Source organism: Tasmannia lanceolata, unplaced genomic scaffold (genome assembly GCF_043159265.1).
Source record: "Tasmannia lanceolata isolate RefF3 unplaced genomic scaffold, GAP_Taslan_0.1 ptg000003l, whole genome shotgun sequence".
NCBI lineage: Eukaryota > Viridiplantae > Streptophyta > Magnoliopsida > Canellales > Winteraceae > Tasmannia > Tasmannia lanceolata.
The window spans coordinates 40624230-40696318 of NW_027518680.1; the positions used below are offsets into that span (position 1 = coordinate 40624230).

Genomic DNA, 72089 nt, shown 5'->3' on the forward strand with positions numbered 1-72089 from the left:
ATCATTCTTTAAACTCTATTTTGGACAAACATGGCACTTGCTAGATAATTGGAGATTTAAATTGTTTTAAAATATCATTTCTAGCAAAACTAAAACATTAAATGTCATGTCTAAGAAAAACACATCAAATCCTTTCTTAGACATTTCTTGTGTCCTAGGTGAGCAAACATTTCAAATGACCTAGCACCTAGTTGTCCTTCAAGCCCATGCTATTACATGCTTTATGATTGACATCAAATGTAATAAGAATCATAGATGGGTCATAATCAAATGTATTTCCAAAGGCTTAAATTGGATAATCTCTTGACTAAGTGTTTTCTTCAAGTAGTCATGAAGGTTCTTTTTGAAATACATTTGTCAAAGGTGTTACCACTTGTTGAATATTCTCTAAGTCCTTGGATCATTTCCAAGATTCTTAAAGAATGTATTGTGTAGGAAAAATTAAAAATGGTCTAGATTCAATGTATTTAATTAAAATTGAAAACATCTTGTGAATCTAGTATCTTATTTGGGCATATTTCATCTTAGTGGTTGATACCCTATACCTTGTGATAGGAACATGTGTCTCCCACACAGTTTGGTTTTCCTATGGGCTTATGCACCTTGTGCTTAATGCTTTATCTTTACATATGTGGTATATGGATGTAGGAAGTAGATGTTTGGACTTTGTACTTCATTTGTCATGTTCACCTTGTCCAAACATGATTGACTATCCATGAAGGCCTTGATATGGATCATATCTTTCTCATAAGGTATACGAGAACCTTCATGAATCATGGATGTCTCTCTAAGACACGATATTTTATTGATCATTCTTACTATGTCTCAGTCTTATAGAATTGAACTCAAATTGGTCTATATGTATGTATTCTATAGTTATTACCCCTTGTTTGATAATATTTACACGTATGAGATGTTAAACCTTTATCTTAAAAATCACTCAATTGGTGCCCTTAGCCTTCTTAGTTTCTAAGAAGGAGATGGTATATTCACCTTAATTAAAATATTTAACTATGTGGTCTTGTGCCAACATCTCAACATGGAAAGATATATGTTTGTGTGATATTTCCTATCTAGTTTATATGATATACACTTAGGGGAAATAAAATTTAAAATTGTAAACATTAATATCACATAGGGAGAGCATGAGCTAAAGATTGAAAATCTTCTGTGCTATGCTTGTTTATCATGATGAGCTAGACTATGATAATCATTTTATCATGATAAACTGACACTTGGAGAGTAGGTGTCATTATAGCCTAAGGGTTGAGTCTAACATGTCATCTTTTGAAAAATATATTCAAAAACCTTTGGAGTCTATGCAAGGACATCCCTTTGGATTCATGCATTGCATGATTCAATTTCAAAGGGGGAGCTTAAAGGTAAATTTGTCCTTAGTTACTTATCATATGATTCCTAATGTGGTTATCACCTCACATATGATAAGTACACTCATTTGGAGCATGGTTGCTCCATATGGGTTGTCCGGGCTTGTCTTGTGTTCTTATTTTGGTATCATTTCCTTTTTATATAGACAAAAAGCCCATAGCCTCGAACCTAGTGTCATAATTCTTTAGGCTTTTGACTTATTTTGAATAATCGAATGTGCTATCATCCATTCCAAGGATAATGTTTGTTGGCCAAGTATTCAATTGTTATATCTTTGGCCTATTGTGTTATGTCATGCCTTACTTCATATGGTTTATATAAGGCCAATGACAAATACAAAGGGGGAGAGCTAATCTTTACTATTTTTATGTTTACATGGATCATTGTGAGATGCTCACATTGTCCATTCAAATATTTCCCCACTAATTGTGCTAAAAATTTGAATATCTTAACAAAAAAAATATAGCTTACATGATTTATCCTTTTAAACAAAAGCTAAAAATTGCATATCTTTCTAGATATATACTCATAGGAGTAAACTAAAACTCCTAATCTTAGTTTCTATGGATTTGATTGCTTATCATGTGTACCTTCACTTAGATATTTGTATTTTCATGATAAGTTTCACTGTCATGCCATATATCATAATAATTAGCCATATTAGGTTCAAATGTTCATTTCTATTCATGACAATTCAAAAGAATATTTTTAACTTGAAAAATATATGTTCTTGCTTATCATGATGAGTCTATAACTACACATCATCTCATGATAAGATTCTAAGAGAAATTTCAAAAATAAAAGGGGGCTTATTATGCTAAACTTTAAACTTGCTTGTTTTCTTTCATGATAAGTAAAATATAAGCTTTAACTTGCTAATCTATTATTATATTATGGGTCATAGGGTAGATTTATATTGGATTTATTCATATACTATGATATACCCTAAAAATTTGTGCTAATTTTGAAATGTCTCTTTGTTTTTCCAACATAGGCTTGATTTGTATTAGTTATTCATTTCCTATGTTGCTTATCTCTTATCATGCCATATATAATTGATTTCATTGGCTAATCATGATAAAAAGCTAGGGGAGCATCATATTCTCATTGAATATCTTTGATGCTTTATGTAATTGTGCTTGAAGGCTTAATCTTCCTTTTTGCTTATGCCAAAAGAGAAAGAATTTATATAATTGATTAGATCCATTATCATATGCATTCTTGTATTATAACTTGTTAAATATAACTCATGCATATGTTGAGGGGGAGTAATAATGAATAAATTGTTTATCTACTGCTCATAAGAGGTTCCTTCCACCTATCTAATCAATTTAGTTTGTCATCATCAAAAAGGGGGAGATTGTAAGCCCAAGGGTTCCCCATGGGTTCATTCAATCACCTTGTTTTGATGATTAACAAACGCAAATTGATTAGTCATTTATGGACTGATCATTTGCTTTGAGTGTTGTGCTTTAGACATGTCCTACACAAGTCAAATCATACTAGCACACACCTTGTTGGCCTATGCTTGAAGATGAACCAACCAATTGACAAATGAGCTAAAGCATTCTCGGACAAACCACACCTTAGAGGATGTACCAAGGAGAAGCTCAATAACAATAATCTCAAAGCATTAAACATACAGAGAAGATCATAAAGGCCAAAGCTGGAGGATCAAGAACCAATGCAAATGATCAAGGAGCTTGTACCACAACTTGAAGATGTCAAGCATGGAAGCTCAACCATAGAAGATCCCAGCTCAAGAGAAGAGTTCAAGAGAGTGGTAGAAAGGGTAGAATGTATTCCTATCTCTCTAGCATTTTCTCTTGTCAAGGCTCATTGTTTAAACCCCTAAAACTAGTGAAAAATAATATTTTTCAAAGAGACTACAATACACCCTTGGAGCCTAATTGGATTAGTGAATGACTATGTGGTGTTCCATCATTGTGGAACCCTCATGACATTCCATTTAACATGATTGTAAGCCTAAGGGTCTACTCTCCTATCTTGTTTTGATGATTCTAAACACAATTGATTATGTTCTTGAATACTAATCAATTTGCCTCGAAGTGTTGTGATAAGATAGGGTGATCATAGAAGGAACCATCACATCACTTGGTCATGCTTGAAGATGTACCACACAAGAGTCAAATGAGCTAGAGACCACATGGGACAACTCACCTTGGAAGAACAATCAATGTGGAGCTCACCTCAACACACTCAAGCAATGCAATCACACCATAGAAGATCTATGAAGACCAAGACCAAAGAGGAGCGTAACCATATTTAGACTTGTTGTACATCCTCTCTCTTTGATTTCTAAGTCAAGGCAAAATCTTTCAAATGTATTTTTCAAAACTAACCACACTCCCCGTATTAAAATTAATTGGTTAAGTGAATGGTTATGTGGTGGACCAACATGTTGGGACCCTCATAACATTCCAAATTATCATAAGATTTGAGTTCCAAAAGTCCAAAGTCAAATAGTAACAAAAACAGAAAAGTCTGCTGATTTTAGGCTTCTCGGAGCTTCGAGCTCGGAACTTATTTTAGCACATAATGGGTCATATTTTTAGCACATAAAGATGAAACCTATGAAAATTTTCTTAAGTTGTGTAATTAAGTCCAAAATGAGAAAGGTATTACCATATCTTACATTAGGAGTGGCCATGGAACGGAATTTGAAAATATACACTTTGACACTTATTGTAATGAACATGGCATCAAACATAACTTTTTGGCACCTACGACACTTCAACAAAATGTGGTTGTAGAAAGAATGAACCGAACCCTCCAAGAAATGGCTAAAATCATGTTGCATGAGAATGATCTCCCTGGATACTTTTGGGCAGAGGAGGTTAGCACCGCTTGCTATATTATAAATAGAGTATATATGAGGCTAATTTCTAAGAAAACACCTTATGAGCTTTGGAAAAACTTGAAACCAAATATAAGCTACTTTAGAGTGTTTGGTTGTAGATGCTACATCTTGAATATCAAAGATAATTTGCTTAAATTTGATAAGAAGTCGGATGCTGGCTTATTCTTAGGGTATTCTACACATAGCAAGGCATATAGAGTGTTTAATAGAAGAACCCTAGTTATAGAAGAATCCATGCATGTTACATTTGATGAGAGAGAGCCAACACCTCAAGAAATGCCACATGATGAGGATGAACCTATTGAACACCTCTTACCTAAGACAAATGCTTCTCCCCATGCATCTACAAGTAACACATTACTTAGTGAGGAAGTTGAGAGTGTAGAGGATGACTCATTACTTAGGGATAAGAGAATATTGGTAGATCATCCCGAATCCCAAATCTTAGGTGATGCCACATTGCTGGTAAGAACTAGATCATACTATCGAAGTGTGAGTAACAACTTGACGTTCCTATCCGAATTAGAACCTAAGTCCATCAAGAAAGCCGAAAAGGATGAATATTGGTTGATAGCTATACAAGAAGAGTTGAGTCAATTCGAAAGGAACAAGGTGTGGAGGCTAGTGCCTAGGCCTAGTGATTATCCAGTCATTGGCACAAGATGGGTGTATAGAAACAAAATGGATGAAAATAGAATTATCACTAGAAATAAAGCTAGGCTTGTAGCCCAAGGGTACAATCAGGAGGAAGGAATAGACTATGATGAGACATTTGCTCCTGTTGCCCGTATAGAAGTTATTAGGATACTCTTGGCATATGCATCTCATACAGGATTTAAATTATATCAAATGGATGTCAAAAGTGCCTTCCTAAATGGCTATATCCAAGAGGAAGTGTATGTTGAGCAACCTCCAGGATTTGAAGACTACAAACATCCAAATCATGTCTTCAAGCTTGATAAGGCTTTATATGGTCTGAAGCAAGCTCCTAGAGCTTGGTATGAGAGGCTTTGCACCTTCCTAGTAGAAAAATATTTTCAGATGGGAAAGGTGGATAAAACATTATTTATCAAAAGAGAAATCAAGATATCCTCCTTGTCCAGATTTATGTGGATGACACCATCTGTGGCTCGACTAATCAAAAAATGTGTGATGAATTTGCAACTCTAATGAAAAATGAATTTGAAATGAGCATGATGGGTGAGTTAACCTACTTCCTAGGACTCCAAATCAAACAATACCAAAATGAGATATTTATAAATCAAGAAAAATATACAAAGGAGTTATTAAAGAAGTATGGTATGGATAGCAGCAAGATATCAAGAATTCCCATGAGTACAACTGCTAAGTTAGAAAATGATGAATTTGGCAAATCTGTGGACCAAAAGATGTATATGGGTATGATAGGTAGCCTACTCTATTTGACAGCCAGCAGACCAGACATTATGTTTACTGTCTATCTCTGTGCTCGATTTCAATCGGATCCAAAGGAGTCTCACCTATCTGTAGTCAAGAAGATCTTCAAGTACTTAAGAGGAACCCAAAGTCTGGGCCTATGGTATGAAAGATCTACTGCCTTCACTCTCACTGGATATTTAGATGCAGACTTTGCTGGATGTAGAGTGGATAGGAAAAGCACTAGTGGGACTTGTCAATTCTTGGGCAAATCACTTGTTTCATGGTTTAGCAAGAAATAAAATTCAGTAGCTCTATCCACAACAGAAGCAGAATATGTGGCAGCTGGAGCTTGCTGTGCACAAGTCCTATGGATGAAAATCACATTGATGGACTATGGAATTAAATTGGAAAATATTCCCATCCAATGTGACAATACTAGTGCTATAAACTTGACAAAGAACCCCATACAACACTCTAGAACCAAACATATTGAGATTATGCACCACTTCATTAGAGATCACTCACAAAAAGGGGACATTTGGTTAAAATATATCAACACTGAGGAACAATTGGCTGATATCTTTACAAAACCTCTTGGTGATGATAGAATATGTTATATCCGAAGTGCCTTGAACATTTGGAGTGCGGATCAAGTCAAAGAAATTTTCAGATAAATACTTTGTGCCTTTCACCAGCTTATCTATATAGTATATATATATATATATATATATATATATATATATATATAAGAAAACGGTTCATACACATATGTGTAGAGAGTTCTCTACACACTAGCTTAAAATACAGTGGGGGCCCACATTGTTTGGGTGATCCAAGCCATCCATTTTAAAGGCCCTCACATAGATAGGGTGTCTACAAAAAATCAGATCCATAGGATCATCCCAACCCTACGATTTGTGGAGGTAAAATGGATGTCTTTAAACCTTTACAAATTAGTCCATTTTTTGCCTCCACAGTTCGAATGGTTAGGATGATCCTGTGGATCTGATTTTTTGTAGACACCATATCTATGTGACGGCCTTTAAAATGGATGGCTTGGATCACCCAAATAATGTGGCCCCCACTGTATTTTAAGCTAGTGTGTAGATAACTTATCTACACATATGTGTAGGAACCGTTTTCTCATATATATATATATATATATATATATATATCATCCCTGTTTAGTAGTATCTGCATGAATGAGATGTCAAACCTTAATCTTAAAAATCACTCAATTGGTACTCTTAGCCTTTTTAGTTCTCTAAGATGGAGAGGTACCTTCACCTTAATTAAAAGACCTAACAATTTGGCAATACGTCAACATCTTGATCATGAACAGGTATATGTGCATTACTTAGCTACATATTTTATACCATAAGCATTGATTCAGGGGGAGTACCTAACTCAATCATCATTTACTCCTGCTCATCATGTTAGCTTCACACTGTATCTCATTTATTTAAAAAAAAAGAAAAAAATGTGGTTTTTTAGGCTACATTCACTCCTATTTGCTATACATCTTAGTTTGCCTCATTTGAAAGTTTAAGGGGGAGTTTCATAGCTAATCAACATGAACTACTTCTCGAATATCACTTTGTTCATGCATGCGCTTAAACCTTGATTAAGTTCGCCTTTTTTGTCGATGACAAAAAGGGGGGGGGAGTTTGAAAATTGATTATCTATTCATGTTCGATATGCACTATATGCTTTTACTTGTTATCGTTTATCATTGTGCATATATTGAGGTGGAGTTCCTGCATTCACTTGCCTATTATGTCACTCCACACACACCTCATAATCAATTTTGTTTGTCATCATCAAAAAGGGGGAGATTGTAAGCTCAAGGGTCTACTCTCTTATCTTGTTTTGATGATTCTAAACACAATTGATTATGTTCTTGAATACTAATCAATTTGCCTTGAAGTGTTGTGATAAGATGGGGTGATCATAGAAGGAACCATCACATCACTTGGTCATGCTTGAAGATGTACCACACAAGAGTCAAATGAGCTAGAGACCACATGAGACAACTCACATTGGAAGAACAATTAATGTGGAGCTCACCTCAACACACTCAAGCAATGCAAGCACACCATAGAAGATCTATGAAGACCAAGACCAAAAAGGAGCATAACCATATTTAGACTTGTTGTACATCCTCTCTCTTTGATTTCTAAGTCAAGGCAAAATCTTTCAAATGTATTTTTCAAAAATAACCACACTCCCCGTATTAAAATTAATTGGTTAAGTGAATGGTTATGTGGTGGACCAACATGTTGGGACCCTCATAACATTCCAAATTATCATAAGATTTGAGTTCCAAAAGCCCAAAGTCAAATAGTAACAAAAACAGAAAAGTCTGCTGATTTTAGGCTTCTCGGAACTCCGACAATGTCGCGACAGCACAAGAAAAGAGCCGTTGGGTTTCAAATTAAAAATTATTTTTTAGTGTCTTTTGATACTCACACCCCCAAAACGGTCATATCTTCTCAAAGGGCTATAAATACTCATTCAAGAGGATTATCTAGCTCTCTTGAATGATTTGAAAAACATCCTTGAGCATTCAAAGAACTTGCAAACCCCTTTTAGCTTGAGCCTTTGTTTTTCTTCTCCACCAAACTTGTCTTGCACTTGCAAATCATTAGAGTTTGGATTTAGGGCTTTCATTTGCAACCTATTGTGGAGAGCACTCAAGGGGACTTCATTGTGCATCAAGCTTTCAAGAGAAGCTAAGCAATCTTCATCTTCTATTCATTGTAAAGGTGGCTAGGGCATCCTATTTTTAATACCCTAAGGAGTAACGCTTAGAACTCGGTGAAGAAGGAGAGTCGGTGTAAAGGTGTCAAGGGCATCATCATTTAATACCCCTTGGGAGTGTAATCGCCTCGGAGCCGGGCATCGTGGAGGTCTCACATAGTGGAAAGCCTTGAGGACGATCTCAAGAATAGTGGAGTAGGGCTTTGCCCGAACCACTATATATCGGTGTGTTCCTTCCTTGTCTTGCAGTTTTATTTTTGTTTGGTTTGGCATTTCCTTTTGATTTGATATTATTTGAACTAAAAAAAATCTAATCAAGAGAAGAAAAAAATCAAATTAAGTTTAATACTTGAATTTAAAATTGTATAAAATTTTGATAAAACCAATTCACCCCCTCTTGGTTCTATAGACCTTCATTTCACTGATAAAATTGAGTTCCAAAAGCCATAGAAAAATCAGCTCTAAAAAATAGAAAATCTGCTGAACTTAGGGTTCTCGGAACTCCGAGAGTTCCCTCGGAACTCCGAGAAATGTTCCAGGGAGTATAAATTATACTCTGGACATTTTCTCGGAACTCCGAGAAATGGTCCAGTAGTAAAAGTCTATACTCTGGCCGTTTTCTCGAAACTCCGAGAACACTACAAACTCAAAAAATTATGGCCTCCAACGACTAGTTGACTGTTTGACCCAAAAATAACCGTTTTGCCCTTGAAACGATCATGTTGAGTTGGGACACTATATATACCCATCTAATGGGTCTAAAAGATGTGATGAACATTGTCCAACTTCAACAAACCCTAGAAAATCATTTGTGAATCATTTTTGGGTAAAAACTCTCACCAACCTCTTGTGCCTTGATTTGGAGAAAATCATTTGAGATTGGTTTAGGCTTTAAAATTGTAATTGATTTTTGAGAGAATCTTGTGGGAGCTTGAGTGTGCATTTTAGCTTACTTAGAGGCAAAGCTAATCTTCTTCTTCGTTCAATCGGTGGCAAGGGAATCCGGTATTAATTCCCTTGGGTGAAACGCTTAGAACTCGGTGGTGTAGGAGAGTCATTGTAAAGGTGGAACGGCATCCTCATTTAATTCCCTTGGATTGTAAAAGCCTTGGAGCCGGGTGTCGTGGAGGTCTCAATAGCGGAAATCTTCAAGTGCGACCTGGAGTAGAGTGGAGTAGGCCGTTTGCCGAACCACTATAAATCATTGTGTCACTTGTGTTGGTATTTCTCTTTTCTTTCTCACCTTCTCACTCTATTATTTGTGGTTGCATTTTTACATAGTTAGAATTGAGTGAGTAGTTAGCATGTTGTTTTCAATTGAATAATTGTACCATACTAACTAGGCTATAAATCACCTAATTAAGTTTGCTAATCAACAAGGGTTTTGAACTTATATTAATTTGTAATATTGTTTAAGTTCAACTATTTCAAACTTAATTAAACAAGGGATAGGTCTTGGGTGAAATATTAGGAAAAGCTTTTAAAAGGCAAAAGATTTTATAAACATCCTATTCACCCCCCCTCTAGGTTGCCAAACCAAGTCACTACTTGGATTTCACGCCTCCTTTGATGATGACGTTCCTCGTGTGGTTCCCCACTGTCTTCTTCGTAGATTGCAGTCCGCCCGTATGGGGCTAGGGGAACTTCGGGAACTGGGGGCTTGGTTGCCGGGGTAACCGTAGAAGGAACTTCTAACGAAGTTTGTTGAACATTTCCATGGTGGGAACCATCTGGGTGTGCTGGAGGTAGGCAAGTGCTGGCCCGAGGCATGCGAGTTGTTAGAGACATGAGTTTGTGCATGTTGGGCTTAGTTACTGGTCAGTCCCGATTTCTTACTGTTGGGTGTGGTTTCTCATCGTCACGAAGTATTCAAGCTCAAACAGGTCCCACGGATGGCGCCAATATGATGGGGCAAAAATCCGGGCTTGTGATCGCACGGCGGGTAGAGTGCCTCCGTTAGTATCTGCAATCACAAACAAAGGGGTCAGGGAGGTCCGGGATGGGTCCCAGACGTCCACTTTGGCACCCAAGTCAGATTCTGGACCAACCGTATGATGAACAACAAGAAATGACAGGGGGACGATCAAGTTTACTAGAACTAATGCGCGGGCTTTTTCTCTATAAGTTGGGCGGATGGGTTGAAAGTGGAGAGTAGGAAGGAGGGAGCGGGAGTCCAGTACCTTTTTCCCCTCTCTTTGCTTGGACTTGAATGGTGTTAATGGTGGTTAAAGCTCCCCATTAATGGCGCTTGGTTTAGGAATTTAATTTTCATTTTTCCCTCTTGGGTTGGATCCCCCCCTTTTCAAGAGTTTAGTAGCCTATTTATCCTTCTTTCTTGCATGCAAATTTTGTTCATGGGATGCCACGTCGACCTCTGTCATCATTTTGGAGAGAAAACCTTCTTTTGTTGGATTGGGTTGCCCCATGGCTCGACGGCGCACAACCTTATCCATAATCCCAATGATGGTGATTATGTTTAAGATTTTGGTGGCGGGGAAGCGACACATGGCGAGATCACATGGCCCTGCCGTGTCTTAACACCTTTCTTAACCACAATTAGATTCCTCTGGTGCGAGGGTGACACGTGGCGTGATCAAACGGCCTCACTGGTTTTACTCCCTATCACTTTAATGTCGAAGTTAACAAACAAGGATTGTAAACCGGGCAGTGGTTGAAGATGTAAAAGACGGAGGAGAAGTAAGGGGGAAGATGCAGAAGACGAAAAACAACAAGGAAGAGGCAGAGAAAAAAATAGATTTCTTAGGAAGATGGAGGGACAAGCTAGTGGCTACAGCGGCGTTGAGAAATGAAACATTCGAAATTATATCGAACCAAAGTTAATTCGAAATGAACCCTATCGTTCAACGGTGTAGATTACAACTTTCATTTCCCAACTTCGAACGAGTGAGCCTCGAGATGACAAAATATTAATCGGATTTCTTTAATGCACTCGCACCCATGTATTTTCCGATTGCACCCATCTACATTTCAGTCGCACCTTACCTTGTAACCTTTGACTTCCGCCTCTACAGCAAAGATTATTCTTAATTTTAAAAAGAGGCGAAGGTAGAAAAAGAGATGTCGAGGTATATTTAATGCAGGTAGAGAAAGAGACGCAATCAGCAAGAAATTTTTTGATTGTGATGGGTACCACTTGCAGAACAAGGAAGGGCAAAATGGTCTTAATTTGGTCTGACACATGTACTTTGAGCGTGTGATGGTGTAAAGTTGAAAACTCGCCGACTATGGGAGTTCAGAAAAGGAAAAATTTCCATGTGACGTCGGAAAAATAGGAAAATGTCTGATTGAAGTCACCAATTTCAACATGTCCAAGTGGTGTCGAAACCCAATTCCCACCTGAAAAAATGACAGAAATACCCCTTGTCAAATCGAAATGGTTTTTACTTACTTTCCTTGCAAGTAAACCATGTTTTCATCTTCTTCTCGACTCCAAACCATTTTTACAGTTGAGGTTTTCTTCTTTCTCCTTTCTTCTGTATAATCACCATGTTTTCATCTTCTTCTTCACTCCACGCCATTTTTAGAAGAAGAAAGAAGAAAATCTCAACTGTATAATCACCTGTTTTCATCTTTTTCTTCCCTCCAAGCCATTTTTAGAAGAAGAAAGAAGAAAACCTCAACTGTATAATCACCATGTTTTCATCTTCTTCTTCACTCGAAGCCATTTTTACAAGAAGAAAGAGGAAAACCTCAACTGTATAATTACCATATTTTCTTCTTCTTCTTCACTCGAAGCCTTTTTTACAAGAAGAAAGAAGAAACCCTCAACTGTATTCTTTCAAATCATGGAGAATTCGAATTCCTTTTACCTTGTCTCCTCCTAAATAGGTAAGTGAAAGTTTTTTTTTCAGTTTTTTTTAGGTCACTGGTTTTTCCGCCTTACTTTCCGGGGAAGATGGTGGGTTACATTGAAACCTATTTTAAAACTAATAACTGATATTTTGATTTTTTAGTTTCATTTTGTTGGTGTGTTCTGAAGAAGTTGTTATGGTATAAATTGATAACCTCAGTAAAGAATTGGATAACCCTTGTTTCTAAATTGATAACCTCAGTATAAATTGGATAACCTATGTATAGAATTAGATAACCCTAGTGTAGATAATCTCAGTGTAGAATAAAGATCAGTATGGAGTTGGATACCTCAGTCTAAAATTGATAACCTCATTAAAGAATTTGATAACCCTTGTTTCTAAATTGATAACCTCAGTATAAATTGCACAACCTCTGTATAGAATTGGATAACCTCAGTGTAGATAACCTCAGTATAGAATAAAGATCAGTGTGGAGTTGGATAACTCAGTCTAAAATTGATAACCTCATTAAAGAATTGGATAACCCTTGTTTCTAAATTCATAACCTCAGTATAAATTGGATAACCTCTGTATAGAATTGGATAACCTCAATATAGATAACCTAAGTATAGAGTTGGATACCTCAGTCTAAAATTGATAACCTCATTAAAGAAATGGATAACCCTTGTTTCTAAATTGATAACCTCAATATAAATTGGATAACCTCTGTATAGAATTGGATAACCTCAGTATAGAATAAAGATCAGTATGGAGTTGGATACCTTAGTCTAAAATTGATAACCTCATTAAAGAATTGGATAACCCTTATTTCTAAATTGATAACCTAAGTATAAATTGGATAACCTCAACATATATAACCTAAGTATAGAATAAACATCAGTATAGAGTTGGATACCTCAGTCTAAAATTAATAACCTCATTAAAGAATTGGATAACCCTTGTTTCTAAATTGATAACCTCAGTATAAATTGGATAACCTCTGTATAGAATTGGATAACCTCAGTGTAGATAACCTCAGTATAGAATAAAGATCAGTATGGAGTTGGATACCTCAGTCTAAAATTGGTAACCTCATTAAAGAATTGGATAACCCTTGTTTCTAAATTGATAACCTCGGTATAAATTGGATAACCTCTGAATAGAATTGGATAACCTCAGTATAAATAACCCCAGTATAGAATAAAGATCAGTATGGAGTTGGATTACCTCGGTATAAATTGTGATGTTATATAGTAGATAGACCTTGTATCCAATAGATAACACCTTTGTGTATTTCATAACCCCTTGGTTAGAGCTGCCATCTGCTTGCAATTGTGATATTTGTAATGTATAGTCTTTATAATTTGTTATAAATGGCAACCTTATTGAATTTTTTTATCTTGACACATGATTGAAATTGTGTTCATTTCGTGTCGTTGCAGGTATTCGTAAATGCTTGAGTTTCTTTTACACTATGATGGTTATTTGAAGGATGAAGTTTCTTGGGAATATGTCAGAGGGAGGAAGTCATTGATTTCGGTGAGCCGTCAGATTAGTTTGCTAGATTTTGAAGATCTTATCTGCAAAACAATGTGGAGTATAGGTAGGGAGGTGTTACTATTGATAAAATGTCGATACATTGTTGATCCGTACATAACCACTTTAGTTGATGTTGGTAATGACGATATCCTCTAGTCTCTGATGAAGATTTTTGTCAAAGATGCAGTCAATTCTGTGGTCCTGTACATAACCCAAAGCAGAAGCCCGGAGGGTATTAATTCAATGAATACTATATGCTTCCCCCGAACAATGTTTGTATGCCCCCCTCTATGCTTCCCCCGAACAATGTGTGTGTTTCTCAACCCTCTCATCATCCACCAATACCTTCTGCTTCGATTCCACCTCTAAGGGATAGAGAACGCCGAAATTTGAAACGCCCAATCTTGGAAGTGGATTTGGAAAAAGACTTTGAAGATGAATTTGTTAGTGTTACAGGAGGTGATTCAGCCCAACCTAATGACAGTCAATGGTATTGTACTTCTTCAGGAATGTTTCAGGACCTCTTAAATAAAAGGATTTACCGATGATCCGTGTATGAACTATGTGGAGTTTGCTGCGGACCATGCAGGGGAATATTTTGATGATAGACAAAATGAGGCAGTTCCGAACCATGTGGAGTTTGCTGCGGACCATGCGGGGGAATATTTCGATGATAGACAAAATGAGGTAGTTCCGGAAGCAGACATCAATGATGAGTTTCAAGATAACTTTTCTATGAAGGATGGTCCGGTCGGATGTGATATTGGACAAGGCAAAGATGATGATGATCACGACGACAACGACGATTATGATCTTGAAGAAGACGACGATGATGATGCCGACGGCGTTGATGATAATCATGATGATGATGATCGGAATGGTGTCCATTGTGGAAACGTTGGTGTAAATCCGAGCGCAGAACCCATCGCAGTGGGTTCTCCTCGCTCTAGTCGGCTAATGGGAGCAGAGGACATGTATGTTGGGGCCCATGATGAAGATGTCCATAATGTTGAATTTGACCAGTTAAAGGTTGGGGCAATCTTTCTGAATATGAAGCAGTTCAAGAAGGCGATTTGAGAGTATGCAATCTGGCAAAGATTTACATTCGTGAGAGTAAATTCCACCCCCAGGTAGTATGGCGTTCGATGTCAAGTAAGCGATTGCATATTTCGTATAACGGGCAGTACTCATTTGAATTATGTGCTAGTTAAGACTTTTGTACCCGACCATACGTGTACATCGACGATAAGTGGCATTGATCACCCTCATGCTACATCTGCATTGATCACCCTACGCTTATTCGCTCGTCCGGAAGACACGTCGACAATGGTCATAATAGAGTGGGGTGTGACTATAAGCTATCGGAAAGTTGAAGTTGAAGTTGAAGTTGAAAGGGCCACTGGGGCTCGGTTTTTAAAAAAATTTCAGAAGCTTTCACGGAGCTTCATACATTCAGACGGAGCTCCGTGTGAACTACTGTTTTCTTAAAAAAACCCAGTAGCTCTCACGGAGCTCCGTACATTTACACGGAGCTCCGTGTGAACTACTGATTTTAAAAAAAAGATATTCCCACGAAGCTTTGTATAACTACACGGAGCTCCGTGTGCGAAGTTCCATGGAAAATCACGAAGCTCCATGCGAGCTTCTGTTTCTTTTAAAAAACAAACAGTAGCTCCCACGGAGCTCTGTCATTTTATACGGAGTTCCGTGCACGCTTCTGTTTCTTTTAAAAAACAAATAATAGCTCCCACGGAGCTCTGTCATTTTATACGAAGCTCCGTGTGAGCTTCTGTTTGTTTTTAAAAACCAGTATCCCAATCTATATGGGTTTGCATAATAAGCAATTTCTCTTTATATCTGAGGGCTAGGATCATCTTATGGAAATGGTTTTTTGGGACACAACCTATTTACGATGTGGCCTATCAAATGGACGGCTTGGATCATCCTATGGTGTGGGCCATAGTTAAAGGTATTATGTAACATGCATATGTAGTTCTTCCCGTCCGCCCACACCCCCAGCTTTCTTCTTATATCCATCCGGTCACAACCAACAGTTAGATACCCATGAACAACGTGTATGCAGATATTAAGTTGGAAAGAAATGAACATTAATAAATAAAGGTATTATGTGACATGCATATGTAGAGAAACCCTCTTACATGGAGTGACGAACTGACTAATGCAATTCGGTTCTGACCGGTTAAACGGTAGTTGGAGTGAATGGCCTTCGCGCATATGTCTATTATCTGTTAAAAAAAAGGATTCGAATTTAATTCAAAACTACTATTGGTGCTAATGCGAACCAAATTTGAAGAGAGGAGTGTGATGCCACTTATTGAGGTTGTGAGGTACCCTTTAAGGCACCAGAGTTCGTACAAGTCCTCCGCAATTACCCTAGTGCCATCATTGCAGGTAATGACTTCCAAGCTGCATAATCATAGAGCCGTTAAAATTGCAACACACTCGCATTATAGTGACAAATAAATCTATGTGCTACAACCTTGCATTTACGTACTTTTTATTATACTTTATGAGCTTCTGAATAGCTGCGCTTCGCCTACCTGCCCCTCCCTTCTTCGCCCTAGGGGCTCGCTTCCCCTTCTTGGGGTCTGCGTTCGTCTCCTGCTCATCGGTTTGAGCTTCCACGTCAAAGGGTGATTGTTTGAACCTGCTCGTAGCCCTGCTCCTTCTCCGTTTCAGTTCCTTTTCAATACTACCCATAGGAGGAGCTTCGGCATGCTTCCTCTTCAGAGGGCTGTCCTTAATGTTAATAATGAATGGTGTGCTCTCAACCCCTAGAGGACTGTCATTAATGGTGACAGCCACCATTTCCAAGACATCTGGAACTTGTAGAGGACTGTCAGTAATGGTGAGAGCCACCTTTTTCAACACATCTTCAATCTCCTTCCCCACTACATCCTCTAATACACCAACTCGAGCTTCCTCCAACACATCACCATCCTTCTCCTCCAAAACACTGCCACCCTCCTTCCCCATTACACCAACTGTCTCCTCCTCCAATGCACCAACTCTTTCTTCTATTACTTCTTCACCCCCTCCCTCTCTTTTAAGAAAGCTTCCCTCACTTTCCTAAATTCTTCAGTCTCCCTCCTAAAGGAAGCTTTCTCTTCTTCAAAATCCTCCCTCTCTTTTCTCAACTCATCTTTTCTCTTTTCTACTTGTTCCCTCTCCTTTGCTACCTCCTCCCTCTCCACCAACTGTCTCCTCCTCTCCTTCCTTATGTCCTCCCTCTCCTTCCTTGTCTCCTCTCTCTCTTTTCTTAACTCCTATCTCTCTTTTCTTAGCTCATCTCTCTCATTTTCTATTTCGTCCTCTCTCTCATGAGGATCGTTAAAGTCACCACCACCAATTGGCTCGTCTACTCTCTCATTTTCTCATCTCTCGGGTGGGTTGGCAAATGCAGGGGGCGTAGGGGAACACGTCAGCGATAGAAGCCCCTCTATCGAACCCGACTCATCATCCTCCTGCCATACAAAAATAGTAAATAATAAAAGGACAGTAAGGAGAGAAATAAGCGATGAAATACCGTGATTACAATATAAAGTGCATTACCTGGTAGCTTGAGGCTAGATACCGTAATTCCTCCCCATCTGGAGTTAATGAGACAACCACCTGATGATTTCAATAACCTATTATCATTGTCTAACCTCATTTAAATACAACAATTAATGAACAATCTATGTTGGTTATGTCTCACCTCATGTCCACCGATGCGTCATTTTTCGATTGATTGATACTTCGGCCACTCCTCCTCCGACCCAGACTTAGTATTCCAGTTCCACTTCAGGAGACGTGGTCGGGCTTCTGGATTCTTTGGAACCCATAATTTGGTATGCTCATAGAGCCACACCTGCATAATACACCTAATCGTCATAAATTTGAACATATAATAAACTACATATAATGATTTAAAGAAGCTGAAATGACACCATACCTGAATTACCAAAGAGCAGCCGCCGAGGCATATTCCAGATGACAGGTACTCAACTAACCAGTCATATACTGTGTAGCCCCAGGCGTAGTTGCTTATTATCTGCAGAGGGCCAGAACATCTGGTCTGCCCGATATGCGGTCTACGTGAAGAGGATCGTCGCAAATAGGTGAAGGAGAACATACTTCACCGTTGCGTCGATCGACACTTGGTCCTCCTTGTTCTCTACTATCATAATCTTCTTCTCAATCTCCGGTGCCATCGCAGATGCTTTGGGAAACACCCAACCCGGCACAAGAGGAGGGGGATTCCTCTTGTCAGTAGGGATTACCCTAGCTACATTTACTCTTTGTCCTCTCAGTGAGAGGCCTAGCGCCAATCCAACATCGGTCGCTTCAAAGGGAACTGCGATGCTCCCTAAAATAAAGGACTTCGTATGTGCATTTCAATTAGAATGCAGTGCTCTGATTAGGGGCTCATGCATCACCACATCTTCTAAATTCATCAAATCCTTGAAGGGAGTCATCTTCAGAGCATTCTTATGCCATTCCCTCAGCTTCATCCTCCCCATTGTAGCTGTAAAACATGCAAGCGAACATCGTGCCGGCACGTTCTTAACCTGCATGACAGGTTAAGTCATCAATGAACATAAAAGAACTACTAATACATCAAATAGTAAACTACAATAGAGTACACTTACAGGTTTCTTCCCTCCCTTAGCCATATAACAAATGGACAAACATATCGAGGTCTGTACAAACATCATCAAAAAGTTATAAACAGCCCACATTAAAGAAACAAATGAATGAATGAATTCAAGATACAAATAAATGAATTCATTCAAATTATGTTGCATTCTAACTAGACTGAATTCATTCACGATACAAAGAAACAAAAAAAAAGCCCACATTAGAGATTAAAAGAACTGAACTGAATTCATTGCCAACATAATCAATAAACAGAAACCACATAAGAAATCAGCACATCTGAACAAACATATGGAAATGACAAATAGCAGAAGAAAGATGGGTTTTTTTTTGGTTTCATACCAGAGGTATAAATAAATAATCTATTAGTTTGCCTGTTCGTATTGTGATCTAACTGCAGGAAACTCACAAGTAATTCAAATGGATAATCTAACGGCAAGGCTTATAAGTTTAAACAAGAGTTATCCTATCATACAGAGGGGTTGTCCTATTATAGGCAAGATTTATCCAATTATACATAAGGGATGCCGAGTTATACATATGGGATGCGAAGTTATGCTGAGGTTATCCAATTCTATACTGAGGTTTATTCTATAATGAGGTTATCTATATAGAGGTTATCCAATTCTATACAGAGGTTATCCAATTTCTACCGACGTTATCAATTTATATACAAGGGTTATCCAATTCTATACAGAGGTTATCCACTTTATACTGAGGTTATCAATTTATATACAAGGGTTATCCAATTCTATATTGAGATTTATTCTATACTGAGCTTATTTAGACTGAGGTTATCCAAATATACAGAGGTTATCCAATTTTTACTGAGGTCATCAATTTATAAACAAGGGTTATCCAATTCTATACTGAGGTTATCAATTTATACCATTATAGACAAGGGTTATCCTATTATAGACAAGGGTTATCCAATTGTACATAAGGAATTCCAAGTTAAACATATGGGATGCCAAGTTATACACATGGTATGCCAAGTTCAAAGATGGCCTATCATCTGGTATTAAGTATAAACAGGGCTTATCCTATCATAGAGAGGGGTTATCCTATTATAGACAAGGGTTATCCAATTCTACATAAGGGATGGCATGTTATACATATGGGATGCCAAGTTATACATAGGGGATACAAATTACAAAGATGGCATATCATCTGCTTATTAACTTTAAGTACGGCTATAGACACCCCATTTTGACCTGACCCCCAATAACCCCAAATTTCCGAAATCGAATAAATTCCCAAGATCGAATAAAATTCCGATTCCTAAATCCCGAACCGAATCCCAAAATTCCTGAAGAAGTGGGCCCCAAATGCGAAGAAAACCCGAAATGGTACCCACCCATTGTGTTCATCTTGATGCAATACCCCTAAGAGGCTGCTAATATCAAAGAGTGCGTGTGTCAAATCACTCTCCCATGTTAAGCAGGAGGGGGGTGAATCAACCAGCTTGGGGTTGCTTGAAGAAGAGATGGAGGGGCAAATTTATCATTTCCCTTTTTATGGGCCACTTGATTAGGGTTTTAAGGGGGAGGGATCTTCATGATAGAGAAAAAAAAAAGAGGGGAGAGGTCTCATGGGAGGAGGCAGCCGCAACAGAGAAAGGGAGAGAGGGAGAGGCCGACCACCACTACTCTCACCTCCCACATCCTCACTCCTTCTCTCCCTACACCACTCCCATTGATGGAAACCCCACTCCCATCTTCACCACTATCAGCCTCTCTTAAAGCCTCCACCATTACAACCCATTTTCTTTCTTCTTCTTTTTCTCCCAAACCCCACCATCTCCATTGATTCCGGCAAGCTTGCCGGAATCCGACCGAACAAACCCCACCGGCCATTCCATCTCTACCACCAAAACCCACTTTTCTAATCCAAACCTCCACCTTCTCCGACCATCGCCCACCTCCATTCTCAACCCTAACTCCGGCCGTGCCACCTCCACCCACCCAAATCCGACCAACCTTGCCGGAGATCCAATCCAACCCTCCACCATTAGCCACCTCTACATCTCCTCCATTTTCAGCCACCACCACCACCACCACTATCTCCCATCTCCATCTCCAATCCAGCCACCGTACCCTGTTTTATCCAAACCCATTTCTACCACCAACAAATCCCACTTCCATTAACCCATATTCTTCAAACCCTCTTCTTTTTCACTCTTGTTTGCCACAGCCACCGTCCCCCTACACCATTCCCAACTCCAGCCACCCTATCCCCTGTTTCTGCCCCATCCTCAACCTCAAAACCCCATTCCAAACCCACCTATTGCCCTAGCTACCTTCTCTATATCACCTTCCCCAACTGCTCCAATCTAAACCCATTTCAAAACCCATTTCCCCATCTTTTATTCCTTCTATCAACGCTACCAAAACCCACCTATTGCCTTACCTGCCACTCTCTCCTCCATCGTTTCAGAATTTCACTCTCCCTGTGTTCAACTGAGAAAAGAAGAGAGGCTAGCTGGTCACTTGGATCTCGTCAAAAGAAGTGCTCACCCACAAATCGGCTCCATCAATTTCTACAATTCTGCCAATAATCTCCTGGTCCAATCATTTTCTAACCCTAGATCTGCCCCTAGCTTCAGATTTTTTATTTGAAACCCATCTCTCCATCCCCATTGCCAAATTATCACTGTCCTCTCATTTTCCCTGGAGCTCTACCCAAGGTTGCTGGCCCGGTCATGGTGAATCTCAGTATATTCAATTGTAGAAAAGATTCAAGTGTGGGATCCTCGTCAGAGAACCCCTACAAGAAAAGCTAAAGATAAAAAAACCCAACTCATTTCAGAGGCAAGTTCAGGTAATCCCCTCCATCTCTATTTTTATAATTATACAGGTTTAATTACCATCATTGCTTTTCTCTATCCTGTTGAATACTTAAGTTTTTTTCTTTTGTTTTCCTCAAATATCCCAAATCAGTTTATATTACATGTTTTGGTCAGCTCCTTAGAGTTGTGATTAGGAGTTGGAATGACCATTGATTCAGTCATTTTCTTTCCCTCATTTATTTTTTGCGCAATAAGAGGTAGGGCTAGCTTAAATCCAATGATAAAAATAGAGTGGTGTTTATACCTATTGTATCTCTCTTATGCTCTTGATAGACACTACTATATTTTGTTGAGCATGTTAACCCGAATTACCTCTTTCGTTCTAATTGGTTTCTCTTGTAGCTGCATAGAGATGTTTTACATATTCACATTGCTAATGTTTTGCATTACTAGGCGTCTTGGTATTAATGTTTTGCACTACTGTTGATTTCTAATGACCACATCAGTTTGGAGATAATTTGTAATGAGGACAATTCAGTTAAAATGGTACTGTTTTGGGATGTTGGCGTACGTATTTGAAAAGAAAAGAACACAATTGGTCCTCCAGGCTCATTGCCCTTGTCAGTTTATTATGCTTATTGGGTGTATATAGGATTCCGGTCTGTGGGGTCTTAAACCTAAGCTCACTTTAATATGACTCACCCCCCCTGTATCCTTAGCTCGTTACCAAAGCTTCCTGATTGTACCAAATCACCTTGGGCCTTGTGATTCTTTCAATGGTTGTGTTCAATCTCAATCGTTAGATTGTCTCAGATGAATGTTAATTGTTGGGAATTTTACCTTTGAGTAGATACTCATTTGTAAATCATTGCGAATCTTTATTATTCATGGCATGGCACTCTTAAGTGCCCATTTACCCTTGCCCATGAATCACATCTCCCTCTCCTTGTCCTTAATGATGTGTTCCTACAGCTCTATCCTGTAACCGAATTGTAAGCCATTATCTACCATGGCCAAAACAAGATATCAAGTCTAGATGGTCAGTCCAAAATACCTCCTATGATGTTGGTCTTAGGCAACCTTTCCCCTCTTGTCTCCTCTTCCATCTTAGGGTTCTGTACAAGGTTAGGGGTTTCTTCCTTTTTTGGCAGTTTTGGGTCTACTCTCCACATGTTCATTGGGATATTCTTTGTATTTCGAGATCCCATCGATTCTGGGAACATTTGTTTGGGTTTAGGCGATGACGGAATGATTCTTGAGCCAACCCTTTGCCCTTCACATCCTCTTTCCCTTCTTTCTGAGGTCATCGTTTCTTATAGGATTCAGGGGTTCCACCTTGTCTTCTTCTTGGGACTATTCTCTTCACGTTCCTCGGGATCCTTTTCGAGTTTCGGGATTCCATCGATTTTGGGAACACATCGTCGGGTTAAGGCTATGACGGACGGCAACCTCTTGAGCCAAACCCCTTTTTTTCAATCAAAAGGGATAAAAAACACATAAAAATCAAATAGCAAAAATCTAAAAACATCAAAAACATCAAAAGCATTTTTTGAAAAAGCTGTTTCGAACTACGTTGGCTTGATCCCTTTTCACAGGGTACGTAGGTAGCTTGGGTCCATCCAAGTTCAGTCAAACCTTTTAATAAATATTTTCAAACATTTCAAAACAAAAACAAAAAGGATCAAGGATGATGATCGCCAGGTCACTCGGAGTCCCCTTTTCATTCCATTTTCGATTTCGATCGCGGTTTTCCGGTTTTCATCGGTTTTCCGACGTTTTGTCGGGTTTTGGGACGGGCGATGACGTAGCGTGGCCCCTTTACAGGGATTGTCCTCGCTGAGCCCAACGATAGGTCATGACGATCGCGAGACTTGTCCGATCTTTAGCAGATTAGGATCGCTGGGCTTGATTCCTTTTGAATCGCCCTCTGAGCCTATCGTGTGTTCCATTTTCTTTTTCCTGTCAGTTTTTGGTTCTCGCATACCAATGATTTTCTGATTCTTTTCTTTTCTTGCATCTTTTAGCTTGTCGTGTGCTTGCCTCAGATTTCTCATGCGTCGTTTCTAGTTTGTTTGCTTCTCAAGCATGTGATTGATTGTTATTTTCTTAACCTTACCTCTCGCATAGGCTCGCATGCTAGTGTATTTACTTTACTGCTTTGATTGCTTAGCTATAGCGTTTATCCATTCGTCTTAGCTTGATTATCTGTCTAAACTTAGATATTTGCTTTCCTTATCTCATTATATCTATCATTATCTGCTTAGCTGTAGCTATGCATGCGATTGTTTATTGCTTTCTTAGATGTGATGAGTTAGGATTAGATGCGATGAGTTAGGATTTGGATGTTCATTTTCTTTGCCCATCTCCGGGTCATGCATGCTTAGAAAGACGTTTTCTCGGGGATGATTGTTCCCATTTCACATGATTTTTGCCCAAAACACTTCAAAGTTAATTAAAAATGGCATAAGAGACCAAGTGCTTATACTTGGGCGAATTGGGGGTGCTCTCCGGATCTTCCTCATTCGTCACCAGGCACGGACCTTTGCATCTCTGGTTATCCGTTGCGACACAGTATTTCATGGGATCTAGGGCCCATTTCCTTGGATGGCGACTCTGAGTTATTTTAGGTGCGTCTTGGTTTCGAGGCTTTTGTCTCCCGATCAAGAGGTATCTCATACATATATATTCGCCACCCATGCTGTGAGTGGCATCATGTTTCGAGAGTTCCTTGGTAGAGCTCTCATTCACATTGTGGAGGTCTCAGAGAATTGACCGGGGGATCTCGTGTCCCTCGCCCACCGTCCTCTCGGGATCGGGGTCCACAACGGCCTATCAACTGGTTATTAAGTATAAACAAGGGTTATCCTATTATACAGAGGTTATCAATTTTAGACTAAGGTATCCAACTCCATACTGATCTTTATTCTTTACTGAGGTTACCAATTCTATACAGAGGTTATCCAATTTATACTTAGGTTATCAATTTAGAAACAAGGGCTATCCAATTCTTTACTGAGGATATCAATTTATACCATAACAATTTCTTCACAACACACAAACAAAATGAAACAAAAAAAATCAAAATATCAGCTATTATTTTTAAAATAGGTTAGAAAAATAAAGTTTCCAAATATAAGTGGAGGTTATCCAATATTTACAGGGGGTATCAAGTCTAAACAACGGATTATCAATGTCAAAAAAAACTTCCACTTACTTATTTACGCTGGGAAACTAAATGCCGGAAGGAAGTGGACGGTGACGGCAGCGACGAAGGCAAGGGAAGTAAAAAAACTTCCACTTACTTTTGAGGAAGAAGAAAACGAGGGGTTTTCGGTGGTGGCAACATAATATAGGGAAGTAAAAAATGAAATGTAAGATGGCTTGGAAAGAAGAAGACGGCTTCGAAAGGAAAAAAGAGGGAAAAATACGGTGTTCAAGAAACCTCTAAAAATGGAGGTAAAAAATGGCTTGGAAAGAAGAAGAAAAGAAAACAGATGGCTTGGAAAGAAGGAGAAGATGAAAACAGATGGCTTGGAAAGAAGACGGCTAAGGGTGTCAATTTTGGCTCGGGCTCGGAAGCTCGCTCGAGCTCGGCTCGAATCCTTAACGAGCTGAGCCGAGCCGGTTAAGCTTAATGAGCCGAGCCCGAGTCAGGCCAGGCTCGGCTCGGCTCGGCTCGTTAAGGCTCGTCATATGTCAACATCAACGTGCGTATGTCATGTCAACATCAACTGCAGGTGCTTATCAACGGTGGAAATTAATTTTTTCCCGTAAATGTCATAACTTTTAAACTTTTTTGGTATTTTTTTCTTAATTGTCATAACTTACTACATTTTTTTGGTAATTTTTCATTTTAAACTTTATAAATTCATCCGTTTTACTTTTTATCTGTAATGATTACTTTTTTTTCTTATCTGCTTTTGCTAGCGACATTTGCGATTTGTGCGAAACTTGATAAACCCAAGCTCGATAAAGCTCGCGAGCGGCTCGCGAGCCTGGCCGAGCCTGACCGAGCCGAGCCGAGCCCGAACCTGGTTCGAGCCCGAGCCCGAGCCCGAGCCGAGCCGAGCATTTGAGCTTAACGAGCCGAGCCGAGCTTGGCCAAGCTCGGCTCGGCTCGGCTCGTTTACACCCCTAAAGACGGCTCTAAAAATGGCTGTAAAGAAGAAGGAGAAGATGGCTGTAAAAACTTGCTTGGAAAAAAAAGAGGATGAAAATAGGGTTTACCTGAGGGAGTTTGTAAAAACCATTTCGATTTGACAGGGGTATTTGTGTCATTTTTTCAGGCGAGAATTGAATTTCGATAGCACTTGGACATGTTGAAATTAGGTGACTTCAATCGGACATTTCCCTATTTTTCCGACGTCACATGAGAATTTTTCCATCAGAAAATAAACTAAGCGTTCTGTGGTTGTTTTCCTCTCGCAAAGGAATTTCAACGGGACATTGGGTCGCCTAAAAATCATCCGTCATTTTCTTGTGAGCGGCTGAGATTAAAAAACAGGTCCTACAGAGATTTATCTCAGCCCTTCACAAGAAAGTGAGGCTGATTTGGCAGTGTATCTCCGTAAAAAAATCCAAGGTTTTTCAATGCAACACGTCTCTTTCTTAAAACGGTCGCCACCTCTCCTCTCTCAAATTATAATTATAAGAAGAATAAAACGGGAAAAAAAAGGTTAACTGAAGAAGTCAGAAGGTGGTTTCATTCAATGGCCGTAGAAGAGAAATCAGTTCCTTTACTGGAGCCTTCGCCCAAAGGAACTTCTTCTTCGGCAGAAACCCTAGGGAATATAATCATCTCAATCGTGGGAACGGGAGTTTTGGGGCTTCCTTATGCTTTCAGGATCGCCGGTTGGCTCGCTGGATCCATCGGAGTTATCATCGCCGGAATCTCTACTTTCTACTGCATGCTTCTACTTGTTGGTTTTTCCCTCTTCTCCTCTTTTTATTATTTTTGTAATAGAACTCAGAAAATTTTAAGTAAGTTTCACTGAAGATTGAACTTTAATTCTGCCATTTTTCTCTGTTTTCTTATTCACAAATGAAGGGCTTGTGAATAACATGTGAAAGAAATCGAATTTGATGGTTGTTTTGGGATTCTCCTCTGTAGTAAGAAACGAAACTCTACGGAATACACAGTAAAAAATTGAATCTCTGAACATTTTTTTCCTCAGATCTGAAATATATGGAAAACCTAGAAAAACTGAGTTTTGTTGAACGTTTATTTTTTCCTCTTATTTGCTCGAAATGAAAAGCTACAGGCAATCAATAAAATGGTTAATATTATGGATATTTTCTTCTTATTCTTCTGTGTAAGGACTTCGGAAAATTTTTAGGAAACCAGAAAAGGGAATAAAAAATTGGCAGTTGCTTTGCTTCATAATATGCTTTTTGTTGAGGAATATTTTGGCAGTTTTCCATTTTTCTAATTTTGTTCCCTGAATAAATTTATAGCAAACACACAGCAAGAAGATCAAAAATTTTTAAGGAATATTTTTTCGGTAGCCGTTTCATTTTTTATTCTCCAAATTCCTGACAACCATAACTTTATTAAAAAAACAAACCACAAAACAACTTAAATTTTGCCGAATATCTTCTTCTGGATTCCTCTTCATCTTCTTCTTTTACAGGTTCCCCAAACCTTGATATTAACAAAAAAACCATTCAAAAAAACAAAAAAAAATAAAACCATTCAAATAAGTAATTCTGTTCAGAAGTTGTTGTCTCCAATTTCCTTCTTTCTTTTTTCTGTTTTTTCCCCCATTGATAACCTTCCCTACATAAGAAACAAATTTGATTTTTCTTCCGGGCTTTAATTTGTTTCAGCTTTAATTTGTTTCAGTTTTTTTCTGTTTTTTTTTCCATTGATAGCCTTCCATACATAAGTAACAAATTTGAATTTTCTTCTGGGCTTTAATTTGTTTCACAGGTTCAGTGCAGAGACAAGTTAGAAACAGAAGAATCGACACAAATAGTGACCTACGGCGACCTTGGCGCGAAGGCTTTTGGAAGAACAGGCCGCTACTTAACAGAATTTCTGGTCTTAATCTCCCAATGTGGCGGAGCAGTGGCTTATCTGGTATTCATTGGCCAAAACCTTGCTTCCATATTCAAAACCCACAATGTCAGCTTCTCCACCTTGATATTTTGCCTAGTCCCTATCCAAATCGCACTCTCTTGGATCCGTTCCCTCTCTACTTTCGCTCCTTTCAGCGCATTCGCTGACATATGTAATGTCCTGGCCATGGCTATCGTCGTAAAAGAGGACCTCCAACTGTTTGACGGTTTGTCAAAGAGAAAGGCGATTGTGAGTATTAGTGGGCTGCCTTTTGCTGGAGGTGTTGCGGTTTTCTGCTTCGAAGGGTTTAGTATGACATTGGCTTTGGAGGCCTCAATGAGAGAGAGGAGTAGATTTCGGCGGGTTCTCTCTCTGGCCTTCTTGGGCATAACTCTTGTGTATGTGTGCTTCGGTTTTTTTGGGTATTTGGCTTATGGAGAGGAAACTAGAGATATCATCACACTCAATCTCCCGAATGGCTGGTCCACCATGGCAGTGAAGGTGAAACAGACTCTTCTAATCTTATTTAATATATTTTTTTTGAAAAGTACATGTACATGTATACTGCTAACACTACAGTCCTGATGGTCACTGGTTCGAGCCACAGAAACAGCCTCTCCCCCCCCCTCTTTCTCTCTCTCTCTCTCTCTTCTTTTACATGTACATGTATCTATATACGGACGTATAATTATACAGAGAAATTATGCAATGAGTGGGCATACAACCTTGTACTCATCATCCCATCCTTGATATTTGATCCAACAGCAGCTCACTTTTTTTTGAGAAGCTGCTGTTGGATCAAATATCAAGGGTGGCACTTCCATGGTGCCACCTTTACGTGTTTGTATGCCCTTTCATCATACAATTTCTCACTTATACAAATGCGTATATTTAAATATACGCATTTTCAATTTGCATTTCTTAATTGCTAACTTACTACTTATATATATATATATATATATATATAGAGAGAGAGAGAGAGAGAGAGAGAGAGAGAGAGAGAGAGAGAGAGAGAGAGAGAGAGAGAGAGAGAGTGTTTAATAACCTTCTCTACTCCGCTGACCAAAAACACAGTGGGCCCACATTGTTTGGATGATCCAAAGCACTCATTTGATAGGCCCTAACATAGATAGGGTGTGCCCAAAAAATCAGCTTTATTGGGTCATCCTAACCCTTTTGTTTGTGGAGCTAAAAAATGGGCAGATTTGTGAAATTTTATACCTGTCCATTTTAACCTCCACAAATCGTAGGGTCGGGATGATCCCATGGAGCTGATTTTCTGGGCACACCCTATCCATGTCAGGGCCTATCAAATGACTTCTTAGGTCACCCAAACAACTACGCCCCCACTGTTTTATGGCCGACGGACTAGATAACTTTTCTAGTCGGCCGGCTAGAAACACTTTCCTCATATATATATATATATATATATATATATATATATATATATATATAGAGAGAGAGAGAGAGAGAGAGAGAGAGAGAGAGAGAGAGAGAGAGAGAGAGAGAGAGAGAGAGAGAGAGAAGGGTAGGTACTCCCTGGAGTAGATAACTTATCTACTCCCTAGCTTAAAATAACAGTTGAAGCTATATTGTTTGGGCGATCCAAAGCATTCATTTGATGGCCCCCCACTTAGATAGGGTGTGCCCAAAAAATCAGCTCGATAGCATAATCCTAAACCTATGAACTGTGGAGGCAAAAAATGGACAAATTTGTGCAGGTTTATACACCTCCATTTTTGCCTCCACAAGTCATAGGGTTAGGATGATCCTATCGAGTTGATTTTTTGGGCACACCCTGTCTATGTGGGGGGCCATCGAATGAATGCTTTGGATTGCCCAAACAATGTGGCCCCAACTGTTATTTTAAGGTAGGGAGTAGATAAGTTATCTACTCCAGGGAGTACCTACACTTTTCTCACATATATATATGAGGAAAATGATTGTGAGCTTGAAGCTCATATAGCTTATATGAGCTTGACGGCCCAAACACATGTGGGCCCACATTGTTAGGATGATCCAAAGCATTAATTTGAAAGGCCCTTACATAGATAGGGTGTGTACAAAAAAAAACAGCTCCATAAGATCATCCTAGCCCATCCAAAAGTGGAGGGCAAAATGGACAGACACCGTTTGCCACAAATCTGCCCATTTTTCCCCTCCGCTTTTGGTGGGGTTAGGATGATCCAATGGAGCTGATTTTTGGTACACACCCTATCTATGATGGGACCTTGCAAATGAATGGTTTGGATCACCACAAAAAATGTGGGACCCATGTGTTCGGGCCGTCAAGCTCATATGAGCTATATGAGCTTCAAGCTCACAATCATTTTCCTCATATTGGATCACCACAAAAAATGTGGGACCCATGTGTTTGGGCCCTCAAGCTCATATAAGCTATATGAGCTTCAAGCTCACAATCATTTTCCTCTCTCTCTCTCTCTCTATATATATATATATATATATATATATATATATATATATATATATATATATAGAGGAAAGTGAAGCTACACCGCCGGCTTAAAATACAATGGGCCCACATTGTTTTGGTGATCCAAAGAATTCATTTGATTGGCCCTCACATAGATAGGGTGTCCACCAAAAATCAGCTCCATAGGATCATCCCAACCCTACGATTTGTGGAGGCAAAAATGCACGTGTAAAAACCTTCACAAATTTGTCCATTTTTGCCTCCACAGTTTGAAGGGTTGGGATGATCCTATGGAGCTGATTTTTGGTGGACACCCTATCTATGTGAGGGTCAATCAAATGAATGGTTTGGATCACCAAAACAATGTGGGCCCATTGTATTTAAGTTAGCTACACCGGCGGTGTAGCTTCACTTTCCTCATATATATATATATATGTGTGTGTGTGTGTGTGTGTGTGTGTGTGTGTGTGTGTGTATGAGGAAATGGTTTGTGTGCAGCTGCACAGATATGCAATCTGAACCATGGGGGGGCCACATTTTTTCGGGGATCCAAAGCATTCATTTGGAAGGCCCTTCCATGGATAGGGTATGTACAAAAAATCAGCCCTTTAGGATCATCCTAACCTTGCCATTTGTGGAGGGAAAAAATAGGCAGAAACAGTGTCTGTCTATTTTCCCCTCCTACTTTGATTGGGTTAGGATAGGATGATCCTATAGGGCTGATTTTTGGTACACACCCTATCCAGGGAAGGGCCTTCCAAATGAATGCTTTGGATGCCCAAAAAAATGTGGCCCCCACTATGGTTTGTGCAGCCATGCACAGATACGTGTAGCTAACTTAGCTACACTGACGGCTTAAAATACAGTGGGCCCCACATTGTTTCGGTGATGCAAACCTATCATTTGATGGGGCCTCACGTAGATAGGGTGTGCCCAAAAAATCAGCTCCATTGGATGATCCCAACCCTTCAAACTGTAGAGGCAAAAATGGATGTTTAAAAACCTTCACAAATCTGTCCATTTTTGCCTCCACAATTTGAAGGGTTGGGATCATCCAATTGAGTTGATTTTTTGGGCACACCCTATCAATGTGAGGGCCTATCAAATGAATGGTTTGGATCTCCCAAACAATTTGGGCCCACTGTATTTTAAGCCATCGGTGTAGCTAAGTTAGCTACATGTATGTGTAACTACACTTCTCTCTCTCTCTCTCTCTATATATATATATATATATATATATACACTAGTAAAAAACCCCGTGCGATGCACGGGCCGACAAAGGACTGTACGGACCACATCATAGGTTGATCCAAACCGTCCATGTGATGGAACACAACATAAATAGGTTGTGCCCGTAAAATCATTTCCATAGGCTCATCCTAGCCCTCCAATCTATAGAGGTTTCCATAATATGTTGTTCCTCTTAAGGTGCCCAGAATTCGTCAATATTTTGAAAGGTGTCCTGAATCCGTAGTATTATGTAATATGTTAACAAAAATCCGTAGCGTTATGTAACATATGCACGCAATCCGTAATTTTGAAAAACTAAAATGCCACCATGTTGACTTTGTCCACTTTTTTTTATTAAAAAAGCATAAAGGAGAGAGTAGGATTGAAATTATGTGGCTTTAATGGGTGCCTTTGTTAAAAAGCATAAAGGAGGGGGTAGGATTGAAAATATGTGGGTTGAATGGGTGCCTTTGTTAAAAATAGTCAAAAAAAGCGATCTGTAATTCTATTAGAATTTTGGGAGAAATTCAAATAATTCTCTTAGTTTCTCTTCTGCTATATATATATATATATATATATATATATATATATATATATATATATATATGAGTTAAGTGAGGCTACACATACGTGTAGCTAACTTAGCTACACCGACGGCTTAAAATACAGTGGGCCTACATTATTTGGGTGATCCAAACCATTCATTTGATAGGACCTCACATTGATAGGGTGTGCCCAAAAAATCAGCTCCATTGGATGATCCCAACCCTTCAAATTGTGGAGGCAAAAATGGACAGATTTGTGAAGGATTTTACACGTCCATTTTTGCCTCCACAAATCGTAGGGTTGGGATGATCCTATGGAGCTGATATTTTGGGCACACCCTATCTATGTGAGGGCCCATCAAATGAATGGTTTGCATCACCCAAACAATGTGGGGCCCACTGTATTTTAAGCCGTCGGTGTAGCTAAGTTAGCTACACGTATGTGTAGCTACACTTTTCTCTCTCTCTCTCTCTCTCTCTCTATATATATATATATATATATATATATATATGAGAGAACGGTTCCTACACATGTGTAGATAAGTTATCTACACACTAGCTTAAAATACAGTGGGGGTCACATTATTTGGGTGATCCAAACCATTCATTTTTAAGGCCCTCACATAGATAGGGTGTCCACAAAAAATCAGATCCATAGGATCATCCTAACCATTCGAACTGTGGAGGCAAAAAATGGACTAATTTGTGAAGGTTTAAAGACATCCATTTTACCTCCACAAATCGTAGGGTTGGGATGATCCTATGGATCTGATTTTTTGTAGACACCCTATCTATGTGAGGGCCTTTAAAATGGATGGCTTGGATCACCCAAACAATGTGGGCCCCCAGTGTATTTTAAGATAGTGTGTAGAGAACTCTCTACACATGTGTAGGAACCATTCTCTCTCTCTCTCTCTCTCTCTCTATATATATATATATATATGAAGGAACGGTTCCTGCACATGTGTGTAGGTAAGCTTACTTGCACATGAGTACAGAAATAGGGTGGGGGCCCACAGTTTATGGGGGTCCAAAGCATTCACTTGGAAGGCCCTTCCATAGATACGGTGTGGCCCAAAAATCAGCCTCATTGGATCATCCTAACCCTGCCATTTGTGGAGGGAAAAAATGTGTAGAAACATGGACACACAGTGTCTGTCCACCCCCCCCCCCCCCCCTACACACCTTTGATTGGGTTAGGACGATCCAATGGGGCTGATTTTTGGGCTACACCTTATCCATGGAAGGGCCTTCCAAATGAATGGTTTTGATCCCTACAAAAATGTGGCCCCCAACTTGTTTTTGCACACGAGTGCAGGCAACTTACATGCACATGTTTACAAGAACCCTTCTTTCTCTCTCTAGATATATATGAGAAAATGGTTTGTGGGCAGTTGCTTAGATAAGCTTATCTGAGCAGAGCTCACAAACCATTGGGGAGGGGGGGGGATCACATTTTTGGGGGGATCCAAAGCATTCATTTGGAAGGCCCTTCCATGGATAGGGTGTGTACCAAAAATCAGATTAATAGGATCATCGTAACCCAATCAAAGGTGGAGGGGAAAATGGACAGACACTGTGTGTCCATGTTTCTGCCCATTTTTTCCCTCCATAAATGGCAGGGTTAGGATGATCCTATAAGGCTGATTTTTGGTACACACCCTATCCATGGAAGGGCCTTCCAAGTGCTGCTCAGATAAGCTTATCTGAGCAGCTGCTCACAAACCATTTCCTTTATATATATATATGAGGAAAGTATTGGTGAGCTTAAGCTCACCAAACTTATGGTGAGCTTAAGCACCCCAATCACATGGGTCCCACATTTTCTGTGGTGATCCAAAGCATTCATTTGCAAGGCCCTATCATAGATAGGGTGTGTACCAAAAATCAGCTCCATAGGATCATCCTAACCCCTCCATTTGTGGAGGACAAAAATGGGCAGATTTGTGGACAAAGAATGTCTGTCCATTTTGACCTCCACAAATGGATGGGTTAGGATGATCCTATGGAGCTGATTTTTGGTACACACCCCATCTATGTAAGGGCCTTTCAAATGAATGCTTTGGATCATACTAGCAAAGTAGGCCCCAATGTGATTGGGCGCTTAAGCTCACCAACACTTTCCTCATATATATATATATATATATATATGAGTTAAGTGAAGCTACACATACGTGTAGCTAACTTAGCTACACCGACGGCTTAAAATATAGTGGGCCCACATTATTTGGGTGATCCAAGCCATTCATTTGATAGGCCCTCACATTGATAGGGTTTGGCCAAAAAATCAGCTCCATTGGATGATCCCAACCCTTCAAACTGTGGAGGCAAAAATGGACAGATTTGTGAAGGTTTTTACACATCCATTTTTGCCTCCACAATTCGTAGGTTGGGATGATCCTATGGAGCTGATTTTTTGGGCACACCCTATCTATGTGAGGGCCCATCAAATGAATGGTTTGTATCACCCAAACAATGTGGGGCCCATTGTATTTTAAGCAGTCGGTGTAGCTAAATTAGCTACTTTTGTCTCTCTCTCTCTCTCTCTCTCTCTATATATATATATATATATATATATATATATATTGTACACAGTATGAGTATACAATAACCCATACAATATTCCGTTCAGATAAACATTCAAACAGTTTTATTAAACCAGTAACTAGAATCCATCAGTGGGGACAAGATGTCCCACAGCAGCAGATGGACTCCTTAATCCCATGGTGCCTACAGCCCATTATAGCCATTAGCCAACTACCCAACCACTGACCTGCAGGGCTAAAGCAAACCACTGTCAGCACCACAACAATATTACGTAGTCAGAGGATCTGAAAATGTAATTACTAGTCAGAGGATCTGAAAATGTAATTACTTCCTTCTGCCAATAAAAAAAGTACTTAATTCCTTTACCACAGCCTCATTCGCCAATTTATCCGCATGGGTGTTTGCAGAACACTTTTATATGACTAAATGTTGGACTGATCAGCCAGCATAGATCACGAATCTCCAAAATCACATTTGCTAGCATGCTTTGTTCGACGCCACTGTCAGCACCATGCATACATCTTGCGAACCATCTTAGTCCCCATAACAGCACAAATGCTTTAGCTTCATCAGATCCATAAGGCCTAAGTGCCTAACCGCTGATACGACTGAAAAATAACAAGGGGTTTTAGGAGAAAGACCTACATGATGGGCAATACACTCACACAGGATTTCATCTTCTCCGGCATCTAGGATTTCCGGTCTCTAGGAGGGTTTCCGAAACCTAAGGCCCAAGCACTTTGTTTTCTGGCACTTAGGGCTCAAGCCCGTCAAGGATTTCAGCTCTGAGAAGGTACCTAGGTTTTCTGGCATCTAGGATTTCATCTTCTCCGGAATCTAGGATTGCCGGTCTCTAGGATGGTTTCCGAAACCTAGGGCCCAAGCCCTTCATGCTGCTTAGCTTCGTTTCCTGGCACTTAGGGCTCAAGCCCTTTAAGCTCCTATATGCGGATTAATTTTGGATTTCCGGCAATGACTTCTCCGGCATCTAAGATTTCTGGTCTCTAGGAAGGTTTCCGGCACCTAGGGCTCAAGCCCTTCAAGCTCCTTGGCTTCGTTTCCTGGCACTTAGGGGCCAAGCCCGTCAAGATGCTGTCTGATAAACTGGAACCGGTGAGACACGAAAATGGCGAGATGGAAATGTGAAGGCGAATTGTGGTACGATAGGAGTAGGAGAAACGAAACAAAATGAGGTGAAAACCCTCCCCGGAACCCTGTTAGCATTCTACCGGGAGACTGGATTTGTGATGTAGGACAATACCTCCCATGTCTGTGGCCTATGCTAGAGTCCCCGCCATCAGTCTCGTCGTCCTCTACGCTTGTAAACCTTGAATCCACACCCATTGTTGATGTCCCCATCAATTTGTAAAGATTGTGGGTACCATAACTTCAGCCGAAGGGTCAAGTGTCAAATATGTAATGACAATATACCTCAAAAATCTCACAATCACATGTGCGAGGTGAAATCGGCATAAACTCCAGATCCGGTTAAAAAGACATGGCTACAGTCCTGCCATATCGAGATACGGGGAGAGGGAGACATACCAAAGGTGGTAATAACCGGTAGGGAGGTGGAAGATTGAAATCAACTTCTCAAAACATGTCTAATTGGGCGCATTAAGATGGAAAAGTGGTCTTTGAATGATGTCTGGGAATGGGCCAACTGGTTTTGGGACTTGCCATCACTACCGAAGCCTTTCTCCCTTAACGCAAAGGAGGTACTCTTCGGGTTTGGATCGGAGTCACAAGCGATGGCTATATTCTAGAAAGGAGCCCATGCTTTTCGAAACTGCTTACATGCGTGGAGCTAAAGCCATCTGGATCCGATTTTATGGAATCCCTCTACACGCGTGGGCGACATCCACGATTGAAGCCCTTGGTAGTATATTCGGTTCGGTAATGGAGACAAAATTAGAAGGCGGACATGGTTTCTGTATGGAGTATGCATCTGTAAAGGTATTCGCAACAGAATGGCTGTTCTTGCGTTCTTATATTCGATTGCGTGTGGAGAATAGATGGTATTCTATAGGGTTAGTAGGGGAATACGATGAGGAACTGAAATTGGGTGCGATGGAGGTAAATCATAATCAAAGCCACTATCCTTTCGAGGAGAATGACTATGATGGAGAATGGCGAAAAGGAGTCACAAAGTTCTCGGAGAAAATGACTCTAAATCAATGCTGATCGGAGCAAAGGCCGGACAATTTGCAGAATGACGATCGTGCCTGGTCTGGGTGCTCATCAATGAAGACGATGTCTCAGCCGTTGGATGAAAGGTGCTTCAAATCTAACGATCTGAGCGGAGGATGGCAATCCAACGCACAAAAAGTGAAGGATGGTAAAGGTAAAGGCATTGTCGTCGATCAATTCAACTGGGCAGATGATCAAAATCCCAACGTTCGTTTGAATTTGAAATCAAAGCGTGAACATGCAGAAACTTCAAAAAATGGAAATGCTTGACAGCTACCCTGGACGCGTGGCGTTGATCAGATGGAGGAACTTTTTGGAAAGAAGAGGCGGGATTGGACGGAAAATTCAACGAAAGAAAGAGATGAACAGCAACTCTGGACACGTGGCATCGATCAAATTGAGGACCCTTTTAGAAAGATAAGGCACTATGTGGAAAAATTGGGGGGACTGGCGATGCATGTACGCAAATGCATACACTTGAAACAGCTGGTGTCCTCCGTGCCAGTGATAGGGTAGAGGATGGTAGCAAGTTTGATGATTTCTAAAGTGGAACAGAAGGGTTACACTTGTTTTCATCGAAAACATGGAAGAATCTTCTCAATGTGAAAAGAATCTTTCGTTGTTTTGAAATTGCTACGGGGTTGAAAATCAACTTTTGCAAAAATGTTGCTGCGGGTATCAATGTAGATGATCTCAAGGTGAGGAAGGTTGCTGATATGATTGGATGTGATGCGAGAGGACTCCCGATCACCTATCTTGGTTCCCTTTGGGCAACGGGCTTCCTTCCATATCACAATGGGATCCGGTGGTAGAGTGTATCGAAAGGAAGCTTGCCACATGGAAGAAAAAATACATATCGCTGGGAGGAAAAATCACGCCTATAAAGGCCGCCCTTGCAAATATGCCGGTGTACTACATGTCCTTATTTAAAGTCCCTGCAAAAGTAGCCGAATGGATTGAAAAACTGCAACGGGATTTCCTTTGGGAAGGGGAGGGAGAGACAAAGAAGCTTAAGCACTTGATGAATTGGAAGAAGGTTAGCAAATTGAAGAAGCATGGTGGTTGGAGAATCGAAAGATTAAATTACGCAACAAGTCACTCCTTGGCAAGTGGCTGTGGTGTTATGGAGAGGAAAATAACTGCTCTTTGGCATACTGTCATCGGTGAGAAGGATGGAAGAGTGCGGTGAATGGAACGCAAAAACTCAGGTATCTGGTAAAAGGTCGGGTGTTTGGAAATCAGTATGGTCTGTGAGGAACGATTTTCAGACTCACATCCGATTTCATGCTGGTAAAGGTAATGGTGTACGTTTTTGGGAGGACCTATGGGTGGGGGACACCCCGTTGAGGGACACATCCAAATCTGTTTATGCTCACCTCAGTATGGGACTCCAAAATATCAGACTACATGAAAAAGAATGCTGGACAGGGTCAATGCTTTTGGGATTTACGCTTGCGGAAAAACCTCAAGGACGAAGAAATAGGTGAATTTACATCACTCCTTAATCTTCTAAACTCATGCTACTGCTTGCAATATGAGGAAGACGAAAGGGTCTGGATGCCTGAACCACATGGAGGCTTCTCGGTGAAGTCTTTCTTCTCTGTACTCAACAATGGTCACAAAAAACCATCGCGAAAAGCAAATGTTTGGAGGAGTTTAGCACCACCAAGGATGCATGCATTCGCTTGGACTGTTGCATATAAATCAATAAATACTTGTGACCGCCTGAAGAAAAGGAAAATATTAATGGCAAGCTGCTGTGTTCTTTGTAATCAGTCGGAGGAGACTATGGATCACTTGCTCCTTCACTGCTCTTCACTTTCCAGGTATGGACTTTTTTGATAAATTCATTCGGCGTGTCATGGGTTTTCCCGAGAATTATAACAAGAGTATTATTGCATTGGACTGGTGGATCTTTCGGAGGAACTGGACAGGATATGTGGAAACTCATGCCTTTTGTAATCTCATGGAATATATGGAATGAACGCAATAATTGGATTTTTAATGACAGGGCAAAAAGATTGGAGCGGGTAGAACTGGAAATCAAAATTGAACTCTCGTTGGTTAAAGAACGGAGGGGAATCGCTTATGGGATGAGTGACATCCTGAGAAACTGGAAGGCTGTCATTTATGAAAAAAAGGGTGGTGGAAAAACCCTGCCGAAGTGGATGGCACCGCCGGTGGGATGGATGAAGCTAAATTTTGATGGGAGTTCGATTGGGAATCCGGGTAGGACTGGAATTGGTGGAGTTATCCGGGATGCCAACAGAAATATAGTGATGACCTAATCTGGGCCGGTACGTGCCTGCGATGCTAATGAGGCCGAGGTAAGGGCACTCCTCTTTGGCCTAAAATGGTACGCCACAAACAACTTAGGGCCGATCATCATAGAAGGGGACTCCGCAAACACAATTGCATGGGCCACGGCCTCAAAAGGCCCCTGGAGGATCCAAAACTACATTGCGGAAATCCGTGATTTGGTTCGATTGATCGGCCCCAAAATTGAACGCCGGAGAAGGTCGACCAACGAAATGGCAGACCAATTGGCCAAACAGGGTTTAACTCTGGAGTTGATAGCCATCGTTGTAACCTCTTTAAGAGTCAGGGTGAGTGTGGGTTAAAATGTTCTGTATCTAATTGTTGTAATTACGGCCCCTCGATGGGTTTGCCTTCGCTGTCTTTGTGGGACATCTTGTCCCCATGGATGTAAATCCTTTTCCATTAATAAATGTCATCTTTCAAAAAAAAAAAAAGGCCTAATCGCTAACTCACAATGCCAAATTACCATTCTCCAATTCCTTACTATTTCTCTCGTGGTATATAGTGGTAATGTTGTTTTGCTTCTTACCCACGAATCCACGATATAATTTCAGCTTTGATCTCCCGTATAATTCTTCCCTCATACCATTTTTTGAAAAGGAGGAATAATTGTCCCACCACCTTAAAGCCCTCTACATGGAGTTACAAGCTCTTGTGATCGAGCTCAGATATTCTTCCGTCCTACCTTGCTTTGCATTCAATGTTTCTAGAGTTTCTCTTTCCAAAAATGCCATGTGATTGTGTAGGGAGTTAGCTTCCATAAAGCGCGCTCTGTTTCACCAAAGGGGCCAGCATTCCAATTTAGAATGGTCTTCTTGATGGACCTATGCCATGCCATTCTAAAGCTTCTTAACATTGACTCCTCAAATCCTTTGCGCAAACCTACAATATAAGAGGATATGATTGAGGACTTCATCTTCTTTTTTGCAAAAGATGCACTAATTTGCATGTGAAATTTTCTCCTTTCCAGGGTGTGGGTAGAGATTCAACTGTGATGAGATTACAGCATGTCAACCCAAAATTTATGTTTTCTCTTCACACTCCTCTTTCTGCTTGGGTGAGATTAGTCCTCTGGCAGCTTACCGTCATATGTATATAACTGACTATGCTTATAAACACTTCAACAGGTTGGACTCTGCGTGGCTCTGACATTCACCTTCCCAATCATGATGCACCCTGTCCACGAAATTATAGAGGAAAAGCTCAAGGCAAGCACCTGGTTCCGGAAATTAAGTTATGATTCACAGAGTTCCAAAAAGAAGTTGGTCTTGCATGCTTCCCGTGCACTGTTTGTGGTGGCACTGGCCATTGTGGCCTCTTTCGTTCCAGGGTTCGGTGTGTTGATCTCTCTGGTTGGGAGTACTGTTTGCGCATTGCTCTCTTTCGTCTTGCCGGCAATGTTTCACCTGATATTCATGAGGTCTTCGTTGGATTTTCGGCAAAAAACAGTAGACCTGGCTATACTTGTGTTTGGGCTGGTTTTTGCAGGTTATGGCACTTACAATGCCGTAGGAGTCACCGATAGTCGTTGATTGTGCCAAGGCTTGTAAACACATTTTGTGTAAAGAAACTTCTTTGGGTAGGAATACCGAGCAACTCTGAAGAGAAGATAGCAGTGCAGTGAAGGAACGAAAGCGTCTTTTGGCAGATGTATATAGGTTTTTGTTTAAAATGGTAGGTCTGCTCATGAAATTTTGTTCTCTTTAATCAGACAATTGTTTTTTGAAATAATTGGAAATAAGTTTACTAGAAGAGACCATTCAAAAAAAAAAAAACAATAAATAAACTTAAATAGAAAAGAAGTAAATTTTACAGAGGCAGAGATTGCCCAACGTACAATTATTCACTATTAACCTACCATTTGAGTAACAAATCAGCAAACTATCCCGACAAGAAGATTGTGTAAGGGTTAGTTTTGTTGCACGTAGTTGCCTTGTAGTGGGGAATTAGAACTGAATTAGTCTACAGGTGTAATAAAATTGTAGGAGTATGCTAGTAGAGTAGTGGTAAGTAGTATTGGGTTGTCAACTGGTTTCCTCAGTTGCGGCAGGGTGTCATTACCGCTATATAGATAGGAGACAGAATGCGAGAAGTGCTGAATCACAAGAATCTATTCTTTTTCTAAGTAGTTTGGTGGGTACACAAGGGAGCAACAAGTTAAGTTGTTTCCTAGTTGTTTGAATCAAAACCTGCAACAAAACACTACTAGTAGATGATGGGACATCTCAAAATCGGTCAAAACATCTAGTAAACCTGACAAATTGTGCAACCAAACATACCCTGGGAGATTCACAAAGTACTTATGTCCTTACCCTTGTCACACATACCAACAGTATAACTTTTCCAAGACACAAGTATAACCTCATCTTCAAATGCAAATACATGGAAATTGAATTTGACATTTGTGCTATTGATTATCAAGACACTTAGCCTAACAAGACGCCAGCAAAAACATTTATAGAAGTTCTAGACACCAACTAAAGCTGGAACACCATGCACATAAACCCCAACATCAACGGAGAGTAGGAAAAACAAGCCCGAGGGGCTTGATACGTGGATTTATAGTCCAGTCGAGTCGCCGACAATGAAAATATGTGAGATGAGCGATGCCATGATTTTTATCACAAGCGCTCTAACCTAGATTAACCTCTTCAACCTTCAAAATAAGCCCGACAAGTTGATTTAACAGAAGCTGTGTTCAATGTAGCATTCTAAACAATAGCAGAACCAACTTCAGTTACTGCTAAAATCAGGTGATATTAATTCTAATTCATGGTTGCAGTATAGCACATGATGAAATTAATTGGACAGTTTGCTACTCATGGTGTTAGGCCCGAAATCGGTTAACAGATGTGACAGTGACGTAAGAGCCGAGGAGCCAAAATGGAGGAAATAGAGTCCGGATGAACTGTGTTCTGCACAGAAGCAAACGAGGTCAGTCGGAGTATACTCCGGACAGGCCCTTCGACACTCAAGTCAGTATGAGCCGGAGTGAAGAGGGAGTTTTAAGGGTGGTGGGTGAGAAGTTATTACCCTGATTTATGAGCTTTGGAAGCCCTTTTATAGGGGAAATTTGGGGTAGGTGGGGAGTTAATGCTCCAAGGCAGGTGTCGACCAGCCATAGGCCCGAGCTCACCTACTCTGAGGTAATTACCGAACTACCCTTGCTGACGCGGAATCTGCAGTGGGCCCCCCTCGGGACACGTGTCGGCAGCTGATAGGCTGGTCTGCGGTGGGCCCTCCTCTAGCCACGTGTCGGAAGCTAGCGTTTTTACACCCCATCAGTTGCCCCCCAGTTCTCCAAGTTATTATAGTGACTTGGGGAAATGTGGTAGAGTACATCTCTGATTGAGGATGGTCGAGGGGCCTGCGAAGCAGTCCGGAATTTGGAGCAATCCGGAGAGTGGAGCAGTCCGGATTTTGGAGCAGTCCGGAGCTGGGGCAGTCCAGAGTTTACCAGTTCGAAATTTGGAGCAGTCCGGAATCTGGGGCAGTCCGGAGACAGGAGCAGTCCGGAGCTGGGGCAGTCCGGAGCTGGCGCAGTCTGGAGTTTACCAGTCCGGAATTTGGAGCAATTCGGGGAGTGGAGCAGTCCGGAGACAAGAGCCGTCCGGAGCTGGGGCAGTCCGGAATTTGGAGCAGTCCGGATTCTGGGGCAGTCCGGATTTTCCCAGTACGGCTGCGGCCGGACTGTGTTTTCGACGTTTTTAACGAGACGCGTCATATCCAGTCCGGCTTGGGCCGGACTGTTTTTTGTCGTTTAGCTATCCAGTCCGGCTTGGGCCGGACTGCTTTTTTTCGTTTTGCGAGACGCGTCATATCCAGTCCGGCTTGGGCCGGACTGTTTTTTGTCGTTTAGCTATCCAGTCCGGCTTGGGCCGGACTGCTTTTTGTCGTTTTGCGAGACGCGTCATATCTAGTCCGGCTTGGGCCGGACTGCTTTTGTCGTTTTGTGAGACGCGTCATATCCAGTCCGACTTGGGCCGGACTGTTTTTTGTCGTTTAGCCAAGCCGGACTGCTTTTTGTTGTTTTGCGAGACGCGTCATATCCAGTCCGGCTTGGGCCGGACTGTTTTTTTGTCGTTTAGCTATTCAGTCCGGCTTGGGCCGGACTGTTTTTTGTCGTTTTGCGAGACTCGTCATATCCAGTCTGGCTTGGGCCGGACTGCTTTTAATTCCTTGGGGATACGCGCGTCTTCACTTGCGCATTCGCCTTGATGCGTGTGCCCATCATTTAGGACAAGACACGTGGCACCAGTAAGACGCCCTCGAAGTGTATGCCCTTCATTAAATGCACACCGCCTCAGGTAAAACTTATAAAATGAGGTTTTTACCTTCTCATTTTTTACTTTTACTTCTCCTTCTCCTCCTCTTCTTTTCTCTGCCAGTTCGGCGAAGGCCAGTTCGGCTCGTGTAGTTTTTGCAGTTGTGAACGGCCGCGGATTCGGAAGCTTCCAGTTCAGTACCTTGAGTAGACCGGTAATTTTTCTTTCAGCGCGCTTCATTCGTTTCTTTTCCTGCTTTCATGTCTAGTAGCTCTAGTTCTGAGTCCGGTTCGGGGGAGTCGTCTTCTAGTAGTTCAGGGTCTAGAGCGTCGATTAGAACCGAGGACAGGCCTACCTGGTCACTAGCCCCGAAAATAGCAAATCTCGATGTCAGTGTGGATGTCATATGGAGTGATGAGGGAGTGGAGGACGAAGTAATTTTGGACTTGAACGCCATTCCGCTTCGGACAGATAGTTACTTCCCACTGGAGGGGAGTGTTGGTAGTGACGCCGGCGAGGCGTCCACAACGTTAATCCCTGGCCGGGCCATTGAGGTCGTGGCGAGGGCCCGGATGGATGCCAATCCCAAATACAACATACAGGCTCTCAACGAGGAGAATCACCTGGATGAGTCCATGTTGGTGGTGATTAGGGATAAATATTGTATTCCATCCAGGTTTGGGCTGAGGGAGGCGACGGAGGGAGATAGGGCTTGTAACGAAAGTTCTGATGTTTGCATATATGATGAGTCATTGAGAGCCGGACTCAGATTTCCTATGCACCCCTTCTTCGCCTCGGTGCTTCGATACTACGGGCTGGCTCCGGCTCAAGTAGCGCCTAACACATGGAGGCTACTGATAGGGTTCGTATACCTCATTCAGGCCGGCTTCAGAGGAGCTTGTCCGTGCCCTTGTTCCGCGCGTGTGCGCAATTGAAGAGGCACAAGGGCGGGGGTTGGATTTACATTAGCCAGTGCCCGGAGGTAAAAATGATTACTGGCATCCCCTCCTCTATACACTTGTGGAGAAACAGGTTCTTTTATGTTGAGGACAGGGAGTCGCCGGTCCCTTTGAAATGGGGAACCCCGGATGCAGTCGCGATGAGTCGCAAGCCGCTCCTCGAGGGTGAGGATGCGAGGACGTTTGCCTTGCTTCGGGAGGTGCTGGATCGCGAGGGACCTATCGATTGTTCGAACTTCCAAGGGGAAGAGGTTCTGGTGGGGTTGGGCCTTAGTACCGCGACCCGGGCACGTACGTGGCTAGTCTTGTCTAAACTCATTTCTCCTCCTCCTCTTGTTTCTGACTAGTTTTCTTTTTGTCTATCTTTCAGAGATGCAGCAGCAGTCGCTAGTTGATAAATTGAGAAAGGGGGCCTTTGGGACGGTCCGTCAGGGTTAGAAAAGAAAGGCCTCGGAGACAGTGAGCCCGGCCCCCACCCAGGACGCGCCGCCGCCACCCAAAGCCAAGAGTTCGGTGAAATTGGTGAGTTCCTCGGGCCAGGGTGCAGGGTCCTCGAAGACGGTGGGAACACCTACTGGGACCCTTCCTCCTCCGACGAGGTCCAGAGATAATGTTTTTCGGCCCAATTGGGCCGTTCAGAAAAACGACACCGGCCTCGGTGAGAGCCGGGTAGCTGTTGAGATCCAGAGCAAGTGTATTCTCAACAAAGACAAGGAACAGGTTCTCCACGAGCCGCCAGCTACGGTCGAAGAGGCCGTATTTTCTTCCCTTTGTCAGGTAAGATGGCCAACGAGTACGCTCACTCTCTGTCCGTCTTTCACTTCGTCTACCTGTATTAACATTTGCTCATGTGTATCTTGTAGATTGGAGTGTACTTCAATGATCTTCAGGGGAAGAGTGAGAAGTTCTCTACAGCAATCACGAAGTCGGAAGCGGAGAATGGGAAGTTGATCCGGGAGGCGAAGGAGCTACAGAGAATCATTGACAAGTCGGCCGAGGAGAACAAGAAGCTTAAAGAAGATTTCGCCGCTCAACTGGCCGCGCAGAAGGAGAAAGCGACGGAAGCCCTCAACGCTCAGAGGGAAGGAGCCCTGACGAGGCAGGCGACGGCCGTTCAAGAGAAGGAGGACGAACTCCTTCTCCTATCCAGTGAGGCCTATAAGATAGGGTTTTTTGACTGCCTGGGGCAGGTCAATGATTCCGACCCGGGCGTTGATTTGTCCAAGATGGTTCTACCTGACCCACCGACAATTACTGATGATGAGCCGGCCACAGCGGACGCACCCTTGGCCGCAGGGGCAGATCCAGCGCCGGATGGCGGCAACGAGGCGTTTTGAGCTCTTCTCCTCCCCTTTCTTGGTGATTTCTTGATTCCTTTTTGTAATGGCCCCGTGGAGGCCCAACTTTTTGTAACGGTCCTCTGAGGCCCCCAACATATGAAATGGAAAGCAAACTTTTATTGTCTACCTTTTCTCTACTTTTGTCTCTAGTTTATACTTGTTTGGCCATGTACTGTGTAGCTATTGCTTCAGGCAGGCGTCATGGGCTTAGGTTAATCCCAATGGGCGTGGTTTCTCAGGAACTTGGTTTTTGCATCCGGGCTGGTTCCGGACCAGGAGTGGGCTCCCGGTCTTTGCGGAGACGAGCCGTGGCGAACCAAGCGTCGAGTACCCTAGTTTTAGTGAACTGGGTTTCCAAGGAGCTTTGGTTTTTACATCAGGGCTGGTTCCGGCCATGAGTGGGCTCCCGGTCTTAGCGGAGACGAGCCGTGGCGAACCAAGCATCGAGTACCCTAGTTTTAGTGAACCGGGTTTCCAAGGAGCTTTGGTTTTTCCATCCGGGCTGGTTCTGGACCAAGAGTGGGCTCCCGGTCTTTGCAGAGACTAGCCGTGGCGAACCAAGCGTCGAGTACCCTAATTTTAGGGAACTGGGTTTACAAGGAGCTTTGGTTTTTGTATCCGGGTTGGTTCCGGACCAGGAGTGGGCTCCCGGTCTTTGCGGAGACTAGCCGTGGCGAACCAAGCGTCGAGTACCCTAGTTTTAGTGAACTGGGTTTCCAAGGAGCTTTGGTTTTTGCATCCGGGCTGGTTCCGGACCAGGAGTGGGCTCCCGGTCTTTGCGGAGACTAGCCGTGGCGAACCAAGCGTCGAGTACCCTAGTTTTAGTGAACTGGGTTTCCAATTTGATGAATACGAAGAGATTTGTAAAAGAGCTTCTTTCATTCATATTCAGAATATATTTACAAGGTCATTTTTGCGCCGGTTAGCTCGCTACTGATGGTATTGGCGAAGGTTCTTCGAGTTCCAGGCATGGGGTAGTAGCTGTTCCTTGAGTGTCTTTAGTCTATAACTTCCCGGACGAATCACCTCTTTTACTCGGTAAGGCCCCTCCCAGGTTGGGGAAAGTTTTCCGACCATCTTGGGTTGGGAGATGGCCGCTTTCCTTAAGACCAGATCCCCAACTCGAAACTCTCTGGGGCGAATCTTGGAGTCATGATAGCGAGATACTTTCTGCTTGTAGGCGGAGACTCTTATTTGGGATTCTTCTCTGGCCTCCTCTAATAAGTCGAGATTCGCGCGGAGCCCGTCACTGTTGAGCTGTTCGTTGAAGCTGGTGACCCGGGCAGACGGGGTGCCTACATCGACAGGTATTACCGCCTCTGTTCCAAACGATAGGTTGAATGGTGACTCACCCGTTGGAGTGCGTGGGGTGGTGCGATACGCCCATAGGACATGATAGAGCTCGTCTGCCCATCAGCCAGCTTTTTCGTCCAGTCTTTTCTTTATACCATGCAGTAGGATTCAGTTTGTGACTTCTGTCTGCCGGTTGGTCTGTGGGTGCGCTACTGAGGTGAACCTCTGCTCAATTTTCAGGTCTGCGCAGAATTTCCGAAAGTTTCGGCAGTCGAATTGTTTGCCATTGTCTGTTATCAAGGCGCGAGGGATCCCGAATCTGCAGACCACTGATTTCCAAAAGAAGTTCTGCACATTCTGCTCGGTGATCTGGGCTAGAGGTTTAGCCTCCACCCATTTGGTAAAATAATCAATGGCCACCACTACGAATGTGCGCCTTCCGGAGGCCGGTGGAAAGGGGCCCAAGATATCCATCCCCCAAATCGCGAAGGGTAGCGGGCTGATGATTGGAGCCATAGATACAGCGGGTTGATGAATAGTGGGGGAGAACTTTTGGCATTTCTCACACCTCTTGACCAGGGTCAGTGCGTCTTATCTTAATGTCGGCCAGTACAGACCTCTCAGCAGAACTTTGATCACCAGGGCCTTGCCCCCTAGATGCTCTTCGCAAATACCTTCGTGTGTCTCTTGCAGGGCGTACGCGGCGTCGCCGGGCCGGAGACACTTTAAGTAGGGGAGGGTGTAGAATCTTTTGAACAAGTCCTTGCCATTGAGTGAAAAACGGGCTGCTCTTTGGATCACCTTGCGCGCTTCTCTCTTGGCCTCGGGTAGTCTCCCACTACGTAGGTATTCGACGATCTCGTCCATCCAGCAGGACTCGTGTTCCACCTACATTATCTCAGCAGCCTTTCTTTCGATACTGGATGCCTGTAAGAACTCCATGCGTATATTTCCGAGAGTCGTGTACCCGGATGCGGCCAGCTTAGACAGTACATCCGCCTTTGTGTTGTTCGTTCTGGAGATTCTGACGACCTCAAAACTTTTGAACTTGGAAGATAGCTGTCGGACCTGGGAGAGGTATTTAATCATACGCTCGTCGCGGGCTTCGTATATCCCTTGGATCTGGTTGGCGACCAACTGGGAGTCACAGTAGGCTTTCAATCTCTGGGCGCCAATCTGGACTGCAAGATTCATTCCGGCGAGGAGTGCTTCATACTCAGCCTCATTGTTAGATGCGCGAAATCCGAACCTTAAGGCATAGTCTAGGGCGAAACTGTCCTGCCCGGTTAAAACCAGACCGGCTCCGCAACCAGCCTTGTTTGAAGATCCGTCCACGTGCACTTCCCAGAGTGATTTGGCGGTTGAAGGATCATTCTCAGCTGGTGGCATGGGGATGATTCCTGTTCCGGCTTCATCTTCTGCTGGGGCTTGGGCGACTTCAGGTTCGGTGATCTGCTGGGGGATGGAGCATTCAGCTACGAAATCTGCCAATACTTGAACCTTGATTGCGGGCCTGGGCATGTACCGGATGTCAAATTCACTCAGTTCCACGGCCCATTTAACGAGTCGTCCCGAGGTGTCCGGCTTATGGAGAACTTGCCTAAGCGGCTGGTCAGTTAGGACCTTTATCGTGTGAGCTTGAAAATACGCTCTCAACTTCCTGGCTGCCGTCACCAGCGCGTAAGCCAATTTCTCGACCCGCTGGTACCTAATTTCAGCATCGTGCAGGACTTTACTAACGTAGTAGACCGGCTTTTGTTGGCTGTGCTCTTCACGAACTAGGACTGCTGCCAGAGCCAGGGGGCTTATAGATAGGTACAAAAGTAGCTCCTCACCGGGCTCCGGTTTTGTCAATAGCGGTGGAGAGGACAGGTATTGTTTTAACTCCTCGAAGGCGACCTGGCATTCCTCTGTCCAGAGCGCGGTCTTGAGTCCTTTGACTGCGCTGAAGAAGGGGAGACACCTCTCTGCAGATTTTGAGACGAAGCGCCCCAGCGCGGCTATCATCCCTGTCAGTCGCTGCACATCTCTGATGGTTTTCGGCGGAGTGAGGTCCACCACGGCCTTGATTTTTTCTGGATTGGCCTCTATCCCTCTCCGGCTAACCATAAACCCTAGGAACTTTCCTGAACTGACGCCAAAGGTGCATTTGGTGGGATTGAGCTTCATCTTATGATTTCTCAGGACTTGAAAAGTTTCCTTCAAGTCGGAGACATGATCTTTCGTGCTTCGGCTTTTGACCAGCATGTCGTCGACATAGACTTCCATGTTGCGGCCGATCTGATTCCGGAAGAGCTTGTTTACGAGCCTCTGATACGTGGCTCCGGCGTTTTTCAGGCCGAAGGGCATGACGCGGTAGCAGTAGGTCCCGTGGTCCGTTATAAAGGAGGTCTTCGGGATATCTGACTCATACATTCTGATCTGATTATATCCGGAGAAGGCGTCCATGAAGCTCAGTAACTCGTGACCTGCAGTGGCGTCGATGAGTTGATCGATCTTTGGAAGCGGGTAGCTGTCCTTGGGACAGGCTCTATTCAGATCAGTGAAGTTGACGCAGGTTCTCCATTTCCCATTTGCCTTTTTTACCAGGACTACGTTTGCCAGCCAGTCCGGGTACTGGATTTCTCGAATGAAGTCAGCCCTCAGGAGCCTCTCCACTTCTTCTCTGATCGCCTGCCGCCTTTCGAGGGCGAAGTGTCTCCTCTTCTGCTTTACCGGCCTGCAGGTTGGTTCAACACCTAGCCGGTGCGTGCTGACCTCCGGGCTAATACTGGGCATGTCTGCGGGAGCCCATGCGAAGACATCTGCGTTGTTCTGAAGAAACTGGGTGAGGCTGCGCCGGGTGTCGTCGTCTAGAGAGGAGCCAATCTGAACCACCTTCTCATCATCATTTTCGCACAGGGGAATGGGCATAAGGTCTTCGGCGGGCTGAGTTCCCTGAGCTTCATCCCTCAGGTCCAGTAGCTCGATTGGGAACGACTCCGTTGCATTTTTGCCCTTGAGTGCCGTTGCATAGCACTCCCTAGATTGTGGCTGATCTCCCCTTACTTCTCCTACGCCGCTTGGTGTAATAAATTTCATCTTCTGGTGATAAGCAGACGCGACGGCGCGGATCAGGTTCTGCCCAGGCCGTCATAAAATAGCGTTATAGACCGAAGTGGCCCTCACTACTAGGAAGTTGATCATGGCGAAAGCCTGGCAGGGTGGATCCCCGACGAGGACAGGAAGTTCGATTTGTCTCTCCACCTTGACGACCTCTCTAGAGAAGCCGAAAAGATTTGAGTTCGCCGGCCTTAAGCGGTCGTCGCCTATCATCATCCTTTCGAAGGCGTGATATTATAAGATGTCGGCTGAGCTCCCATTGTCTACCAGGACTTTCTTCAGCTCCCAGTTTGCGACGAGCATCGTTAGGACTAGGGCGTCGTCATGTGGTAATATCAGGCCGTCGAGGTCCGCATCTGAGAAGGAGATCTCATTCTCCGTCTTCGCCTTCTTGCTGCATGCGTGCACGGTATTGACTCGGCATGCGTAAGCTTTTCGAGCAGCGGATGAGGTGCCTCCAGGTGCCGGACCACCCATGATTGTGCCAATGACTCCCCTTGGACTCCCCTTGGTTGGGAGCGGTGTGCCTCTGGTGGTGGACTAGGCGGCGGAGGAGATTGTCTTCGGGCTGGGGGCGGTTGAGACCGCTGAGGGCTTCGGCCTGGGGACCTTTTTCCTTGGGGTCACTTCGGCGGATGTCGCCTCGGACATATTTTTTCAAGTAGCCCTTGCTAATCAACTGCTCGATCTCCTCCTTCAGCTGCCAGCAGTCGTCTGTATCATGGCCGTGGTCCCTGTGGAACCGGCAGTACTTCGACTTGTCTCTCCTGTTTCCCTTAGAGATCATTGGGGTTGGCCACTTTATGAACTCTTCTCCGCTGATGGCAGCCAGTACATGTCTTCGGGAGGTGTTGAGAGGGGTGAAGTTCTCTTCCCTCCTTTGGGGGGACTTTTCTCTTCTGGCAACCTTGTCATCCCTGCGCTGCTTAGCAGGATACTTGTCTTGGTTCTTGTCATCAGAGGTTCTCCTCCGACTTGAGTCCAGAGCAGCCAGAGTGTCTTCCACTGATATGTACTCCTCTGCCCCGGCCATTAGGTCTGCTAGAGGGTGAGGATTCCGGCGGGCCACTGCTCGGCGAAAATCATTTGATCTAGCACCTGCGAGAAGCGCATTCGTAGCGGCCGAGGGGTCTAGATTTGGCACTTGGAGTGCCTCCCTGTTGAAGCGGCCGACGAAGGCTTTGAGAGGTTCATTATCCTTCTGCCGCAAGGCCATTAAGGATGCTGTTGTTTTCCTGGGTCTGCGGCTGCTCATGAAGTGGCGGACCAGATCTTCCTCAAAGTCGTCGAAGTTACTGATGGAGTTTGGTCTGATCCTTGAGCACTAGTCCCTTGCCGCACCGGTCAGGGTCGTTGGGAAGGCTCGGCAGAGGAAGCCGTCCGACGCACCGTGGAGGAGCATCATTGTCCTGAAGGTCTCCAGGTGGTCCACGGGGTCAGTGGTCCCATCATACTGCGGGACAGTTGGCATTTTAAATCCCCTAGGTGCTGGGGCACCCATCACGTCGTCGGTGAACAGCGTTCTGCTGGAGAACGCCCGCGGGGCAAGCCGACTGTGATCTTTTGCCAGCTCTTCTATGTGGTGGTCCATCTCTTCTATTCTCCGCAGCATCGGGTCAGCTCTACGGTCCGGTGACCTGTTTCTTTCCACAGATTGGCTCGCCACGGAACCAGAGTGGCTTTCCGGACTTCTGCGACGGGACCGGGATTTCGCCTGTGGTGCGCGTTCTTCATGAGCTCGGCGCCTTTGCACAGAGCGAGACCGCGACCTCCGACGGCGGTGCGGCTCTGTCTGTGCATGCTTGGCCGCGGGGTGACGGACTTGTCCGGGGAAACGGTGAGTTCGGTCCTCACCATGGCGCGACGACTCTCCCCTGTAGATTTCTGGCCTTTCTTGGACAAGTCGTGGAGCTTCCGGAGGAGGTTGGGGAGGCGCTTGGAGTAGCTGCTGGTACTGACCAACAAGGGTTGTCATTTGCTGGAAGAGAGCTTGGACTTGCTCTGGAGTGGGCATGGGGTTCAGGTGTTCCGAACGAGGTTGGCTCTGTTCGGCCGTAGCAGAAGCTGCCACCACCAGCGAGGCGACCCGCTCGCTCTGCGTCCTGCGAGGCAGGACGGCTCGGGTAGTCCGCGCGGTTGGCACCCGCGCACTCCTGCGCCCTGTCATTTTTGTGAAGTGGTTGGAACAGCCTTTAGTTCGGGGGTCCCACAGATGGCGCCAATCTGTTAGGCCCGAAATCGGTTAACATATGTGACAGTGACGTAAGAGCCGAGCTGGAGGAGCCGAGGAGCCAAAATGGAGGAAATAGAGTCCGGATGAACTGTGTTCTGCACAGAAGCAAACGAGGTCAGAATGACCGACCCGGAGTATACTCCGGACAGGCCCTTCGACACTCAAGTCAGTATGAGCCGGAGTGAAGAGGGAGTTTTAAGGGTGGTGGGTGAGAAGTTATTACCCTGATTTATGAGCTTTGGAAGCCCTTTTATAGGGGAAATTTGGGGTAGGTGGGGAGTTAATGCTCCAAGGCAGGTGTCGACCAGCCATAGGCCCGAGCTCACCTACTCTGAGGTAATTACCGAACTACCCTTGCTGACGCGGGATCTGCAGTGGGCCCCCCTCGGGACACGTGTCGGCAACTGATAGGCTGGTCTGCGGTGGGCCCTCCTCTAGCCACGTGTCGGAAGCCGATAAATGGGGAATGGGAGTAGAAAAATGGCAAAACCCAAAGCAAGAATCAATGGAAAAATAAGGGCGCTGATATTCCCCCCCACCCCCTTGACGGCTGGCTAACGTATTCCCACCATTTGACCTCTCTCTCTCTCTCCAGTCTCCACACACACACATAACAGGAACAGTTGTTGGGCCCAGCAGCAACCATTGGTGGAATGGTGGGCCCATCTTTGAACAACGTAGGCCCTGCACATACCACACCATAGGATAATCCAAACTGTCCATTTGATGGGCCATAAACGTAAATAGGTTGCGTCCCAAAATATTTTTCCATAGGCGGATCCCAGCCCTCCGATCTAAATAGAAACTACATTTTATGCAACCTCTATATATTGTAGGGTTGTGATCATCCTACGAAAATGATTTTTGAGGCACAACCTATTTACATTGTGGCCCATCAAATGGACGGCTCGGATCATCCTATGGTCTGGACCGTACACTTCATTTTCAAAAATATGGGTGGGGCCTAAATTGGTACTAACCACACCATAGGATGATCCAAACCATGGATGGCTTGGATCATCCTATGTTGTGGACGGTATGCTTCAATTTGAAAAATATCGGTGGGGCCTACGATTGGGCCTTAATGTTAGTGTACGACCAACTCCATAGGATTATCCAAACCATGGACGGCTTGGATCATCCTATGTTGTGGACGGGCGTTAATGTTACTGTACGACCACAGGATGATCCAAACCATTCATTTGATGGGCCAACCCTTTTGGGGGCACAACCCATTTACGTTATGGCCCATCAAATGGACGGCTCGGATCATCCTATGGTCTGGACAGTACACTTCATTTTTAAAAATATGGGTGGGGCCTAAATTGGGCCTTAATGTTACTGTACGAACCACACCATAGGAGGATCCAAGCCATGGACGGCTTGGATCATCCTATGTTGTGGACGGTACGCTTCAATTTGAAAAAAATCGATGGGGCCTACGATTGGGCCTTAATGTTACTGTACGACGAACTCCATAGGATTATCCAAACCATGGACGTCTTGGATCGTCCTATGTTGTGGACGGGCCTTAATGTTACTTTACGACCAACTCTATAGAATGATCCAAACCATTCATTTGATAGGCCAGAATGTAAATAGGTTGTGCCCCAAAAATCATTTCCATAGGATGATCACAACCCTACAATCTATAGAGGTTGCGTAAGATGTAGTTTCTATTTAGATCGGAGGGCTAGGATCAGCCTATGGAAATGATATTTTGGGACGCAACCTATTTACGTTTATGGCCCATCAAATGGATGGTTTGGATTATCCTACGGTGGTATGGGCAGGGCCTACGTTGTTTAAAGATGGGCCCACCATTCCATCAACGGTTTCTGTTGGGCCCACCAACTGTTCCTGTTGTGTGTGGAGAGGAGAGAGAGAGAGAGAGAGAGAGAGAGAGAGAGAGAGAGAGAGAGAGACCAGTCAAATGGTGGGAAAGTGACATATCCTAACGTTTAACGTTAGCCAGCCGTCAAGGGGGGGGAATATCAGCGCCCAAAAATAATTATCACTGAAAGGTAACCCCATTTAGAAGACTCATAATCATTTAAGTTTTATTTGAAAAATCATAATCATTGAAGAATCTATATCTTACAAAATGGAGTTAAGGAAATCATAAGGTTTGAAGACTAACAGAAGGAAAAAAAATCTGACATCTTCTTTAGCTTCCATTCATCACTAATATGTTTAATCACTCGAGGGCATAACACTATGGCTTTCCAATGATTAATTCTTAATCCCAATTATACTTTTATTGAGAATTTTGAGCTTCTGTTGGTGGCCTTAAAGAAACTAAACACAATCATTTAGGAATCAATACCTTCCAAAAAATTTCGACTTTGGTACCTTGACACAATAGCTTCTATTGAGAAACATCCAAAGGACACAACTGTCCCCACAAACGTGATTACAAGAATTCTACAATTTTAGAGGCAAAAGCAAACCTCTACAATTTTTTTGGCCCAGTTTGGTGGAAGAGATGATGTATCACATGAGTTTCAATATCATAGTGTATGCTGTTAATCCATAATTAGCATGCCGAAATTGTATTCACAAGGCAATTGGAAAAAGAAATTCGAAATATATACCTAAATGTAGATTTTAAATAAGAATTTACCCTTGCCTGCCTAGGAAATCTCCTTAAGACATGCTGGAAAAAACTTGTCGCTCCGTCACTGTATTCACAAGGCAATTGGAAAACTAAATACCTAAATATAGACTTCATATAAGAATTTACTCTTGCCTACCTAGAAAATCTCCTTACTTTAAGACATGATAGAAAATACTTGTAGCATAAGTGATGCAAGACAATACCTAATTTAGGGAAAGTCATACACTCCTAATGTGATTAAGACTTTAGGACAGTTTAGGGCTTACGCGGAAAAGTAAAAGAACACTTAACAACTAACATAGGGCTGAATTAACGCCTAACTAAATCTATAGACAACAACAATAATGAGACATAAATAGCATAAATAATTCTAAAGATCATAATTAAGCATGAACTAAACCTTATACAAATCAATCAAAGTGATAAAGATTTGTAAGATGAATTGATAATAGAACGATTAGTCCGAAACTAGGCCTACACATACAACTAATTAAAAGAACAAAAAGATAATGTAAGACCTATAAATTAGATGTAACAAAAGCATGAGAAATAGATAATAATAAATGAAGAAAAACAAAAAAAATGTCCAGCAATAAGAATTGGTTCAAAATAGTATAGATTAAAGGTAATCTTAAGGTTTAGGTTTTGATTTGATGGTAGGTTTAGGCTATGGATCTTTTAAAAAAAGGTAAGAACTTGCAATAGGGTTCAAAAATGTTTGAAAGTTGAGATTCTTGTGAGTTTTATGTGAGATTTAATCACTAAAACAATCCCTCAAAATCTTATAACAAGATCTTGAAGAACAAAGAAGATCTATGGATTTTGGGTTTTTCTAGTTTTAGGGTTGAAGAACAAAGAAAATAGAAAATATGATTTACTAACTTCGTTTGTGCTGATTTGATTGAAGAAATAAAAGAGAATAGATGAGATGAGATGAGAAGAGATGAGATGAGATGAGATGAGATGAGAGAAGATGGTTCCAAACCACAAGAAGAAGAGAGAAGAAGAAAGCCCAAATTTCTGGCTTTAAGTAAACTGTCAATTCTATTCAATATTCAAAAAGTCCCTTGCATTGCTTTCATAAGATGTATTTATAAGAAAAGAAACCCTAAAAGATAATTTATAACCTAAGCAACTAATCTCAACCATTCATCTAATCCAAAGTAAAGTAAATAAAGTTAAAAACTTACCAAAAATAGTAATCATGTAATAGACCTATACCACTTCCTAAAAACACTCATAACTTGCTCAAAACGCATCCAAATCATGCGATCTTGGACGCATTAGATAGGTAATTGACCTTTTTAATAATACAAAAGACACGCCAAACGGATGAGATTTGATGCCTAGAAAGTAGGCTACAGATAAAATGATGAAAATAGAATATAAATAATAAAAAAAGACTCTCATGTCTATGGCCCATGCTAGAGCCCCCGCCATTAGTCTCGTCCCACGTCTGCACTTGTAAACCTTGAATCCACCCCCATTATTGATGTCCGCATCAATAAGTTGGTATAGGCAAGTGAAAGATGGGGTCTTTTGATATAGCTTTCTTTTTGGGAGCAATTTTGAGCAAAAATGGAATGCAAAAATAGGGCAACGACTAATTTCGAGGATAATCAAACCTCTAATACCTGGATAAAATATCTCCTGATATCTTTCTTATTAATGCATCTAACTTAAACAAGAAAGCAGCAATTGATAGGAGAAGATTTCTCCTATTTACAAGCAACTGACTCAACAAAGGATAAGAACTTCTAAATAAGCTATTGTAATCTAGGAGATGAAATTGGGAGAGAATAAAGGAAACTGCAACTGCTTGTTGACTAAGTCTTCAATGCTAATTCTGGAGAGTGAGAATCGCGTGGGCCCAAGTAGTTCAAGCACATATCAATCTATCCCCCATTAAAAAACCTTGTCCTCAAGGTTGAAATGTCTAAATTTTTGATGCAAAATAAAGGCTTGCTACCATGTGGCTTCATCTGCAGAACATTCGTCCCATTGTATCAAATACTCCAGTAATTTGTTGGACCCTTTAGCTCGTTGTCGAGTAGCCAGGACTCGATATGGTTCAGGAATGAGAGAACCATCTACTGCAGCTATAGGCAAATGAACTTATGGAACCACTCTCTCTCCTAACCTCTTCTTCAACTGGGAGACATGAAATAGAAGATGGATTTTTGAAGCAGGAGGCAACTCGAGACGAGAGGCAACTGGCCCAACTAATTGTAAGACCATGTAAGGCCCATAAAAGCGAGGCAAGAGTTTTAAGTTATTTCGAAGTACAACAGACGTTTGGTGATAGGGTTGTAGCCGCAAATACACCATTTCCCTGACTTCAAACTGATGATCTATACACTTGCGATCAGCGAGCAACTTCATCTTATTTTGAGCCGCAACGAAATTTGCCTTAAGAAGCTTGAGAATCAAATCACGATCATTGAGTTCTTCCTCTAGGGATTGGACTGATGCAGAATCGGGAACATAAGTCAAGAGGCTTGGAGGTGGAATTCCGTAGACAGCTTCAAATGGTAAAAATCCTGTAGATGAATTAGTATTTGTGTTATGCCACCATTCTGCTAACGGAAGCCATCATAGCCAATCTTTGGGACGCAATCCTGTGAAACTGAAGGAAGGTAATCCCCTTCCGGCAAGATCTCTATGCGCAGCGAAACAAAAATTACACAGAACTTTAAATTTGGCTTTTCGATCTTGCTTTTGCCCAAGATCCAAGTGAAATGCAAGGGTGACAGCCCAAGAGGGGGGGTGAATTGGTTAATTATAAAATTTAGGCTTAATTAAAAGAAGAGTAAAAGTTAATCCACTAATTAAACACTACTTAGTCTAACCCTTGTTCAAATAGGAATATTAATGGAAGTTAGGATTTAAACATTCTAATCATGCACATTTACTAACCCTTGTTCAAATAAATACATAACCACAAGTTAGGGTTAGAGATTACCATTCACCAAACATGCAAGAGAGAAGAAGAGAGATAGAGTAGAAAAGGCACATCATAATGAGGACACCAAGATTTATAGTGATTCGGTTTATCACAAGACCTACTCCACTCTTCCAAGTTTTGCTACTTGGATGCTCCACTAATGGTGAAATTTCACTAATCTCGAAGCTTTACAACCATCTTCTCCAAACTCCAAAGGGAACAAACCCTTTCTGCATGAAGCTTTGTTGAGGGGACCCACCCTCGTACAATGTCTTCACCTTTCTTAACGGGCCGAAGATGAGACCCTCATTTTCACTTTTCTTAATGGGCCGAAGAGAAGACCCTCATCTTCACTTTTCTTAACGGGCCGAAGAGAAGACCCTTAATGAAGAACAAAAAGAAATGAAAAACACTCAATGCCTCTTGATGGGCGGATTACAACATTGTAAGCTCACAATCACTCCAAAAGAATAGCAAAGTAAAGCCCTATGGAGTGCCTCTTGAAAGAATGTGGAAATACAAGTTCAAAGAGGTTTTGCTTTTGATTTTCAAGTTAAAGATCAAAGAGAAATGGGATTTGATCTTTCTCAAATGTTCAAAAGTTTGTTTAGATAGGTTTAGATGATGTATATATAGTGTATTTGAAAATATGACCGTTTGGTGTCAACCTGCGAAAGCCCCAAAGGCTAGTTTGCCAGACCGTGGCGGTCGACTGGGCTACTGCGGTCGCCCGCTCCTATCAGGCGCCCTTTTTTTTATTTTCAAATTTCTTACCATCGCGGTCGACCGGTCATTGGCGGTCGTCCGGCGAGGTTAACTTGTTTACTCAAAAATTCGGCTCAAAAACCTATCTCGATCGACCGACCCATGGCGGTCGCTCGCCCAAACCCATGATGGAATGGTTCTGTTGAAACAGAGCCCGTTCCGCGGTCACCCTGCTTACCCCGGTTTTGACCGACCCGCTAATTTTCCGCAAGTGCTGCAATTCCAGCCTTGCTTCCGCGGTCGCCCGGGACACCCCCGGTCGACCGACTCTGTTTGAAAATCCATTTTAACTTTAAAAAGTCAGGGATTTTGGGCCATGATCCTTGGGCTTTAGTCCTAGGTTTTCAAACACATTTTCGGGTGTGTGTATGATTTTCAAAGATGTAAAAAGTTAAGTATGAAAACCATTTGAAAACCTTTTGAAAGTGCATTTAAATATAAAATCAAGAGGACTCTCAATACAATCTAAAAGATGTAAACCCTGAGTCTTCTTGGAATGTATAGGCTCCTTTGCACTTTCTTGGACTTCTTCAGCTTGTGAGTGAACTTCTTGACCTTGCTTGGCTCTTGTGACTTCTCCTCCAATCTTCAATACATGTTGAATGGTACATGAGGTGTCACCAATGGTTGGTTCAAATCCAAGCTCCTTTTTGACACTTGTTGGGAACTTGTGGAATCTTCATGATGAGCTTCTTGATTTGAACATCTTCAAATGATGATGTCTCCAATGTAAGTGCAACCTCTTGGTTCCTTTGATCCTTGATCCACAAGCTATGTATTGAGAAGAGTTGTGTAATTGTGATTATGACATAAAATTCATGTATACAACACAACACCTCAAAGCAACACATTAGTCCAAAAATGCTAATCAATTTTGTTTGCTAGCATCAAAATAAGAAGGTAAGGTGAATGATTAACCCATGGGAACCCTTGGGCTTACATTCTCCCCCTTTTTGATGATGGCAAACAAATTGATTAGGGAGGGCAGGAGATATTAAACAAATATATGAATAAGCATTTAAATACTACAAACAATGAAGCAATGTTCCCCCTCACTATATGCACAAGTGTAATACATGAATGTAAAGCATATGGTGCATACAAAATATGGACTACCTAATCAATTCCCAAAACTCTTCCCCTTTTGGTAGCAGCAAAAAGGTAGGGATATGCAAGTGAAAGTGCAAGTGTGGTGTCAAGATGAAGAATAACTCATAAGAGTTATTCAAAGTGTATATGATGTGTCAATGAAGCTCATATGATGCTTATCAAAATATAAAACAAGGTAAAATGCATGATAAGCAGATTTATATTATTTTATTTTTGTGCTAAAGGTTTGCAAGTTAAGCACAATTATGGGGGTAATAGATCATGTGAGTATATCATCATGATCTATATAAACATAAAAGTATAACCATTTGGCTCTCCTCCGATGTATTTGTCATTAGCCCTAGGTGAATCCTATGTTAGGGCATGACAAGGTAGAATGGTTGGAAAGGTGATGGCTTTTAACTTTGAACTCTTGGGTAATGAGCAGACAAGTCTCTTCCAGAGCATGTATATACTCTGAACTTATAAAATAACTTTTTAAGCACAAGTTGCTTACCCTAGAGATTTGAAATTAAAGCCCCTCTGACTATGTGCATATGGACTAAATGTAATAGTTCAAGCACATAGGGCAATTGAGTTGCCACTTTACACCTTTAACCATTCATAATTAATCCATTCAAAAGAATTTTTCATTTAAAATGTGAATGGAGGAATATCAGACAAAAGATATACCAAATGAAATGAATATGGTCTGATATAAAAATGCACATGGATACAAGAATAGATAAGTAAATACCATATCCATGGCAAATAATGGAACAAGTTATAGATAAAGCAAAATAAAGTTCTATGTACATGAACAAAAAATGGAAGAGATTTTACCATTAAAGCTCAATTTATAAATCATGATTTCTCTCCCAAAGAACTTATCATGTATATGAGATGTCAAACATGATAAGAACAATCAAACATAGACATGTGAGATAGTAGTGTAAAACACATCTATGTTTGAGAATGGACATAGATGAAGAGAATTACTTGCCAACAGAGAGACATTGTCTCAGAATTAAAGTACAGGGCAAGACCCAACTATCACGTATGAAGTAATAAAGCTTCATATGAGTGAACTCATCATATGTAGTGTGATACCTATATCATTCCACATATGATAAGATGTAAAGGACAGACAATGCAGGTAAAGCTCCCCCTTTGTTAGAGACTCATAGATGGTATGAATCCAAAGGGCTGTCCTAACACAAAAGCACCAAGGGATTTAAAGGTGAATGATTGACAAACCACCATTGGGCTGCAAATACATGATTGCTATAGGTAGTCATATGGTGCCAAAAGGGATGACAACCTAGCAAACCATGCTCCCCCTAAATATATGCATTTAATATATATGTATAAAACACAAGGCACATATGGCTTATCATGGTTAAGATGTTGGCTAGAAGCCAAAGTAATTAGATGTTTTAATTAAGATAATGGTACAATCTCCCTCTTAACTAGTAAGAAAGCTAAAATCACTAATTGAGTTGCTTTTAACTTTGTGGTTTACCATCTTTACCATGAGCTAATACCATTTAAGGGGAAATAACTATAGATTATATATACATATGTCTATTAAGCACAAATCTATAGAGCTCAGACAAAAGATGAATAGTCTGTAGAGAACATGTCTAAGAGAGACATCCATGGCTCATGCAAGTGATAATATATCACTTATGGGTAAACATGAGTAAGATATGATTTTTAAGCCTCCATGGATAGTCTACTAAGTTTGGACCCAAATGACATGACCCATAGAGTTCATGGTCTAAACAACTATGTTTTCATCCACAAATCACCCATAAAATAACATATGTGAATGAATCTATAGAAAGTAAAAAATATGAGGGAGATAAGTGTTCCCATCACAATGTATTGCATGTCAACTATCATAATGGGTAGATGCCCAATAATGATGCTAGATTTCTGTCTAGCAAAGTTGACAAGCAAGGCTTTCTAATTGTTGATGCTAAGTGCAAATGTGATGTAATTTTGCACTTAGATGGATTTTTCAAAAAGATATACAATAAACACAAAATATAGTATAAAAACAAATATAGCATTTAATTACTTTTAGACTATAGCAGAAAAAGATGTGATCATTAAGCTCATATGAATATAGATATATAGAAGTTAGAAAATATCACACAGATGAGTATCTATATTCATGGATAATAAGACATATCAATTAAGCTCATATAATCTAGATACAAAGAAAATAAATCAATGAATTGAGGTATCTAGAATGAATGTGAATGATATGAACATTTACCACAACCCTAAACTAACTAATTCACTAATTAGTTTAGATGATATTCTTTGGAACCCAAATCCCTTTGGTTCCATCTAAGTTTATTTGTGGGAATGTATCTGTTCTTATCCAAACAAACTTGTTAGATTTTACAAATCTAAGATTATACTCAGATTTGTAATGTCCAGATCTTCCACAATGAGTACAATATGAATTGGTAGATGTGGAACAATTAGAATCACAAGATTTAGAAGTATATTTATCTTTTTTTTCTTTAAGTCTTTGATTCTCAATAGAGATAGATCTGAGAGATGAACAGACATGACGGATTGATTCAAGCCAGGAATCTTTACTAGAAAGTAGGTCCTGATCTTATATTCAAGAGATATATGGACAAAATCTCAAAGAATAGAGCAAAAGATAGGCCACGACCATGAGAGGGGCAAGTAAAAGCCACTGGTCGGGTCTAGATCTGAAAAACGGACTGATATGACTGATTAGATTAGACAAGGAAACCTCACTAAAGAGTAGGCCCCAATCTGATAATCAATATATGGACATATACATATATATCCTAACCAGGGGCACCAGCCCTAAATATAATCCCGCAGAGTCAAGACACTTGACTCAAAACAAACATGTGAGTACACTAGAACTGCGTTTAGCCACATAAGGTGAGCTACAATAATCTATGGATAGGACATGGCTCCTAAATCTAGGCTCCAACATGTGTAAGAAACACATGTTATTCTTTATATGAATGCAATATATATATATAAGCACATGCAGATCCTAATTGGGTTTTACTAAGTCAGCAAATATATCCATGCACATAATATATGTAAAATGAAAGTAGGGCTCCGGACTCAATATATCGGGTACTATGCTTATGATCCATACTTAAAACGTATAACACAAGTACGCCTAGTGTTATACATAGTATGCTTCATTGCTCATCGGCTGCTGTAAACACAAGTACGCTTAGTGTTTACGGCTGCAGCACCGGCACATAGCTTGGAAATAGATACAACAATCCCATCAGGGTAATGACATCCCATCTGGCATGTATTGTATTTATCCCATGGAGCCAATAATAATAAAATCAATAAAAGAAAAATAAAAAAACAAAATGATGTATGCTGTGCAATGTGTGAAGCCCTTGTTTTAAACACCTATTTGGTGCCCCTGGATTCTAAGCGATAAAATTCCCATTTATAATGATTTTAGCCGAAAATTCTTCAAAGTTAGTAACAAATGGCATTTTAATAGAGTTAGGCAATGTTCCAAGAATTTTCCAGCAGAGCCGCCATCCTGTGGACCCCGATCCTGAGCAGCGGCCTCTCTGGATCATCCACGTGAAAGGAGAGCTCTGCCAAGGAACTCTCGAAACGGATGCCACTCTCATAGCATAGCAGAGTGGCAATACAAACTAGATACCTCTTGATCCAAGGATAAATCCCCAAATCAAGATGTACCTAAAATAACTTAGAGTCGCCATCCATGGATAGGCCATGGAACCCCAAAAATAAATCCTCTGTGCAACGGAAAACCAGAAATATATATGGGCTCGTGCCTGATTACGAATGGAGAAGGTCTGAAGAGCACCCTCAATTCGTCCGAGTGCAAGCACTTGGTCTCTTATGCAATTTATTGTTAACCTTTAAGAGTTTCGGGCGAAAATCATATGAAATGGGAACAATCCTTAAGAGTCATCTACCTAAACATGCATTTTCTGAGGATAAAGTAATAAGCATGCACAAAATAAAATGAAAGATGTGTCACCTAAGCATAGCTAGGTTATGAGTGACATGCCTAATGGGTGTCTAAGTTCTGATGTGCATACACATGCAAGCTACAGCTAAAGGTATAAGATCAGTACAAGAAAGTAAGAAAACACAACAAATCATACAATAACAGCACAACAAATCCTAAGACTCTAAACCATTTAGCCCGAGTCCTTCGATGGTCTGATGTTCATCCAAAGAAGCCGACATATCCCCGCTGTATGACCCGATCCCGCGAGAGGAGAATGACGCGAGGCGTCACGCTCTCTCTTGGTCTCTCGTACCCACGCGAATGGCGTGTACTTTTTATTGATTTTAATTACCCAACCAAGCAGGCAGCAACCAAGCCATAGGGTGCAAACAAACGTGCAACCCAGTACCCATAAGGGCAGGGGTAAGCCACCGAGCCTAGCAAGGTGTGATTTAATTCATCTTTTCCGCAAACTTGGGATCACTAAGGCAATCCGAATTCCACGCAAAAGAGAGTGACAGAGTCGCCACCTAGATGAGGGATCTAGGACCCATAATTGACCAGAAATCTAGACTCGTTACCTGGTTACGAGAATGGAAGGTATGGGGAGTTACCACCACATGCACCATTCCTGCCCGATAATCGGTCTTCAATTCCAAAAGTTAACTCTTTTGAATTTCTTTTAAATGGCTCATTTAACTCTATATTAATGTGCGAACTATGTGACATGCATCCTAAGATCTAATTTCAATGTAATACCTAAATGTGTATCTTGATTTTCTTAATTTGTTTGAATTCAATCTAAGTGAAAGTTCTCCTAAAATGCTAATTTGAGGGAAATCCTACATATTTTAATTAATAATTTATTAAAAGACTAATATACAAAACCCCACCATTTGTGTGTGGGGCCGATTCGTGATTTGTATGCCATCATGCATCCAAGCTGCCTACGTACCCAAGCCTCACTAGGATCAGAGTCGACGTAGTTCGGTGCACCTGAACTAAGCTACTTATGCCTAACTCATCTAGGACACCGATCTAGACTGGATTGACTGTTTCAATAGTTTTAAGAGAAGTTATTTAATTCAAGTTGAAGCTTTTATTATCGAAGGACTTCATCTAAGATGCTATATGATCCTATCTAAGTGCAAGTTGTCCCTTAGACTAATGCAGGTTAACCTACATCCTAGGTAACTAGGCTTGTCCTATTGGAAAAAGGGATAAGTAGTGTAACTAGATCTATGACTCAATTGTTTATAATAGCAATCGGTCGTGATGAGGCTGAACTCCCTAACTCTAGGACACCCTAAAACCTAGAATACAACATGACACAAGTGTTTCTAAATGAGGCTCTAATGGTTCCTACGATGGGAAGCCGTAATCCAACGGTTCCAAAGACATGAAGTGAGTTAGTTCAATTTGTCGAACGTGATGATTTTTGATTTCAAGGATTTTTTATTCCTAAACATCTAAGGAATACCAAAGGCTCTATGGTTCGCAAGTTTCGGCCTCGAATCGCAACCATGGAAGGGAATCGTGCTCTCAACACTTGTATAATTTAGCACGTAAATTATAGTATCTTATTGCCTGGCATATTTCTCAGGATTTTCATGGACAGTGGACCTCGGAGCCAATATCATACTATAATTTACGCACTCCAATTATGCATGATTAATCGCAATTAGTATACGATTACGGTTGCGATCTCGGCAGTTAAATTGGCACGGCATAGCCAATTTATAAAGGCAATCTATGAACCCTAAGGTTTCTGTTTCAAAAAAGTTATGAATTGAATTTATGATGAAAAGTTAAGATTTTTTGGAGATTTTTACTGACTTTTGTATTAATTTGCTATTAAATTGTGATTTAATATCATTAAGACCAGATTGCTGGGATTAGACAGTAACCCTAAGCAATCGAACTCCAACTCAGTTGAAATTTTTCCAGTAACAAGATATGGATGACTGTGGCTTACTGAAAATTTTTCATGAATTATCATTAAGATTAGATATCAATTTCTGATTTTTCAATGTTCAAATCAGATTATAGATTGACACAGCAACTTGTAGCATATATATTTCAAATTAATCCAAACTTTCACAGAATAAAGATAATCATGAGATTAGATTACTCTATGACTTTCATAAACTTTTATTACGATTTGGTGCCAACTGAAATTCACACAAAAATCGGATGAAACCAAAGAATTACTTAAAAAGCAAACCTAATAGTATCCTAAAATCAAATAAAAAATTTCAGTAGATATATAATAGATTATAAAATTTTTTATCAAAATTTCAAAAAAAAAATTAAATCTCCTCCATAAAATTGATTTTTAAATAGAAAAGAGGAATTTTGTTTCCTAGAAATTGAAACCCATTTATTAAAATAAATTACAAAACCATATTAAAACTTTACAAAACCAATTAAAAATTTTTATCTAACATTCGAGTAACCTAAGTTACTGGTTTGTAAAGAAAAATTTCAAAAATTTACTAATTTAATACGAAAAAGAATTACGGCAGGTAAAACAAAAAAGCGATTAGAAAACAAATAAAAAAACCTTTTTTCAAAAAAACATTTCATGAGAAATTCAATTTATTATTGAAAATTAATTCTGGAGAGTTTCATCAATTTTTAAAATATTTTGATATTTATTAAAAATGACCGAAATTTAAAATAATTTAAAACCGGATTAAACAAATTAAAAAAAATCCGAAATTTTTTGGGTATTCTGGAAATTAAAACATTAGTTTGGAAATAAGATTTCACAAATTTTGGACATGGTTTAATATACTTTTGGATTCGTTCATCAAGAAATAACCCCTTTCGGGGTTATTGTTTGAAAAATAGAATGAAAATTAAAACGGCCAAACCGCGATTGGAAATTAAGTTTCCAGTAGTATTTTATTTTATAGAAATTCCAAAAAATATCAGTTTTTAAAGAAACCCACGTTTTCTAACACTTGCTTTGATAATCCGATTTAAATTCATATTGAATAAAAAACGAAAGAAAATTATTATTAAATGAAGGAAATTTAATTTTTTGGTGAAATTTTGAATTTTGAAAACCTATAATCTATATTATAACATACTGGAATTTCAAGTAAAAATTTATTGATTTGATCTATCAAAAGTAAAACCCTAGCATGCTTTTCTACTTTTGATATTACAAAGATAAAGATCCTACCGTTGATCGCGCTCCTTGTCTCTAGGGTGCGTAGATCCGAGGTATACGCTTTGTCGCACCCTTTTATATGATGAAGAAGACCCAAAGAACACCCCAAAGATCCTTGATGTGTGATTTGTTGAAGAAGAAAAGGGATTTCAAGAATCCCTTTTGTGAAGAACCCTTGAGAGATATGAACACACTTAAAGAGAGAAGAAGTTTTTTTTTTTCTTGGGAGGAGAGAGAAAAAGGACGAATTTGGATTTTTTTTCAATCTTTTCTATGATTGTTTGCTTTGATTTTTATACAAAAAAACTAGGGTTAAGAGAGAAATAGTAGTTTCCAATGTGAGAGCTCTCATTTTTGGTTTGTTTCCAATTTTCCCCGCTTGCTTTTTTTCTTTCTTGTTTCCAAATTGGATTTGATTCCAATCTTAATTTCTTGTCAATCAAGACATGCTATTCTTTATTTCACATTGCTTCTTTGGAAGAAAACCTTTTTTAAACAATCATTCATCTTTTCCTTCTTTTCTTCTTTTCTTTTTTTATTCTTTTTTTTTAAAATATGATGTCACCATTGTGACATCATCATGGTTGGGTGCTCAACTCATGTGGGTCAGCCATGTGGGGCGCCCACCATGGTGGTCGACCCATATGGGTGAACCCACATGAGCTCCATCTTTGCGGGCTTTAGCCCAATGGGCCATTTCACACGGGTTTCGGGTTTTTCCGTAAAATTTCAATAAAATCTTTCTAAATTCAACATTCTATATACGGACCCAACCCATTTGACATTTATGATGCATCCCTCACACATGATCGAACCATCTTTTCTGGGAAAATAATTTTTCCAACCAAAATGCCCTTATTTGACAATTACACATCCAAATGTGACCAAAATAACCTTAAATTGGTTCACTCCTAAAGGGAAAAGTTTAAAATGGAAAGTCTTTGTGATCAAACTTCAAAAATAGAAACTTTTAAAATTGGGTCATTTCGCTGAGCAATATTAAACAGGATCATTTGGTATCCCCTGAAAATACCCAAAATGCCCTCAACACTTAGAATTTCCAAATTAAGCGAAACTCCTGAGAAATTCTAAATTTAGCAGGTTTTCCAAAAGTCAGGAAATCATTCATAATCTCTCAGACATATTTCGGGGATCAAAAGAATTACACAGGAAAAGACCAAATTACCCCGAGGTGCTAGAATTTGGCGAGACTAGGGAAAACCCAGAGAAATTCTAAAAATAGTAGATTTTCGAAAATTTGTGAACGGACTCAAGATTTCTTAGACACAACTTAGGGTCCAAATATGATATGTTTGGAAATGTCTAAAATACCCCCGAAGTGCAAGACTAAGAGAAAATCTTGAGAGATCTAAATTTAGCAGGTTTCCCAAATCTTACGAAATTATTCTTAATCCATTAGCCGTACCCTCGAGATGGTTTTGGACATATGAGAAATGATTGAAATATCCATAAGATGATGAAAATGTGGAAGCCCCATGAGTTTCTAAAAATAGCAGCTTTTTCAGAATTTGTAAAATCATTCAAGATTTCTCAAATATAACTCGGGGGTCAAACGAGACACATCGGGAATGACCAAAATACCCCTGCAGTGCAAAATAGGCAAAAATGTTGGAAACCCTGAAAATTCTAAAAATAGCAGGTTTTTTCATTTGCTTGGAAACTTGAACTTTCATCTTCCAGAGGCCAAAGGAACCCCCTAAAGACCTTTAGGATCGCGAATCAACTTCAAAACTCCCATAATGAAATGAAATCTACCCTAAAATGCATAGATGCCCAATCTAATGCTAAATACGGATTCAAGACTTGATGATACTACCGAATCTTTTGCTTTTTAAAGCATAGCAAAATGGGGGTGTCTACAGATGCCCCTCTTTGGTAGAGATGACGTAGTCATCGAATACCAAAGCAAAAGTGACAGAGCCATTTTGCGCAGCTTTAATCAACAAAGGACTGTAGACAAAATGCAACCTAGACGCAAACATATAGTACCTAATGCAAGACCCTAAACGAAGTCCTAGAATTAAAATGTAATAAAAAATCATTTTTATTCTTGCTACCATGAGCTGGTAGTTCAGAAAAAAATGGAGCAATGAATTCAATCTAAGAAAGAAAATCACGCAACTTAGAATGAAAAATAATCCCGATGCAGCGCCGTTCACAAACGGGCAATGAGAGAATGAGATATCATTTTCGAATGGATTCTGAAGAGAAGGAACAAAGATCGTTCTCAAACGATTTTTAGAAGAAAATGATACACCAGAATGAGACACCGTATTTGTACGGTTTCCCAAAGAAAATGAGCAACCATATTTGTATGGATCCCAAAGAGGAATAAGAGAGCATTTTTTAATGGACTCAGAAAGGATGAGATACCGTATTTGTACGATTCCCAAGGAACATGAGACATCATATTTGTATGATGTTCAAAGAGAATTAAGAGATCATTTTTGAATGGATTTAGAAATAATAAAACACCGTATTTTTACGGATTCCAAGGAAACGAGACATCATAGTTGTATGATGTTCAAAGAGAATTAAGAGACCATTTTTTAATTGACTCAGAGAAAATGAAATACCGTATTTATACAAATTTCAAGGAAATGAGACACCATATTCGTATGATGTTCAAAGAGAATTAAGAGACCATTTTTTAATGAACTCAGATAAAATGAAATATCGTATTTTTATGGATTCCAAGGAAATGAGACATCATATTTGTACGATGTTCAAAGAGAATTAAGAGATCATTTTTTAATGAACTCAGATAAAATGAAATGCAGTATTTTTACGGATTCCAAGGAAATGAGACATCATATTTGTATGATGTTCAAAGAGAAATAAGAGACCATATTTTAGTGGACTCAGAGAGAATGAAATACCGTATTTTTACAGATTCCAAGGAAACGAGACATCATATTTGTATGATGTTTAAAGAGAATTAAAAGACCATTTTTGAATGGACTTAGAGAGAATGAAATACCATATTTGTACGAATTTCAAGGAAATGAGACATCACATTTGTATGATGCTCAAAGAGAATAAGAGAGCATAGTTGTATGGACTCGAAGAGAATGGAATACCATATTTATACGGATTCCAAGAAAATGAGACATCATACTTGTATGATGTTCAAAGAAAATAAGAGACCATAGTTGTATGGACTCGAAGAGAATGAAATACCGTATTTATACGGAGTTCATGGAAACGAGACATCACATTTGTATGCTGCTCAAAGAGAATAAGAGACCATTTTTTTAATGGACTCAGAGAGAATGAAATACTGTATTTATACGGATTCCAAGGAAATGGGACATCACATTTGTATGATGCTCAAAGAGAATAAGAGACCATAACTGTATGGACTCGAAGAGAATGTAATACCATATTTATACGGATTCCAAGGAAATGAGACATCATATTTGTACGATGTTCAAAGAGAATTAAGAGATCATTTTTGAATGAACTCAGATAAAATGAAATGCCGTATTTTTACGGATTCCAAGGAAATGAGACATCATATTTGTACGATGTTCAAAGAGAAATAAGAGACCATTTTTTAGTGGACTCAGATAAGATGAACTACCATATTTATACGGATTCCAAGGAAATGAGACATCACATTTGTATGATGCTCAAAGAGACTAAGAGACCATAGTTGTATGGACTCGAAGAGAATGGAATCCATATTTATACGGATTCCAAGAAAATGAGGCATCATATTTGTATGATGCTCAAAGAGAATAAGAGATCATAGTTGTATGGACTCGAAGAGAATGGAATGCCATATTTATACGGATTCCAAGAAAATAAGGCATCATATTTGTATGATGTTCAAAGAGAATTAAAATCATTTTTGAATGGATTTAGAAATAATAAAACACCGTATTTTTACGGATTCTAAGGAAACGAGACATCATAGCTGTATGATGTTCAAAGAGAATTAAGAAACCATTTTTGAATGGACTCAGAGAAAGTGAAATACCGTATTTTTACGGATTCCAAGGAAACGAGACATCATATTTGTATGATGTTCAAAGAGAATTAAGTGACCATTTCTGAATGGACTCAGAGAGAATGAAATACCATGTTTATACAGATTCCAAGAAAATAAGATATCATATTTATATGGATCCCAAAGAGGGACAAGAGACCATTTTAAATGGACTCAGAAAGGATGAGATACTGTATTTGTACAGTTCCCAAAGGAAATGAGACATCCAAAATTAGACACCGTATTTGTACGGTTTTCCAAAGAAAATGAGAAACCATATTTGTATGGATCCCAGAGAGGAATAAGAGACCATTTTTTAATGGACTCAGAAAGGACGAGATACCGTATTTGTACGATTCCCAAGGAACATGAGATACCATATTTGTATAGATCCCAAAGAGTAATAAGAGACCATTTTTTTAAATGGACTAAGAAAGGATGAGACACCGTATTTGTACGGTTTCCCAAAGAAAATGAGCAACCATATTTGTATGGATCCCCAAAGAGGAATAAGAGACCATTTTCTAATAGACTCAGAAAGGATGAGATACCGTATTTGTACGATTCCCAAGGAATATGAGATACCAGAATGAGACACCGTATTTGTACGGTTTCCCAAAGAAAATGAGCAACCATATTTGTATGGATCCCAAAGAGGAATAAGAGACCATTTTTTAATGGACTCAGAAAGGATGAGATACCATATTTGTACAATTCCCAAGGAACATGGGATACCATATTTGTATGGATCCCAAACACGAATAAGAGACCATTTTTTTAAATGGACTAAGAAATGATGAGACACCGTATTTGTACGGTTTCCCAAGAAAATGAGCAACCATATTTGTATGGATCCCCAAAGAGGAATAATAGACCATTTTTTAATAGACTCAGAAAGGATGAGATATTGTATTTGTACGATTCCCAAGGAATATGAGATACCATATTTGAATGGATCCCAAAGAGGAATAAGAGACCATTTTTAAATGGACTTAGATAGAATGAAATACTGTATTTGTACAGTTCTCAAAGGAAAGTAGACATCATATTTGTATGATGTTCAAAGAGAATTAAGAGACCATTTTTTAATGAACTCAGAGAGTATGAAATACCGTATTTTTACGGATTCTAAGGAAATGAGACATCACAGTTGTATGATGTTCAAAGAGAATTAAGAGACCATTTTTTAATGGACTCAGAGAGAATGAAATACCATATTTGTACGGATTCCAAGGAAATGAGACATCACATTTGTATGATGCTCAAAGAGAATAAGAGACCATAGTTGTATGGACTCGAAGAGAATGAAATACCGTATTTATACGGAGTTCATGGAAATGAGACATCACATTTGTATGATGCTCAAAGAGAATAAGAGACCATTTTTTAATGGACTCAAAGAGAATGAAATACCGTATTTTTACGGATTCCAAGGAAATGACACATCACATTTGTATGATGCTCAAAGAGAATAAGAGATCATGGTTGTATGGACTCGAAGAGAATGGAATACCATATTTATACGGATTCCAAGGAAACGAGACATCATATTTGTATGATGTTCAAAGAGAATTAAGAGACCATTTCTGAATGGACTCGGAGAGAATGAAATACCATATTTATACGGATTCCAAGGAAAAGAGACATCACATTTGTATAATGATCAAAGAGAATAAGAGACCATTTTTTAATGGACTCCGAGAGAATGAAATACCGTATTTATAC

The 72089-nt window shown here is 40.9% G+C and overlaps 1 protein-coding gene across 1 annotated transcript; it reads left to right on the forward strand.

The window, feature by feature from the left end:
• Nucleotides 1-25873: 25873 nt before the first annotated feature.
• Nucleotides 25874-40301, forward strand: ANT1 (aromatic and neutral transporter 1). The gene is made up of 3 exons (XM_077364647.1): nt 25874-26145; nt 27156-27785; nt 39677-40301. Exons 1-3 carry the CDS (start codon nt 25936-25938, stop codon nt 40079-40081), a joined length of 1245 nt encoding a protein of 414 aa, XP_077220762.1. The 5' UTR covers nt 25874-25935; the 3' UTR covers nt 40082-40301.
• Nucleotides 40302-72089: the final 31788 nt, after the last annotated feature.

Bases quoted from the DNA above. Each gene is read 5' to 3' on its own strand.
- ANT1 (XM_077364647.1), top strand. From the start codon at position 25,936: ATGGCCGTAGAAGAGAAATCAGTTCCTTTACTGGAGCCTTCGCCCAAA. The intron at 26,146-27,155 runs GTTGGTTTTTCC...TTTGTTTCACAG, and splicing joins TCTACTGCATGCTTCTACTT to GTTCAGTGCAGAGACAAGTT. The intron at 27,786-39,676 runs GTGAAACAGACT...ACACTTCAACAG, and splicing joins GGTCCACCATGGCAGTGAAG to GTTGGACTCTGCGTGGCTCT.